We start from the raw sequence: 72,089 nt of genomic DNA on the forward strand, positions 1-72,089 counted from the left end.
GCCCTTGATCACCTTTACTTAAAAGGAAGTGTGAAGCCTCTTTAGGATCCAGAGGTTTCCTCCCTCCCAAGATAAGTACACCCAAGGGGCAATTTTTTTCCCTACAGGTAAGCTTTAAGGAAGTTCTGAAGAAAAAAGTGTGTCCAACACGATACTAAAAAATACAAACACACACACATTTATTGTGTGTCTGTAGAGATGTGTTGTGTGGATGTTTGTAGTATTACAATCATTATGCATTGCTTTACATAATGCTATAAAATGTCCACAACTAATGCTGATCATTTTATACTCTACAGAACTAGGTTTGTGTGCACTAAACAGTGTTGTACAGATATGGTCAGGGAAATGCTAATAACTTCAGATTGCTCTAAACTTCATGTGGACAGATTATATAAAATGTAAAGACAAGTTGAAACCATCAACAGTAAAAATGATCCTGGTAATAGTGTTTCTGGTAAAAGGCCCTCTTTTATGGTGACTAGTGGTATCTGTTTCTGTATTCTTATACCCTCAAAGTGCCTATGGGCACACTTGAAATGAGTTGAATGGCAAGGCACCAGGACAGCAGTTTGTAAAAAGTTTGCATCTTAATGTTCACGTACTTGCAAACAGAGCTCAACAAACTATGCTGCAGATTTCTGGATACCAAGTACGAAATCAGCTGATGGTCTAATAGTGGTGTATTCACCACCTCTTTTAGAAGTCCATACATGTACAGATATGACCGCATAGTCAACTGAAATAAGAAAATTCCACTTAATTGCTTTGAAAAATACTGATTCACAGCTCAAGTGGAGCTGTGAGTTGAATTTTCTTTATAGTGCAAAGTTGATTTTTTTTATAGTGACCATTTACTGCTTTCCTATCTGGCCATAAGTCAGCGTAAGGTTTATCTACCTCAGCAGCACAGGCTGCTTTCACTGATGGGCTCTGCTGAACCTTGGTGAGTCTTTGGTTTGGAGTCCCAGCCCTGCTCTCTACCACTACAGGCAAGTCTCCCCCTCAGATCAGCAGGACTGCAAAGCAACTGGTATTGTTTAAAAGGAAACATCCATATCCCTCTCAGTTAAGGTTCCCTTTTAAACAAAAAAAATGTTACAGCTGATACAAATCCTAAAATCGATCTGCACAGTTTCCACTTCCTGATTCAGGGAAGCAGACATATTGCTAACAGCCTATGTTTTAAATGAGCTTATCTACCATGGCAGTCATGTGACACGGGAGAGATCAAATTACAACTTGTGATTAGACACAAATGAGGGGAATTAAACTGGCTAAACTCTCTAAATGCATGCAGGGTGCAAGAGTTCATGTCCACTTTAAGCAGGGAAGCAGTTAGCCATCATTTGTGCTAGAAATATAAAGCGATGTTGTAAGGTCCACCGGTGACTGTCAGCGGTGGAATGCCGAGACCCGAGCTACAGCGCCGACTTCCGGGTCTCAGCAAGCCTCTGACGTCACTGGAGCGCAGGAGGCTGTGCAGCTCTCATTGGACAAGCGGAGGATGCATTCTCAGTACACGCTCTGCTGATGTAAACAGTAGCCAAGTGCTTGCATGTCAGATGATCAGCTGACACACTGAACTGTGATTGGTTTGTGTTCAATTCTGCTTGTGTTTGATTGGTTAGTTCTTGTATTTAAACCTGATGAGCATCCCCAGTCATCGCCCATGATAGCATTAGCTGTGACTTGTTGCTGGGTATGCGCTCACTATCTGATTGATTCCTGTTGCCGAGTATTGCCTTGTATCCTGACCACGTTTAACCTCTGATTGATTCCTGTTGCCGACTATTGCCTGGTATCCTGACTTTGCATATCTCTACTGGATTTCCTGTTGCCAACCTTGCTCTTGTACCTGGACTACACTTGCTATCTGCCTGGATTGACCTTGGACACGGACTTGCATGAACGCTGCCTGGACTGACCTCTGCTTGCCCTGACTACACAATCGGTGGAAAGTATTATCTGGACTGCCTTGCCTTTCTGAAACATCTGTTTCTGCAGTCATCTGATTCATTCGTCTGGATTGCCTCATCCTCCAGGCCTCAGGTGACTATATATGTATACTTGTGAATACTGTGCCCATTGCATTGCTAGAGTTATCCGATTCTGTTGGTACATTACTATCTGGCAGTTTGTATGCTGATTCTACCTGCAGGGTGTATTTGTAGTGTTGTGTTAGGTAGGAGTTTCTGCAGGTGTTACGGGCTGGGCTATGGGCATACAGCCTGACCTATAGTCCTTGACCAGACAAGCCTGACAGATATATGGTGGATTATAAGAAGGTAGGCAATGATTTTTTGATGCACTGTTATTTGTGGTTTTTGTTTTTTTTAATCTCTTTTTGATTCTACTAACTCACTATTTAAAGGAGTACTGTAAGGACGTCCTGTGCCTGCGCTGGGACAAAACGATCCCCGTCTCCCGCCGCGGCTCACTTCCGGTATTTGCGACTTTAATGTTGCAATCCACTGTGCCTGCGCGGCCTTGTCCACGTGTCCTCGCTTCCGCTGACGTCACCGGGGCTTCCTGCACATGAGCGTACTGCTCCTGTGCAGGAAGCTCCCAGTGATGTCAACGAGGATGCTCACGGACAAGGACGTGCAGGCGCAGTGGTTTGTCACATTAAAGTCGTAAATACTGAAAGCGAACCACGGTAGGGGACAAGGGGATTGTTTTGTCCCGGTGCGGGCACAGGATGTCTGTGGGGGGATGGTAGAAGATAATTTTTTTTTATTTTTTTTTACCCTTACACTAGTCCTTTAAGAATGTAATGCATTAAAATGTCATAGAGCTTTTTTGTCACTTACAGATCATCTTTAAAAATAGAAAATTAAAACCAGTTTTTATATATCCGTAACACGATTTTATGAACCAGAATTGAAATAATAGGCTTAAAGCAAACCTGAAGCAAAAATAAAGTTATGAGATAATGATTTGTTCGGTTAGTACAGCTAAGAAATAGAATAATGATAGCAAAGGAAAGAGTCTTATATTGTTTTGCAGTACAGGAAGAGTTAAAACTTAAGTTGTTATCTATGCAAAAGGGCTTCTCAGAGCTCTTCGACCCACTGGGTTGAATACAGTCCTATATTCTGAAGCACTTACACAGCCAAGAAACAGTGAGAAACAGCTTGAAGGAAAAGATCACCTCTCCTCGGGTAAGAACCAACAATAAGTCGGCCAGCCGGTGCTCAATGTCATGCAGGTCCACCACACCTGCAAGCAAACAGGCAAAACTCGAAAGGAAGACACGGCACTCAGGAGCTGTATGCAGCAACAAGCTGTATTGAAGCAGGCAGTACACTACATGTTTCGGGCGGAGCCCTTCATCAGGTGTAACGCCCCCCCATCAACACAGGCAATTTATACCCACCCCCAGGAAGTGACAATATTCAAAACAGAACGACATCACAACCAGGGAACTACACACCAGTGTCTACCCTGGACAGAACCTGAGAATAAACACTAGAATACAGTTATACAATACATCACTTATTCCTTATATATATTACAGAAAGAAATTTAACAGTGACTTATCAATATGATGAATTAAGTCCATTATTCCTCTGTGGAGTCCCCCCTAAAAAAGAAGGAGGGTAGAGTCAAAGAAAACAGGCCAAATTATTATTTTCATTCAAACCATTCGGAGAGATACAATCAAATCTCCAAATCCATTTTGCTTCCCTCTGTAAAAGCAACTTGTCTCTATTCCCACCTCTACTAAGAGGTGGAATAGCATCCATAATGAACCACCGCAGCTGTGTCACGGAATGACCCATCTGTAAGAAATGCCTTGCAACAGGCGTATCATACTGCGATTTACCAGCCGCCAAATTCGTGATCGCTTGTCGGTGCTGCTGTATCCTGCTTTTGGCCATACGTCTAGTCTTCCCGACGTAGACCAAACCGCAAGGACACTTCAGACCATATACGACAAATGGTGTGTAACAATAATAGCGATTGGTGATAAACATTTTTTTACCTGTACGCGGGTGCGAAATCGAATTGCCTCTGATAATTGAACTACAGCAGTTACACTCCAAACACGGAAACGTACCACGTCGATTTGGAGCCGCCACGTCGCGTTTGTTAGTAATGATATCGGAGTTACACACAAGATCACGAATTGACTTCCCTTTCTTATACGCAAATAATGGTGGTTGTGCAAATAATGCTCCATACTCACTATCAAGCTGTAGGATCGGCCAGTGCTTGCGTATGACACTCCTAATCTGCTCAGACTGGTGGCAATAAGTGGTTACAAACGGAATCCGGTCACTAGACTTTGCTGAAGATTTTCTACTAGCCTGTCTAATCAATCTTTCTCTATCCAAACATCTCACTTCAGAGCTGATTTTTTTCAAGGAATCACGATCATACCCCTTGACTCCCAGTTTATCAATCAGCTTTTCTGCTGACTTATCATAATCTCCTACGGACGAACAGATCCGTCTCGCCCTCAAAAATTGGCCTTTTGGGATCCCCTTCTTAATACAGCCGGCATGGAAACTGTCCGTCCTAAGGAGATTATTACGCTCTGTTGGTTTAGAAAACAACTTTGTCACCAGAGAACCATCCTCTATAGAAATAGAAACATCCAAATAATTCACTGAACTCTCAGAACACTCTGCAGTGAACTTAATTGTTGGATGTGTGGCATTGGCTGCTAAAACCATAGAATCGAACCTCTCCTGTGATCCTTGCCACAGAATTAAAATGTCATCGACAAACCGGACTTAATTCATCATATTGATAAGTCACTGTTAAATTTCTTTCTGTAATATATATAAGGAATAAGTGATGTATTGTATAACTGTATTCTAGTGTTTATTCTCAGGTTCTGTCCAGGGTAGACACTGGTGTGTAGTTCCCTGGTTGTGATGTCGTTCTGTTTTGAATATTGTCACTTCCTGGGGGTGGGTATAAATTGCCTGTGTTGATGGGGGGGCGTTACACCTGATGAAGGGCTCCGCCCGAAACATGTAGTGTACTGCCTGCTTCAATACAGCTTGTTGCTGCATACAGCTCCTGAGTGCCGTGTCTTCCTTTCGAGTTTTGCCTGTTTGCTTGCAGGTGTGGTGGACCTGCATGACATTGAGCACCGGCTGGCCGACTTATTGTTGGTTCTTACCCGAGGAGAGGTGATCTTTTCCTTTTTGCTGTATGACACACCATATCGCCTACCTCGGAAGATTGAAGCATGTCTGTCAACCTTCAGTCCCAGGAGTTACCTGTGGATTGTATGGCCATTACCTTTGCATACCGTGAAGATGAAATTGCACAGATATTGAGTCAAGTGACCTGTTTACCTCTGGAGGAGGACGCTGAAGCAAACACTGACGTCAAGAAAACAAGGCTTTTTGAATTACGCCAACGGGAATTGAGATATTCCCTGCATCAAGCTTTTTTGGTTGATTATGTGAAGGCACGTCGCATCCCTCGTGGCTATCGTATTGGGTTACGGTCGACCCTTCTAACTCATGACACTATATTTCAAGTACGCTTCTTTGAAATTTTGAATAAGGGCAGCCTTGATGTAATGGTTTTGACAATTGAACGTTTGCAGGTTCATTTGGTGGAAATTAAAGCTGATATTGTGACTATTCAAACTGAACTAGTGAGTGCCTTGCCACCTCTGGATTATACCAATTTGAATGCTACCTTTAATAAAAGCTTACACGATCTCCGCAGGGACCTTACCGTACAAAAACAGTCCAAAGTCCGCCGTGACGCTGAGGATTATCGATTGGGTCGAGTGTATACATGGCACCGAGAACGTCAAGCTGGACGCCGCAATCCGCCTCCGGCAGGAAATCCGCAACCGGAAGCCCCTGGTGTTCCACAGAAACCCAGTCCCCGGAAACCAGGTCCGCAGCATCCAGGTCCGCGCAAGCCGCGCAACCCTCGAAGGAAACCTCGACAGCCGAAACCTGCTGGCGGGGCTCGACCAGGCGAGGGTACAGGGGAGAGTTTGGCAGTTGCCTCAGAGGAGTCCGTGGGCGAAGGCGCAGGCACGCGCCCACCTCTGGATCCCAAACACCGGCAGGATTTTCAGCAGGCCGGCAGCGATCTAGACTCAGGAGGCAGAGGCGGGGGAGGCGCCGCAGGTGCCCAAGTGGCGCGGCGGAACCCCCGTGCACCAATCGAGAGGGACAATTACCCATCCCGGAGTCAGATGGGGAGGTAAGAGAAAGCATCATCAATATTTCCTCCTATTCTGTTTCTGCGGCTGAACTTAAACTGTTGGAGCATGGACTTGGCTTTGTGCCTGTTTATTCCGTTGACCAATTTGATTGGGAAGTTGAATTTTATAGATTCATGAGAACATTGAAACTTAAAATGTGGTTCAAGGATTCTCCACGTGAGGAGAGAGGCGTTCTGTTTAAAAAGAGCTCTTGGATGCCAGATTTTCAGAATGAATCATTGAAAATGTTTGAACACATAATATTACATGAAGTTGGTAGGCTTTGGTCACATGATTGTAGGTTTAGAAATCTGTCAACACAGGAACGGTTAGCTTTGAAGTCTTTAAAAGAAAATAATGACATCTTTGTTTCAAAAGCGGATAAAGGTGGGGCGGTAGTGATCCAGGATAAGGCCAGGTATGTAGCTGAGGCCTACCGTCAGCTCTCTATACCAGGCCATTATCAAAAGATTGAGTATGATCCTACATTTGAAATTAAAGCTAAGGTGGATTTGCTGATCAGACAAGGGGTTGAGGACAACTTGTTTGACGGCAAAATGGCCGATTTTTTAACCACTGAACACCCGCAAACGCCTATTTTATATTTATTGCCAAAGGTGCATAAGGATCTGTGCAATCCTCCGGGACGACCAATAGTGTCGGGTGTGGGCTCGGTCTTACACCCGATCGCTAAGTTTGTGGATACTTATCTGCAACCACTGGTTAGTGGGGTGGAATCATGCTTAAAGGACACTAATGATTTGCTGATGAGACTGTCCAATTTGGGTGCTGTCCCTGATGATTTATTGCTCTGTACATTAGACGTCCAAAATTTATTCACCTCTATTCCCCATCAAGAATGTATGTGGTGTATTGAGAGTAGGTTGTTGGAAACTGATATATCTAACCGTATGGTGTATTATTTGTTGGATTGTCTTGAATTGGTACTTGGCTGCAATTACTTTAGATTCGATAAAGACTTTTTCATTCAGCTGCAGGGTACCAGCATGGGTTCTCCGGTAGGTCCCTCATTAGCCAATCTTTTTGTGGCTGATCTTGAAAAGCAGCTGTTTGTGGACAACGTTGAGTATGCTCGAGATATTCTCGCATACTACCGGTTTGTCGATGACATTTTAATTCTGTGGCAAGGATCACAGGAGAGGTTCGATTCTATGGTTTTAGCAGCCAATGCCACACATCCAACAATTAAGTTCACTGCAGAGTGTTCTGAGAGTTCAGTGAATTATTTGGATGTTTCTATTTCTATAGAGGATGGTTCTCTGGTGACAAAGTTGTTTTCTAAACCAACAGAGCGTAATAATCTCCTTAGGACGGACAGTTTCCATGCCGGCTGTATTAAGAAGGGGATCCCAAAAGGCCAATTTTTGAGGGCGAGACGGATCTGTTCGTCCGTAGGAGATTATGATAAGTCAGCAGAAAAGCTGATTGATAAACTGGGAGTCAAGGGGTATGATCGTGATTCCTTGAAAAAAATCAGCTCTGAAGTGAGATGTTTGGATAGAGAAAGATTGATTAGACAGGCTAGTAGAAAATCTTCAGCAAAGTCTAGTGACCGGATTCCGTTTGTAACCACTTATTGCCACCAGTCTGAGCAGATTAGGAGTGTCATACGCAAGCACTGGCCGATCCTACAGCTTGATAGTGAGTATGGAGCATTATTTGCACAACCACCATTATTTGCGTATAAGAAAGGGAAGTCAATTCGTGATCTTGTGTGTAACTCCGATATCATTACTAACAAACGCGACGTGGCGGCTCCAAATCGACGTGGTACGTTTCCGTGTTTGGAGTGTAACTGCTGTAGTTCAATTATCAGAGGCAATTCGATTTCGCACCCGCGTACAGGTAAAAAAATGTTTATCACCAATCGCTATTATTGTTACACACCATTTGTCGTATATGGTCTGAAGTGTCCTTGCGGTTTGGTCTACGTCGGGAAGACTAGACGTATGGCCAAAAAGCAGGATACAGCAGCACCGACAAGCGATCACGAATTTGGCGGCTGGTAAATCGCAGTATGATACGCCTGTTGCAAGGCATTTCTTACAGATGGGTCATTCCGTGACACAGCTGCGGTGGTTCATTATGGATGCTATTCCACCTCTTAGTAGAGGTGGGAATAGAGACAAGTTGCTTTTACAGAGGGAAGCAAAATGGATTTGGAGATTTGATTGTATCTCTCCGAATGGTTTGAATGAAAATAATAATTTGGCCTGTTTTCTTTGACTCTACCCTCCTTCTTTTTTAGGGGGGACTCCACAGAGGAATAATGGACTTAATTCATCATATTGATAAGTCACTGTTAAATTTCTTTCTGTAATATATATAAGGAATAAGTGATGTATTGTATAACTGTATTCTAGTGTTTATTCTCAGGTTCTGTCCAGGGTAGACACTGGTGTGTAGTTCCCTGGTTGTGATGTCGTTCTGTTTTGAATATTGTCACTTCCTGGGGGTGGGTATAAATTGCCTGTGTTGATGGGGGGGCGTTACACCTGATGAAGGGCTCCGCCCGAAACATGTAGTGTACTGCCTGCTTCAATACAGCTTGTTGCTGCATACAGCTCCTGAGTGCCGTGTCTTCCTTTCGAGAAACAGCTTGATATAAGGTTTTAATGCAGTACAGTTCAAAGGGTCATTATTTCTGCTTTGTTTTATAGTTTAAAAGACAGTGTGGCTTTAAAACTGCAACTGTGACAGTATGATGCAATGTTATATATACAAAAAAAAGATATGTAACTGAATATAAAAGTATGAGACTAATTTCTTTGCTACTAATATTCTATTCATTATATGTACTACACATACAATCAGGACCAGATTTAGGACAAAGCCAACCTAGGTCATGGCCTAGGGCACCACAGCAGCAAGGGCACCAAAGCAGCAGACTAAACTGGTGCAGCATGCAGGGAGATAAGGCGAGCGCCTGACCGCGGTACTCTGCTGCTAGCAGCCTGTGCAGCAGCCATCTTGTTCTCTGTGCACATTTCCATTATGGCCGGCGGCTATGGACTTGTGTAACATTGGAGACGGAAAGGCAGAGAAAGCTTCTGCACTGGAGTCGAGCATAGAAATGACACTACTGGCTACCTATACTAGAGGGAAGGAGAGGGGTCATCTCGCTACCTACACCGAAGGGGGCGGCTAGTGACAGTGGCCTTGGGCGTTACAGAGTACAAATCCGGCCCTGCATACAATTCTTATCATAAGGTGTTTTGTTTTGTTTTCCGTTCAGGTTTCCTTTCAGGATTTCCACAAGAAATCATAGTCCAAACTCAGCAGTATTTGTGTGGTCAACCTACCAAAGGTTCATTGTAACCACCCACTTTAAAAATCCATTTCATTGACAGGTCTCATTGTCTGCTTATATATCTGAATGACTCTCACCACTTGGGGCACTGTTGTCAGCTACAAATCTCTACTATTTCATGCAATTTCTAAGAATTTCTGGTGCAAAACTGCAGAGAATTTCCAAATGATGCCTCCCAACAATGTAATTTTTGTTTTTTAGAATTACTCTGATTTTTGCATGTTTATTTATCTATGTATGCCTCACTTTCATATTCCACTGAGCTGTACAGAGTATATAACTTAGTGTCTCCAACTGTCCCTCAGAGAAGCTCCCACTCTAATCCCTATCATACTTAATGATACATCCTGAATCATGCTGAAAGCTACACAATATTTAGCCGTGTTGTGCTTCAGTGTTCAGATCCTGTGTGTTGAACAATACTTGAAGTAGGAATGAATGGATTTACCCTCAGGCAACTTGAAGCAAGAATTTTACCATCCCTGTGCTAATTAGTGTGCAGGGCATTTGAACACACAAGCACTTGTACTTGTTGTTATGCCAAACCTCCACTCTGACTATATTCTTCCATAAATGTCTCTTACTGGTAGATCTTTTCAGATATCTGCATTGTAATTCCAGGTGAGTACGGTTTCTGAGACTGCCAGTGTCACGCACCTAATATACTAAATCACATTAGTAATTAATAGTGGTATGCACATAATAAATCAACTATGTCCATGTTGACAGAGAAAAAGCAATTGCCGCACTTTACAATTTTTCCTGTATTTCATGTTTCCTTATGTATATTACGTGAAATGGGTAACATCACTTCACTCACTACTGCAGTGAATTCCCCCCCCCCCCCCCCCCCCATGGGAAAGAATTCCAGCAGCTGCTTCTAGATCTTACTTGCAGCATTAACAGCTTCTGCTCAGTCTCCCCTCTCCCCCTCCTCTTGCACAGCCTTTGTGTCAGCCTCACTAGGTCTGCTTTGCCCAGACAGAATGGCACGGCTGCTGCTAATTCTACTACACTATACTGAGGTAAAGGAAAATTTTTCTTTGTTTGCAATTTTCAGGGAGACGTGTGTTGCTGAGTAGAATTCAAGTCTTGTTAACTCTTCCCCTCTGCTTGTTTCAGGTGAATGCAGACAGACACACGTGTGGGTACACAGCAAGGTGTGATAATTGTGTGGAGTGACATTAGATGGAGAGATACAGTATAGAAGGGAGGAGAGAAGCTGTCTCGTTTACAACCCCACACAGGCGCAGAGAATAGTCTTGTAAACCCTGCAGGCGGGGCTCTTCACTACTTTCCTCCATGCACAGCAGTGACAGCAGCATTACAAACGAAGAGAAGCAGCTTTCAGAGGCAAAGGTCTGTCTCTTCCTGCAACCTGACAACCAAAAGAGCTTCACCTTCTCCTCTCCTAGCCATTGCCCAGACAAAGGAAAAAGCCAATGGAATTGTCGCCTCTTTTTCCGTGAATGGCTGCTCTTGACGTCTTTTAATGTCCAGCCTTTAATCTGATCCGATGACATCCCTGCAACCTGTTTACTGTGAGCCGGCGAGGGATTATTTTCATTTGTGATTATTAGGAGGGGAAAAAAGCCTTCTATGTCTCTCTCTTTATTTGCAATGAAGCAAAGAAAGAAAAGCTAAATGAGCAGCCAGGGTACAGCTAACTGTTCTTACAAAGACAGTGGCACAAAAAAGGGTGGAGTCCCCATATTTATGTGGCTGTACAGCATTAGCTAGCTGAACTTTTCCTCCTCCTAACACCTATGCTATACAGGACTAGTGCACTGAACCGCGGTCTCATTTCCATTATGATTTAGCACAGGCAGGTGTGCTACACCTGTAAAGAAAAGTGTAACTTAAAACCAGAAAGAGTGTATTTATTTACACCATATCTTTACCTGCTGCTTTTGTCTAGCACAGCAAGATCAAGTGACATGAGAGGAAGAGACAATTTCTTTCTTTTTTGACTGAATGTTTTTCTTGCACCATGCAGTTATCTTTTCACACCATATTTTTGTTCTTTGGAGCTACCTTGGTGAGCAACCAGAAACTGCAAGATAATCTAAGCCCTGTGCAAGGAGATGGGGCAAGATGGTGCCAGGATCTATCATCCTACTCTAGCAAAGTTTATGTGACAAGGACAGGCAATGGAACTGTTCATCAGAAGTCATTCCGTGGAGGTTTTCTGAGAAGTATTATTTGTAAATTTATACACGAGAGCTTAAATAAGCCTCAGGAACCCGCATGGACTGAACAGAAGGCGCACTGGCAAAATGACAGGCAAGATACAGACAGAACTCCAACAGCAAATGTGCAATCTGACACCTTACCATGGCAGCACAGAGAGGTGAGCGACACATCCATGGAAACCAGGTACACTGCTGATCCACCTAAGCAGCAGATGGAGGATGCAGGCAGGAGTAGCATGCATCTTAGGAATAGAAGAGAAACTTATGAGTGGCTATGGAAGAAAGGCAGCAATAAGTCTAATAAAACCGGTAATGAAAAAAAATTCTTAGCAGACCTGAATGAAACCCAACAAGGCTCAAATCCAGGAAAAGAGACAGAACCGCACGCCCTGTCTTTAAACGGATCGGTTCCCTTTGCCACAAATGATCTGAAATTCTTTTCTGACAACATGGAAGTTAATCAAGCTTTAGTTCCAAAAAACACAACAAATAATGAGAAACTGCACATAAAGAACCCATTTTATCCAATAACGGAAGATTCCTACGGTGCCTATGCGGTCATGTGTTTATCGGTTATCATTTTTGTCATTGGCATTATGGGCAACATGGCAGTAATGTGCATAGTTTGCCACAATTACTACATGAGAAGTATTTCCAATTCACTGTTGGCAAATTTGGCATTCTGGGACTTTTTGATCATCTTTTTCTGCCTTCCTTTGGTTATATTTCATGAACTCACAAAAAAATGGCTGCTGGAAGACTTCTCTTGCAAGATAATACCATACATTGAGGTAATTATGCCTTTTTATCATATATTTCACTAGCTTACATTAACTATAACGGTTGTAAGGCATCTGCCACTTATAATTACGTGGTTATTTTATAGTGTCTGTTTAACCCTAATTCACCTTGAGCTTTGTTGTTAAGTTTATTGTGATAGAAAGGTCAGACCACCCAAAGTATGGTCAACCGCTACCTTTTTGGAACTTGTGGGAAACGAGCTTCCTGCATTGTACCTTATGTCTCTACCAAACTTGTTTCCAGGTGTCACCACTTACTAATAAAACTTCAACAGAAAGAGGAGGGCCTTCTCGCCATGTCTAGTGTGCTGGTCAGGGAAATCGAGTGCCAGGATTTCACTTCCTTGCAGACTTAACACACCGTTGTTGGCTTAACTACAGAAACTAAAATATCACTTCTGAGTTGATCGACAGTGTAAATACTGGGTGTAGAAAATAGTTAACTTTTTACTAACTTTAACGGTTATATTTAATTTGCATGATCTTTGCTAAAGTTAGGAAACCTGTTTTTTTTTCTTGCTGCTGTGAACCAACAAGTATCAGCATGTTCTGCCATGAATAACATTATTGATTTGTCCTAATGGAATGGACCTACTAATCCCAGCATGTCGAGATTTGAGACCTGTACATATATATGCTAATTAAGTCATCCAAAAAGTAATAATTGAAGATAGTTTCCGGAACTTTTACTATGCTGGAGTGTCCTTCAAGAACTCATTGGCAATTGAACATGCTGGAAAATCACGCCCAATCCTTTTTTACCACTAGAGGTGCTCTCAAGCTCCTTTCTGCATATCCTCCCCTCTCTCCTCTTCATGGAACAGAACCTGTTGTTTGGCCAGGAACCGCATAGTATGTTTGTACAGCAATGGTTCCAAAACTGCCAGCCAAAACAATCTGGAAAGATTGTTTCAGGTGGCAAAGGTTTAAACTATGTACAGCTATTTACAGTTGCAGCAGAAGTCCTAGGGAAGCATGTGATCTGTTAAATCAGGTGATAGGTTTGTAAGGCTCTGATTTACTGGTTAGACTCATGTGAAGCTTTTGTTTTCTGTGTAGGGAAAAGCAGGAAGTGATTACAGGGCCTTACAAATCTATCACCTAATCAAACTGATCACATACCCGTATTAATCAAAATTGTGGCAGTGACAAGAATAAATGGCAGGACATGCACACCCCAGAATTTAGGATGATCACATACCTGTCCTTGAGTTCTGCCACGCATGAGAAATTCTATGTAGCCTGAGGCTGGCAGTAAATGCTGGGGCTCATAATTTAAAGAACGCCTGCAGTGAGAGGGATGTGGAGACTGCCATATTTATTTTCTTTTTAAACCATGCACATTGCCTGGCTGTCCTGCTGATCCTCTGCCTCTAATACGTTTAGCCATATACCCTGAACAAGCATGCAGATCAGATGTTTGGCTGGATTTGCTGCATGCTTTTTTCAGGTGTGTGTTTAAGACACTTCTGATGCCGAAAGATCAGCAGGACTCCAGGAAACTGATTGTTTAAAAGGAAATAAATATAGCCGCCTCCATATCCCTGTCGCTTCCTTTACTACAAATCCATATTGATAGAAAATGATTTTTTTTTTTTTTTTTCTTTTATACTCTTCTATAGTTTTATACAGCTATTTTAATTTTACTCTCATAGACTGTGTCTTGCACATCCCTTTACATGTTATGAATCAACTATGAATTTTATTTGCTATGTTACAGCAGTGTTAGCATTCCACATTTTGGGCAAGCGTTGGTGAAAAGATGCCAAAGTCTTGTCTAAGCTTTGAAATAAAATATGGACTGCTGAAGCTGTTTGCCTGCTCTCAGTTGCCATGCATATTTGTTCCTTATTTAAAAGTGACTGGCTTTACATCAGTGCCAGTTTTTTGCCATTCACCCAGCAGCTCTGCCAAGCTCACAGCTTACTGGCTACAGTCCACTGTCATTCACATTTGCTTGAGTGGAAAACAAAAACCAGTGTCATTGGGGGTCAACACTGCCAACAGAAGCTTGCATATTTTGTATTTACATTGTGACAGTATAGAATAAATGGCAGAATCCAACTTAATTGGAAATAATAGCTTTGAAGAAAGTGAGTTTTCACACTGTGCTGTATATCTGATGTATAACATGTAGCTGGAATGTACATTTTCCCCCCACATTCTTCAGGCTCAGACTTGCAATGTGTGTCTTCTGTCAGTGATTCCTTGTCTCACACCTTCAACACTGTTTGCTTTATAACATCTGTTACATATTTATAGTGTCAAAATCTATGCAAATTAAATGCTTTAAATGCAATGTTAAGTGATCTGCCTCATATGACAGACGTCGTCAGGGCCTTTGGTGGCTGTGCATATTGAGATTGCAGTAACTGATGGAGGCTTGACCAGTCGTCATAAGGCCTATCCCTATACACATGGTCAAATCATGCAGACACTTGTAGATTCAGAACATACACCAAACCTCTGGCTGATGGGCTGATTCTGAAGAAAAATAAAACTCCTAACACAATGACCCCAAACATCCATATTTGTTATTTCGCATATAGAAAAAAATGTATATTTTTCCCCTAATCATACAATAGACATTTGGATTTGCTCCTAACAATACTTAGTCATCCATGCTGATTTTTTTGTCGGTTATTTAGCTTGTCTGTATCCATTTTCTAAACCTAGATTTTAACTTTATAAACATGAGCAAAGTTACCGTCTCTGTGTCCCTCATCTCTCTAATGAGAGTAATGTGTCTTGATTGTACTGATCCATTTTCACCTGCAGCAATCCTGCAGGTGATATCTGGTACAACCTCCGTTCTACGGCATTAGCTTAACAGCTCTGAGAGCTATTACATTGGTATCTATTTCATTGAAAACAAGTTGGGACAAAATAACCCCAAGGCACTGAAACATTTAACAGATTAAGCAGAACAAATAACAATTATACTTAAATGGAGTTTATCTCACGTGACGCAAGATCACAGTGTTGTAGAGCAGACCAAGACAGTGTAGAGTTGCTTTTATTTGTAAAACTCCTGCTTGGCAGTGCAGATTACTTGCTATTCCCATTTTTAGTTTAAACAGCACTGAAAGGGTTAGAAGAGTCATTTTGGTTTTATCACTGCCTGTATCCCCGTTGGGAATCCTCTCCTCACCTTTAGTGATGTCACTCATGATGGTAATTCTCCTGTGAGAGAGGTTACAAACTCTGCCAGGCTTTTTTGCAGCCTCTCTCTCCACTGGGGAGATACTTTTTCATCTTGTGTGTCCCTCAAGGTAGGAAGTGAAGGAGATTTATCCAGTGGAGACACAACAACTATAAAAGATGGCCTAGATTGTAACGATTCACCACTCTGTTTAGATGAGAAAAAAATTAAAAAAACATTGTCCGGGTCTCCGCTCCATATTGTTTGTGAATATCCTGAGGAGTTATCTCAAAAGAAACAAGGACATGAGCAGCAATAAACTATCTAGTGTGGTTTTAGATGGGAGAGAAAACAGAGAGATAACAAATGGGTGCTCACAAATAATGGGCACCTGAGCGGTAACCAGGAACAAGGTAAATGAGAATCAGAGCGTACGAGAGGAATCGGCGCGGGAGACTTGGGCGCAGGATACAGCCAGTATATACAGCACAAGTCCCGGCCGTGTAAAATACTATTCCCCCCAGGCCGCCATGGATGGTGGGGAATGAAATAATTCAGCTTCCAGCAATTTCTGGAAGCCGAATTATTGTGTTTTAAAAATAAGGTCAGCTCCGTCTTCTGACAGCGCTGAAGTTACTCCCTGTGCTCCCAAGTCTCTTGTGAGGGCAATGTAAGTCTATGGGGACTTGCACACTATGGCGATGTGGTGTGGTGCAACGGAAGTAGTCAAATCAACACAAGGGCGCAGGAAACTGCAGTGTATGGCCACAGCTATGCAAGTCTATGGTGATACAATAAGTGAACACTTAATCGTAGTTGTGGCGTGCAGGTGAAGAGCAACGAAACTTCAGTGTCGTACTTCCTGTTCAGCAGGGAGCACTTCACTGAGCAGGGGGCGGACCTACTATATTACCCAGTCAGCTCACTATGTCACAGGGTAATATGCAAAGGGAAATTGTGCAGTGCGATCATCCTGCTCTGGGCTGTCCTGCCCAGGGCTGTGGAGTCAGTACAAAAACCATCTGACTCAGACTCCTCAGTTTGTGAAACCTCAGACTCCAGGTACCCACAAATTGTTCTGACTCCACAGCCCTGCTCCTGCCGCAGGAGGATCGCACGGCACTGTGTGTAACGGATTGTAAGCGGGGAACTAAACTCTAACATGGGCAACCAAAAAGGTTTAATACTATATTGCATACAATGAAAGTGCATTTCACTGGTCATTTCCTGCTTCATCATGTCAACAAGAGAGCCTTAAAAGCCCAGTAGTGAAGCCAAGCACCTCCAAATAACTGTAGTGTGGGCATGTTTATTAACCCAAGGAAGTAGGAAAGAGCCTATGAAACACAAGTTGTCCTTTGTCAGAGATAAAATGTGTGATATTTCCTCATTACCACAATTACAATGAGCAGATGAAAGGTCCAGAGTTCATTTCAAGTGTGCTATTTGTATTTGCTTTTCATTTCAAATCCATTATGGTTGTGTAGAGAGCCAAAAATGTTAGAATTGTGGCCATGTCCCAATATTTATGGACCTGACAGTATTTCTGTGATAATGTAGGCATCTGAAATGCTCTCCTTTCTGCTGGAATGCTCTGAATTCTAGTGCCAGTTACATGGCCTTCCTATAGCTTTTCATGTCACTATTAACGGCTTTTTCACATTACATTTGTTGCATTGCAGCATCATTCTGCATGCAAACTCACTGCCCAAACAATTCTATAGGGCTTTTCACACTTCTGGGTTGTAACTGATCACATTATTCTAAATCGCTGCATGTAGCCTTTGAATTGAAGTCTATGTCCAGTCTCCATAGCAGTTCACACTCATGATAACGCGTGTAACACGCACAGTGTGAATCCATCCTAAAAATATTTCACCTAACTACATGTTAAAGTTATAACTCTTCCTAGTGCATTTACAGTATGTTTAAGTGCTGGTGTGATGTATATGTAATTGGCACGTCCATTTGATACACTTGTCTAAGATATAATCCAAACACATTAAGGAAAGGAAAGTTAAACAAATACCTGTCTACTTAAAGCAATAATGCTTTAAGAATATATAACTGCAAGTTAATGCCCATAATGATTACTGCCAATATACAACACTCTATAAAAACCCATAACACTAACGCACACAGGGCTGGTTGACATTACAAAACTTTTTGTAAGCATTTGTGGTTTTAAAAGCTCTTGCTAATGTAATGCTATGTGTGTGTTCTCAATTGTGTGATGTAATCTTGTAAAAAAAAAAAATCCCCATAGCATTGCATTAGCAAGAGCTTTTCAAATCACTAGCGCTTAAAAAGCTCTTGCAGTGTGAACCAGCCCACACAAACCTATATACAGTATATACACACACACACACACACACACACACACACACACACCTGTCTCATGGGAAGTCTGCCTAAAATGCCTAATGCTAACTGGTGGTGGAAATATTGGAAACTGTAAAAATTGTCTGATTGGAAGTTCTCCACCTTGACTCAACACCTATCATATGGTATATCGCTGTGTAAAGAATCATGAAGCCTGTCCTCCTCATTTAAACAGACTGTGTGCTATTCCTATATATAGATTTCCTGCCTGTCCTCCATGTAAGTGTAGTTTCAATACATATCTACAGATACCTGGTATTTTGATATGTACACAGGGTCCAGGTCATTCAATATGAAAGCCCCACCATTAAGGTGAACCTGGCTTTAATGGGTGAGCCACATAGGAGTTCCTCTCTGCTGTACATCACCCGGGGATTTACCCATAGAAATTTAATGGATGAGCTCTCCTCTGGTACCTGAATATAATGCAGTTGGCGAGAGTATCAACCCTCCAAGAAGCAGCTCATACACCATCCCACTAGTGATGAGGTGGTTGTTTGGTTGAACATGGGGTACTCATTAGTTTGGTCATTGGCTCTTTGCTATCATACACTGTAGCTGAACTGATATAATGGTAGGAATGCCAGTCAGATCGGTTGTGATTTCGGGTATACGCTAGCTGAGCTCACGGTGGGGTCGGAGGGTTAGTGTGAGGGTGTAGGAAAGGTTTTGGCTACAATATAGCTGAGAGGAAAGCTAGTGTAGAGGGGGTTAGTGTTAGCCATGGACAGAGAGGCGGTTAATGTTAGGTGTGAGGAGAAGAGAACATGTAGATATTACTGATATTTTCAATACCGGCCATATCTTGCACCAGAATTCAGCTGCAATCTTTCTAAATGCACAGTGTGTTTTGGCTTCACTCGATATTACTATGAAAATATCATGGATTTACTTAACGTACACTTTTTCACAAAAAAATTGGACTTTCTTGAAAATGTTTTTTCTTGCCCATATATTTACACTACTATGCTCATTTGCATAAATTGTGGCAAAATGAAAAGGGCCACATTCACTCATCATTAACCACTAGGCTTTTAGGACTCCCTATGAGACGTGCGTGCGTGCGTGTGTATTTTAGGGAGCTTTTTACTGGGTGAAATAAATTTGTAGATTGTTGTGTCTATGGAAATGGCTATTTTTGTTTTGTTTTGTTTGTGGCCACATATATATTGTTTGTACTAAAATTGTAGATTGTGGTAACATCGTCCCTCTTTATCTTTGGGTGTTGTTTATGATGTAGTTTACTGTGTCCAAATGTTTCATTCTCTCCACTTTACTAAGCATTATGAAAAAGGGAAAAAAGAAAAAAAAAACTGTAAGCATTATGAAAAATATTTGGAGTTTTTGCATAATATTAGGAGCACATTGAAGACTTTTGTAGGTTTTCATTGTGAGAATGAAGCATATTAAAGGAACTTCAGAGGAAAAGCCATTCTCATAGGCTTAGGAATGCATAACTTAACACACTATACATTTATGCTTGGGCAGGATTGCTGTATAAAAATTAGTTTAACGAACCCCATACATAATGCAGAGTGAAGCACTTGTGGTCATGATGTGCATGTATTAATGAATTGTCATAATGAATGGCTAGAACAAAGGCTCTCTGTTAACAGTTCTACATCAAGGAACAATGCACATTAGTTAGGTTTATGGGAAAATACACAATCCCAACCATTTATAGTTTACAAGTAACTAGTACAGCATTGTAAAGTATTTGTTTTCCTGTTTTGCATATTTATTTTCTTTCAAAATTAATCCAGCAGTCACCTATAAACAGATACATGGTAGTTGACATACTACAGCACAATAACCATTGATGTGCAGATCATCATCAAGTTCAGCTTGCACTAGAACTAAATGTAATTTAATGACGGAATATCGAGATAGTTTGCCAAGTTTACCTTACCATTGCTGAAAACTATGCAGAAATGCAAATTCCAATAAGTGTGACGTAATCATGTAGTGGATTGTTGCATACAGAGCTGGTGGTAAGAACGCATACTGTATTCCCAAGTTCAGCTGGACATATTCACACAGATGTCCAGCCAAGCCATATCTAAACTGACTTTCCAACTGTTATAACAGTGATCACCTACTTGTACTACCTACTGGTACATACCAACCTTAAAGAAAACCTGTACTGAAAATAAAAGTCAAAATAAGCATACACAAGTCATACTTACCTTCCATGTAGTCTACTCCTCAGTGTCTTTCTCCTGTCCCGCGTCCTATTTGTTCACTATGATCAAGGGAATTTTCCGTCCTCCATTTTGAAAATAGCCATTACCCCATAACAGCTTTCTGGTCAGCACACAGTTAAACTGTAACATCGCCCACTTGAGCCATAGGGAAACATGGACATTACCTGGTACATCCGTTTTCCTCTCAGCTATAACTGACAGCAACTGATATTTTACTGACAGCAACTGATATATTTCAGATCTGACAAAATATTGTCAGAACTGGATGGGATTATTGTCAGAAGAAAATGGTGAGCTTCTGAGAGGAACTGATGGCAAGGTAACTCTGTAATGTTCACTTGAAGTTACCTCATGTGTTTATTTTCAATATTTTTACTCAGTACAGGTTCTCTTTAAAGCGAACCTGAACTGAAAATAAACATATAGGTAATTGCATATTCAGTGTTAAAGGACAACTGAAGAGAAAGGGATATGGAGGCTCCCATAATAATTTCTCTTTAAGCAATACCAGTGACCTGGCTATCCTGCTGACCCTCTGCCTCTAATACTTTAAGTCATAGGCCCTGAACAAGCATGCAGCATATCTGGTGTTTCTGACATTATTGTCAGATCTGAAAAGATTAGTTGCATGCTTGTTACTGGTAGTGTTAAGACACTACTGCAGGTAAATAGATCAGCAGGCCTGCCAGTCAACTGGCATTGTTCAACAGGAAATAAATATGGCATCCTCCATATTCTTCTCACTTCAGTTGCCCTTTAAAGTGAACCTGGGGAGGTTTAGAAAAAATACAATTAGATTTACCTAGGTAAATGGAAGCAGCAGTGGTCTTGAGGAGCACATGGGAAGCCTCTAGAGAAGCCAGAGGCTTTCCTCTTCTTAGGTAAGTATTTCACTTTATTTTATTTTTTAAACCGCCTCAGGTTTGCTATAATGGTTAAATACTGTAGATTTTTTTCCTAGAGTCTCATGTTTATCATGTTTGTCATTTTTAATTTAAATAGTGTGACATAAATGTGGTTCATTCTGCTCCCCCCAAAGAGAAGTTTTAGGCACTATACTTTTAGCATCAGTGTTTATTCAGTCAGATAGAAGTGCTTTAGTTTCTGCTTACTTTTCAGGAGTGCAGCCACTACATTTGACTACCTCGTTTGCATAAAAAGGACTAGTTTATTTACCCTTGCAATGTAAAAAAAAATAAACACAGACAGGTTCTTATTAAGATTGGTACTATATGTATCCAAGTTTATCTCTCCATGTGAAAAGTCTGTTCAGGTACACTTCAAGGTCTTGTCTATGTTTTTCACGTGGTCACCTTTGTTTTCATGTATACTATTTCCTAATATTCGAGCAATAGTCCAAATAAGTGTGTATCTGTTATGACACAATAGAGGATCTTTCAGTAGTTGCTCTAGTGATGAAATATTGTACTTGTTTATGTTCATCAGGCTGCAAGTAGGTATTGCTAAGTACCTTTACAGCATCTAGAAATGTAGTTATTTTGATTATCTTCATATTTTATTGGCTTACTATGGATAGGGCTTAATTTATTAAGCAAAAGGTTTGCAATCTGTGATCCTTGGCGTAGGGCGACCGTGACCAGTAAGTTGGATGCGATCCCATCTTGCTCACAAGTTGGCAACTGTGATGTGCAGAAACTGTGGACTTCCAGGGCTGTCTGTGCACCACATAGGCTGTCAAATAAATGTACTTCACAGACACACATGCACAGTGGGAAACAGTGGGACATGCAAATAAAATGAATGCAGGTCTCTCTCCAGCCTTTCTTTAAAGAAAGACTTATAGCAACATGGAAGAGTTCTAGTGACCAGAGGTTGCAAGTACAGTAATCAAGATAGTAAGGCGGTTTTGCCATTTCTTTTTGCAAGGTACTTCTTTCCCCTTTTCCTAAATATTAAAACCCTCATGGGACAGTTTGTGAGGGAAAATTATATCCTTGCATGTGTTCACATGGAGAAAAAGTAGTATTTTCAATTATCTGGTCATTGCTGTATATATAGCACAAATGGCCTGATTCATTAAGCTACGCTGCTATAGCAGCGCAAGCTTAATGACACCAACACGAGCTAAAAAGAGGGTCACGCTATGCGCGGTAGTGCTGTGTAGCGTGCACTCCTAAATTAGCTAATTATTAGCCGCGGTTGTGATACTTCGAATCTTGTGGTGCATTGAAGCAGCAGCCACAAAATAGTTACGTGTGAACATAATTTAGGAGCACACCTATGTAGCTCACATTGGTGTAATTAAGCTTGTGCTGCAATAGCAGTGCAGCTTAATGAATCAGGCCCATAATGAGTACTGTATGTTGCATGACATATATGAAATCAGCTTCAAATCATCTTCCTGAGGAGGATTCTCACTAGTCCTACAGCAAAACCATATTTGAAATTTACCACCATGACTTCTCATTAACCAAATGATCTCATCTGACCAATGAGAATACTTAGCAGGAAGGAATCAGATTTTTTTCAGATTAATAGAGCAACAGGGAGCCCTGGTGGAAGATTCAAAAATAATTATGCTGCTTTTTCCTTAAAGAGGAACTGTCGTGAAAATCTTAAAGTTTAAAACACATACAAATAAGAAGTACATTTCTTCCAGAGTAAAATGAGCCATAAATTACCTTTCTCCTATGATGCTGTCACTTACAGTAGGTAGTAGAAATCGTACATTACTGACAGATTTTGGGCTGGTCCATCTCTCTATAGGGAATTCTCAGCATGGCCTTTATTCTTTATAAAGACACTCCCTGAAAAATCTTTGTACAAAGATGCTGGCCAGCCCCCCTGCTCGCTGCACACTATTTTGGCAGTTGAAAGGAGTAACTGCCATTCACTAAGTGTTTTTAAAAATAAAGAATACCCTGACAGCCCCCCTATGAGAAGATGGACTAGTCCAAAATCTGTCGGTAATGTCAGATTTCTACTACCTACTGTAAGTGACAGCAACATAGCAGAAAAGGAATGTATGTATGAATGGATGTAGGAATGTATGAATGTAAATTTTAAGATTTTCACGACAGTTCTTCTTTAAGTACAGTATTGTGTTGTCCTAGGTAGTGTCAAAAGCCAAGTACCCACAGGAAGTTTAGATTATGGAACTCTGCCAAAGAATGATCATTCCTCGGTCGATCTTCCAACATCGAACGGTTGCATGAACAGTCCTTCAAACCAAGCGATTTTCTACTAAAGTCCATTGACTTTAGCGGAATATTGAACAATGGAAAGGGTCTTCTATCAATGTTGTTAGATGACCCTTGAGGATAACAGTCGGAACCACTTGTTAGAAGAGGAATACAGCAGGGGACATAAAGTGCCTTTACTTTAACCTATTTATTGGAATGAATAAGGCGTACTTACCGTATGTACCCTTATACGCCTTACCTTTGTGGAAGAGGGGGGGGGGGGAAGATATCTGAGAGTCCTTTGAAATAGGAGGCTTCTATGTCTCATCATAGTCACCCTAGAGCCAAGTGTAAATGCTGCAGGCAGCTGCAGATCCATCACCTCTAATTTATAAATGTCTCCGCTATACTGACTAATATGATGTAACACAACCATGGTCAGAATGGCAAACACTAACCACATAATCGCAGACAATTGTTAATCAACCCAGGTCTCGGTTTTCTGAATCACTTGTGTTATCTTCATATTTTTCAGCCACAACACTATCAGCTTACATTCAAGGTAGGAATCATTCCTGGTGTCTAAGGCCCGGTTCACATTAGCGGTGGCCGTCCGGAATCGCCGTGCCGGAGCCGGACCGCTTGCAGAACGGACGGAACGGACGCACGGCAATAGCAATGAAAGCCTATGCGTCCGTTCACATGCGTCCGTTCTGCCGGACCGGATCCGGACCGGATCCGGACTCCGGCGTCCGTTCCAACATGCGCTATTTTTTGGTCCGGCTCCTCCGGCAGCCGTATCCGGGGCGGAGCCGGACTGCACCATCCGGCCAATACAAAGTAATGAGAACCGGAGAGCGCACAACACACTGGCTACAAAAACCGGACGTTCTACCCCACTTCCTATGCATTTTGGATGGGGACCACATGGAGTTCACAGAGTGGGGCAGCAGCGATTTCATGCTGGAGCTCTAGGCAGCAACATGTCTGATATAAGTCTGCTAACGAGGAGGCGAACAACAGAGAATTCCCAGGTATACGAAAAATGCCTGGATCCATGGTCCCAACTGCAGTCTCTGTATCCACGGATGGTCTCCACACGTCCACCTGTCTCCAACAATGACCCCAGACCCTTCTGCTGACCTCCCAGACCCCAGGTATTTACAGGTTGTTATCTCCTTAAGAAACCGGATCCGGACCGCAACCGTGTTCACACCGCACGGAAACCGGATGCAAACGGACCGGATCCGGACCGGATCCGGATAGGAACCGTACGGATCAGGTCCGGTCCGGATACGGTGCGGTCCGGACATCCGGTGCGGTTTTGACAAAACCGCAAGTGTGAACAGGGCCTTAACAGCATCCACATTTCCAACTTGCTCTTTTCCAAGTTCTGCCTCCTGGCTTACACCTGTAAGCAACATAGCTACCATACATGCACCCTTCCAGTGTAGCACACTCCACACTCATTTCACCCTCCTTTCTCTCCTTACCTTTCTTAGCCTGTCACAAACTTCTTTCTCTCTTGAAAACTCAACCCCCCCCCCTGCAATTCTAAACATTCCCTGGCAACATTTAAATCCCACCCTCATCTGCAAATACAGTACTTTCCCTTCTCCTCCTACTTGCAGCTGGTGCTATATCGCCTAACCTTGGGCAATAGCCTCTCCACAGACAAGTCTCCTCTGCTCATTTGCCTCGCACCCCACAGCTCTCCTCACACAACTAACCTTATTCACATATCTCGCACCCCCAGTCGTCCCCCTCACATAGCAGGTGCCTTATGGAATGCACACTCTGTATATAACACACTGGAACTTATCCATGACCTTATACACATCCTCCATTGGCAAGGTTATCTTCTCCATGGGTTTTAACTATCATCTGTATGCAGATGACACCCAGATCTACCTCCACACCCCTGAGATATCCACCACTACCATGGACAAGGTTTCCTCCTGCCTATCAGCCATCTCCTCCTGGATGTCCGCTAGGTTCCTGAAACTAAATCTAGACAAAACGGAATTTATGATCTTCCCACCCCGGCCATCCACGAACCTCCCAGATGTGCATGTCACTGTTAACCACACTACCATTCGCCCTACCTCTCAAGCCTGCTGTCTGGGTGTCACCCTGGACTCCGCACTCTCCTTCACTTCCCACATCCAAAACCTCACAAAGTCCTGCAACTTCCACCTTCGTAACATCTGTAAGATTCGCCCTTTCCTGACTTCTGCCACCACCAAACTCCTCATCCATGCCCTCATAATTTCCTGCTTGACTACTGCAATGCCCTGCTGTCTGGTCTCCCAATGACCCGAACAGCCCCACTGCAGTCCATCATGAATACGGCAGCCAGAATTATCCACTGCTCCCATCGCTCCACCACGGCAGATCCCCTCCTAGAATCCCTCCACTGGCTTCCTATCCAGTCCAGAATCAGATTCAAGATACTGTGTCTGACCTACAAATCTGTCCACAAAACCTGTCCAACCTACATTTCCGATCTTACTCAGAGGTACACACCTAGCCGCTCACTCCGCTCTTCCAATGAACTTTGCCTAACCGCCCTCCGCATCACCCAGTCCCATGCACGCCTTCAGGACTTCTCAAGAGCTGCTCCAACACTATGGAACTCCCTACCTCCACCCATTAGGGCAGCCCCCTCCTTCAACATCTTCAAGAAAGCCCTCAAAACTCACCTTTTCACTTTGGCCTACTACCCCTTACAAGTGCTCTAAACCTACAGCTAAACTCTGGTCCCCTACCGTTCGTGTCCATATCTCTCCCTCTAGATTGTAAGCCTTGGGCAGGGTCCTCCTCCTTTTGTGTCCTACCTGATCATGCACCTCCATTACTGTGAACCCATGCTATGCATCTGAGCGAACCTAACTTGCCTAATCTCCATGCTCCATCCAGTGACTGACTAAGCATTACCTGGTACTCATACTGGGCTGTGTGATCTGGTTTTCTTGTATTCCTGTATTGTCATATTGCTGTATGTTACCCCTAAATATTGTCTGTAACCTAAATTAATGTTCAGCGCTGCGTAATATGTTGGTGCTTTAGAAATACAATAAATAAATAAATAAATGACCTTTTTATCTCACATGTCCTCACTTTTTTTGGAATAACTGAAACATGGTTTCTTCCCTCTGCCACTGTCTCACCTGCTGAATTGTCATATGGCAGCCTACAGTTTACCTACATACACAGACCTGGTAATAAACATGGTGGGGGTATAGGCATCATTCTTTCCCAGAACTGTTCCTCCACCCCCACTTCCTTTTGCCCTCATCAGAGTCTATTCTCCCTTTTACTTTCGAATTGCCATAATCTAGTGCTCCCCCAGGTCCATGATGCTCCCCCAGGTCCATGATGCTGTTTCCTATCCAACCTCATAAACAACTTCCCACCAACTGTTTGATTATAACGTACTTGTCACGGACGGTTGCGGGGCCGCAGGCGCGTCCTGGAACCGCCCGTGAAGAAAAAGCGATCGCACTCGATTCCCTGCATCGATTGCGCTTCAAATCAATACAATCTGGGTTGAGTGTGTAGGGGCAGCTGAAGTCCTTTTCTTAGCAGAGAGAGAGCACCATCCTAAAGGCTGGATGGCTCTTTTGATATGCTAATGAGCCTGGGCCCAGAGAGTCCCTGGCTTCAAGCTGTGCTGATGGCCCATCCATCAGGTATAAGGTGACAAGCACCATGGCAGAAGCAATCTAGTTGGGGGGAAGCCAGACCCACTGGCTCCCTCCCAGCAGGGGAGGTGACACCTAGCTGGCTGCTCCAAACTTCAAAGAGCCTTTGCCTGGGAATAACCTGAGTCTCATAGCATATCCATAACTTCCCAGATCTGTCATATTTCTGGGGTTCCTGAGATGGCAGCTTCGCCAAACGTGGGGGAAGTGTAGCATGAGCCCCGGTGCTGGTTCTGAGGAAGTTTCAGAACATTCTGAGGTAAGGACTGCCAGTTAGGCCCCGTTCACACTTGCGGTTGTCTGCCAAACGGACCGGATGACCTGACCGGATCCGGATCAGATCCGTACGGTTCTGATCCAGATCCGATCCGGATCCGGTCAGGTTGCATCAGGTGTTCATCAGGATGCGATCCGGATCCGTTTGGCAAAAGTTACGTAAAAAACAAAAAAAATGTTGGGGTCTGGGAGGTCAGCAGAAGGGGGACCTGTGGAATCAGGCCCTCCGCTGTTTAGCACTCACCTCCACCTCCAACATGCTGCCAACATCTCCACCTCGTGCTGCTCCACTCCAAAATGCTTGCCCATGTGTCCCCGATCCAATATCGCCGCAACAATCCTCATAGGAAGTGGGGTAGAAAATCCGGATTTTTAGCCAGTGTGTTGTGCGCTATCCGGTTCTCATTGATTTGTATTGGCCGGATGGTGCAGTCCGGCTCCGCCCCGGATACGGCTGCCGGAGGAGCCGGACCAAAAAATAGCGCATGTTGGAACGGACGCCGGAGTCCGGATCCGGCTCCGGTCCGGACGAAACGGACGCATGTGAACGGTGGCATAGACTTACATTGCTATGCCGTGCGTCCGTTTCGTCCGTTCCGCATGCGGTGCGGCTCCGGCACGGCGATTCCGGATAGCCACCGCTAATGTGAACCGGGCCTTAGGCAGTTTGAAAATGCCCTGATGATACCACAGGGGTCCCACCCCTCATGTCTGGTATCAGGGCGCTGGGTAAATCGAGACAGACCTAAAAATGGTTCTGTGAGATAGAGCCCATATATGGGTAGATATGATTTCTAGCCCCCAGGACAAGGGGAGGGCTCATCTTCTAAGGGGGTGTATGGCTCCCCGCCCTCTCCCTCCTACTGAAGCAGGGGCATAAGAATGGCAGAGGACCCAAACTCAGTGTCCTCCACCCTGAAAACACCTTGAACTCATCAGGTGCCAGCTTGAGGATATGCTGGCATCCACCTGGTCTGAACTCTGATTGAAACCCAGAACTCTGTTTTTCCCACAAAAAGGACATCTTTCCAGGAACTAAGTATTTTTCTCCCTTCTTTTATTTTTTATACTGGCTATTACTGTCTTAATAATTGTGATTTTAATAATTGTCTGTATATATTAATTATTTATATTGCGTGAATAAACGACTTTCTCCAAGTCATTCACTGTCCGCTACCCTGCTTATCAGCACACGCAGAACTGATCCCGGGTCTCTGAAGATACGCTACTGTTTGTTTGTTGTTGGCTAGACAGAATATCGTGTGTTAAACCGTTTTATTCGCAGGATTAGTCAGTCAGTTAGTGGGCTCCACGGTCCCATGATAACCGCGGTGGTGGCAGTTTACTCTGAACCAGTGGGTGAAGTTGTAATCACCCGTGTCTCACAGGCTCCCTTCTGAGTTGTCTGCGGCTAATTCTTAACGATTCCTGCGCATTGACTGCGACCAGAGTTCGCACGATCTGTGCGCTGGCACCGTTTAGAAGGCTAAGTGCGGTCAGCCACTAGGGCTCCTGTGACAGTACTCAAAGTCAATAACCTTCTTTCCAGTTCCTGCACATTTCCATGGCAGACTTCTATACACTAGTTTAGAAACATTCACAAACTCAACCATTAAACACTATCATCCTCTCTGCATCCTCTGCTTACTCTACCCTCCTTTACTGACCCTGAGCAGTTTCTCATTATCACTTAACTTCAGCCTTTGACCATGTGGCTCCCTCCTCCATGGTCTAAACACTGCTCCCAGAAAGCTGAATGGAGCTGGAAAAAAGAATGATTTGCCTGAGCACTTACAGAGTTACAAATAGGCTCTGCACATTTAGACCGGCCCTCTTAGCAGCCAAACACTCACACTTTTCCTCCCTAATCTCCTCTCAGTCCCACAACACTAAACTACTCTTTGCTACCTTCAACTCTCTCCCTCAGCCCCCACCTCTCACTCCCTGCATTTCAGACAAAGGACTTTTTCTCCTTTAGCGAAAAAATCAACATCAGAAAAAGCTTCACCTGGCAGCCTCCTCTCTCCATACCAACCCCAAACCTTATATCCTCCCTAACCATCTTTTCACCACTATCTGAACTCACTGTCACCTCTCTAAATCTCGTCCCACTACATTCCCTCTGGACCCCATTCCTCCTCACTTTGTTACTCACCTATCCTCTACTATTACACCTACTTTAACCTCCCTCTTCAGCCCTTCTCTCACCAAAGGCATCTTTCCATCCACACTCAAACAAGCCCTCATAAAGCCTATACTCATAAAACCTTCTCTTGACCCTTTCTTACCTGCCCAACTGCTGCCTTTTCTCTCTCCTCCCTTTCTCTTTCAAACTACTTGTGTGCCACGTCTACCCTGACTTAGTCGGTGACCTCACCACTCTATTTAATGACCTCCAATCTGGATTCTGCCCCAGCCACTCAACCGAATCTGCCCTACACAAAGTAACCAACAACCTGGTGACTGTTAAATCTAAAGGGCTCTACTCTATTCTCATTCTTCTAGATCTCTCTTCTGCTTTTGACACAGTGGACCACACTCTCCTTTAAATCCTGACATCCATAGGCGTTCAGGGTCCTGCTCTCTCCTGGCTTTCCTCTTATCTCACAGATAGGACCTCCAGAGTTGCTCACTCTGGCACAACCTCCTCTCCACAACCCCTCACTGTTGGTGTTCCCCAGGGCATTGATCAGACTTCTCTTTTTCTTTATCAACGCTTATGGTCTTGGTCAGCTTATCAGTTCCTTTGGCTTCCAAAATCACCTATGTGCTGACTATACCCAAATTTACCTTTCAACTCCTGACTTGGATACTCTGATACTCTAACAAACGATTCTCCTCTTACACAAAGGATACAATTTAAAACCCAGACTCTCACCTACAAAGCTCTTTACAACCTAGCTCCTTCTTATCTAAATAAACTTATTTCCAGATACCACCATACACGCAATCTCCACTCTACTAACAATATTCTCTTGTCTTCCTCTCTGCAAAGAAGTGAGCCGGCACCATCCGAGATAATCTTATGCTCTTTTATTTCATCAAAGTATCACAGCATAAATATGCAACGTTTCGAGGCATACGCCTCTTTGTCAAGCCGTGCTGTGAGTGATACAAGTTATAAATCGCAAAAACACAGCTTTATATACAAAACATGGATCACAGAGCCCAATCATATAACATTTTACTACTGACCAATCACCTGCACAGATATAAGTGCGGACCTGATTGGGAACTTATACCTTAGTCTGTGATTGCACAGTTCAAAAGTAGGCGCCTCCTCCCCGCACACACCTCTCTCTCAGTGCTCACCGCCGTCATGGCAACGCCGTGGACTCTGACACTACAGCCGCCCAGCCCACAGGCCGCATCAAGGCGGACCTGATGGGGAACCGGCCGCACCGTGCGATAAGCGGCAGAGCGCATGCTCAGCCGCCTCGCATCAGTCAGATATCCAGTGACGTCTGCGGACAGTAACACCCCCCGCAAGACATCACGGAGATGGAAAGGCGGTGCCCGTGGCAGCGACCAATGAGAGAGCTTAATCATATAAACACAATCACATGGCAAAATTATAAACAATATTTGTTGATCGTGGCTAAGTGTGTACATAGAATACAATCTCGTGCCTATAACATATCTCATTTAGCAGAGATGGATTGTAAGAGTATAGCGGTTATAAGCCGTGTTAATATAATTCGCTCAGATATATGGCAACACGATAGATGCAGTAGCAACGTAGACGTTGCTACTCATTGGTCGCTGCTTCCCCATCAGGTCCGCCTTGAGGCGGCTTGTGGGCACGACACATAAATTAGGCAAAATTGGCATATCAGCTGTTTAGTTGGTACATGACGTTTGAACGACTTGTTGTTTGCACATTAAGTCGTTCAAATGACCGGTTTGAACGACAGTCCGGCGAAAGATCAGATGTGTGTACGCAACTTAACAGACAGTAGAACAATAGAAACTCCACCAGACTCCAGCAAGCTAAAATCAACACAAGACAATCTAGAGATCACAGCAAGCTCTCTATGCAAGAAAAAACATACATTTTGCAAGCCAATATCCTACATGGATATGCCTCCCCAGACCATCACTGATCCACCACCAAACCAGTCATGCTGAATGTTATTACGAGGAGTATAACTGACTTCTCCAGACCCTTTCTCATCTCTCAGGCCCAGTGCACACCAAAACCGCTAGCAGATCCACAAAACACTAGCGGTTTTGGGTGCGGATTGCAGATATTTGGCACAGTGCACATCGAGCGGTTTTGGATGTGATCCGCCGGCCGCATCCGCCTGAAAATCTACTTGGCTATTGTATTTCAATGGACTGGTGCACACCGGCGGTTTGAGGTTTTTTGCAAAGCGCAAACGTGCAGCAGGAGGCACATTTGCGGTTTGCAAAAAACCTCAAACCCGCCGGTGTGCACCAGCCCATTGAAATACAATAGCCAAGCGGATCCGCTCGGTGTGCACTGGGCCTCACACTTCCTCAGGATAAACATGCTTTTATCAATGAAAAGCACAATGTGCCAGTGGCGAAACTGTTAATTCCACTATTCTGTAGCAAATGCCAGTCAAATCCCATAGTGCTGGGCACTGATCACTGGGCCAACTAGAGGATGTCGGACCCCTAGGCCTCCCTCATGAAGTCTTTTACTGATTATTTGGTCAGAGGCAATTCAATCCAGTGGCCATTTTGTTGGACTCAGACAATGCTCATCCAGTTCCTCCTTGCCCAAATACCAGTCCTATTGATTGATGGTCTATGGACCTTCTACAACCCTGTTCAGCTCTCCTAATGTAACTGTCTGTCTCTTGGAATCTTCTCCATGCCCTTTAGACTGTACTCAGCGACACAGCAAACCTTTTGGCAATGGCACATACTGATCTGCCATCCCGGAGGAGTTGGACTACCAGGTATAACCTCCCACTACTAGTAGTGACCCGGACAATAACCAATTGCAAAAAAAATAAAAAGATGAGGAAGAAACCCTCTCAGGGGCCTCCACTTGTTAAACAATTCCTGTTTTTGTGGTTGACTTTGTTGCCCCTCTAAGGCACATGTTTTTAATGTAACCCAATGTTTATGCACATAATGGCATTACATCATTATTAAGTATCCTTCCAAAAAAACAACTGAAATAAAAATGAAGAAAAACGTTTTAATGTGCATACTGTAGTTCACAAATGGGAACCAGATTCTTGCCAAGTGACATCAGTAAGTGAAAAAAGCAACTGGAAACACTAGTACAGTGATGGCTAACCTTGGCACTCCAGCTGTGACAAAACTACAAATCCCATCATGCCTCTGCCTCCCCGAGTTATGCTTAGAGCTGTCAGAGTATTGCAATGCCTCATGGGACTTGTAGTTCCACCACAGCTGGAGTGCCAAGGTTAGCCATCACTGCACTAGTATGACTATTGCAGCTACATGAAATAAGCAAGTATTTGCTTAAACTTCTGATGTATTAACTTAATCACCTGATGAGCATCCACTGTTTGCATGCAGTAGGATCTTCATTATATCTGAATAAGATTTGCTCATAAGTCAAAAGAGTGATTGGCACAAACGCTTATCCTTCTATGTGCATGAAATAGAAAATGGTGAGGTGGTTGGTGACCTGTGCAGCTTAAAAAACAACTGTGTAAACTATTCCCATTTTTTTCTTGAAGTACCTCTGCCACTTCCTCCAATAATACTGCTGTGATGCTTGGAAATGCAGACTGATAATCTTTTTACTTTTGCGAGTAAAGGTTTCCATACATTTAGATCAGCGCTGGGCAAACTACGGCCCACGGGACCCTTTCCCCTCTCACTCCCTGCAGAGTCACGGGCAGTAAGGGGGACCATGAAACTCACCCGATCGCCAAATTTAGCATGGGGTCTCTATGGCAACAGGGCATCACATGGCACAACGTCTGGACATGCCAGCGTATTACAGGAATGCAGCCCTCGGTCTGCCCGACACTGCTGATTTAGATGAATGATTTGATGTGGCAAAATGATTGATTTCTCTTTGATCGGAGTCAAAACCACACCTTCTGCACACAGCACATCAATAGATCTCATCAGAAAATTTGTTGAAAATAGATCAAACCTATGTCCCACATCAGGGTTATAGAGTAGCATTTTTAGCAGAGGTAGTGCCAATATTTGCAGTGTGCTGAAGTTTTCTGGAATGGTCCCATTTCTATGTACATTAAAGAGGAACTTCAGCCTAAACAAACATACTGCCATTAAGTTACATTAGTTATGTTAATTAAAATAGATAGGTAATATAATCTCTTACCCACCCTGTTTTAAAAGAACAGGCAAATGTTTGTGATTTCATGAGGGCAGCCATCTTTTTGGTTGAAAGGAGGTGACGGAGCATGAGACACAGTTCCAACTGTCCTGTGTCCTGATCACCAATCCCAGTTGCTAGGCAACGAGAACATCAACGTTAGAAGTCCCATCATGCTTTGCACAGCATCAGGGGAAAAATTTGATGGCCAGAGCTTAGCTTCTGTGCAGCTAAAAATGAGGCTTTAGTAAGAAAAACAAAGTTCTGATGCCGTGAAACTGTTAAACACCACGCCTTTTCAGTGCTGCTGAGTAGATTTCTAGTCTGGAGGTTCACTTTAAAGACAGTTACCTGTAGATATTTAACATAATGTAGATCACTAAAAAGAGAACCGCAGTACAATTTGGCAAAATATTTATTTCGTTCATGGTACTGTGCATATTTTGTGGGATATGCAGTATAAAGTGTGATATAGTTCTCTGATAAATATAATCTGAAAATATAGAGCTCTCTGATAAATATAATCTGCGTTTTGCATTCATTTTCTGCTCATGAGCTGTGCATACGCATGCTTTCTAGCAGTAGGTAGCACCTTCTGATTAGCGGCAAGTGTGTCATTTTTCAGAAGTATGAAACCAAAGTAGTAAAAGGCAATGTAGGTTCACCATGGTTATGAAGGATAGTTAGAGGTTGTTCCAAGAATCATTCTAGCTATTAAAGGACAACTGTAGCGAGAGGGATATGGAGGCTACCATATTTGTTTCCTTTTAAACAATACCAGTTGCCTGGCAGCGCTGCTGATCTTATTGGCTGCAGTAGTGTTTGAATCACACTAGAAAAAGCATGCTGCTAATCTTGTCAGATCTGACAATAATGTCAGAAACACCTGATCTGCTGCATGCTTCTTCAGAGTCTTTTGCTAAAAGTACTAGAGGCTGATGATCAGCAGGACATCCAGGTAACCGGTATTGCCTAAAAGGAAATAAATATGTCAGCCTCCCGCTTGTTACAGTTGTCCTTTAAGTGAGACCAGTAGTGCTGTATCAAGCATTCCATGCTAAACTTGTAGTGCACAGAGAAGTAGCCTTCAGGGAGTAAATCATGCCTTGCAGAGTGGTTCTGCTTGTTTTGTTTTTGTTTTTTTATTACTACTTTATTACATCTAAATGTGCCTTAGGCCTTACTCACATCTAGCTAGTGCACATGGCCATGCGATCCGAACCCAACGCGTACGATCGTACACCATCTGCGCCAGTGCCCGCTACGCTGCTGATCCCATCCATTGACAGTGATGCGATCAGCTCTGCGCTTCTGGGCAAAATGAAGGCAGCAGTACGCAAGCGCTTCCTAGCGTATCGTACTGCTGCGCAGCGCAGTAGATGTGAACGGTAGAAGGGCTGTCTATGCCCTTCTGCAGTTCCTGCGTTTCAGCACATCATACGCACTTCCAAATGCGCACGGAAGCGCGTATGATGTGAACAAAGCCTTAAAGTAGAGAAATATTTTCACAAATGGCATTGTTACGGTATATCGCCGCATTAAACGTACCGTAGGGGATTCTTGCTGAACAATTTTCAAGCACACTTTTAATGATATATTTATAGCAGCCACGCATAACTGAATACTGTGAGACAAGAGTGTTGTCTGTGTCTCACACATTTGTAACAGAATAATTCGCAGTGCATTTATTAACGTGGATATTTACTATGCTGATCACCAATTATTTTGTTAGAGAAGATGCAAAGTATGCAGACACTGTCTGCTTGAGGCAGGTAATGATCAGATATTGATCTGCTTGTGTGAAAGAATCACTGGCAGGTATACATACTGTTTTTTTATATCAGATTTCCCTTGGTGTCATTGCTTTGTGTCTACATATCAGTTTTGCATAAAAAACAGACTGGCTGTCCAGATTCTAGGACAAAGTGATAGTGAAGAATCATAAATCTAGCAGCGCATCTGTGCTTACTGACCTGAGCTGCATGTTGTGGTACATAATGTTATTTGCTCCAATGGAAGAAAAGTACTTGATATAAATATAAACTTATGCTGTTGACACATATGTTAATTCATTATGTATTTAAAAAAAGTGGATTTTATAATTATTTTCTATTTAAATTAAACCATCATTTTAACAAACCCAGATTTTGATTTTAGAAATGTATGGCATTTAAAGGCCGGTTTTGTACCTTTTACTGCATAAAGCCTGCTGTCAACAGCCGCCCTCAACTAACATGCTCACTGAACACCCAACCTACCTACCTACAGTGGCATGCGAAAGTTTGGGCAAACTTGTTAATCATCATGATTTTCCTGTATAAATCATTGGTTGTTTTGATAAAATATTTTCAGTTAAGTATATCATACAGGAGACACACACAGTGATATTTGAGAAGTGAAATAAAGATTATTGGATTTACAGAAAGTGTGCAATAATTGTTTAAACAAAATTAGGCAGGTGCATAAATTTGGGCACCACAAAAAAGAAATGAAATCAATATTTAGTAGATCCTCCTTTTGCAGAAATTACAGCCTCTAAATGCTTCCTCTAGGTTCCAATGAGAGTTTAGTACATTCAGGTTTGATGGCTTCTGAGCATGGACAGCTCCCTTTAACTCAAACCACTGATTTTCAATTATATTCAGGTCTGGGGACTGAGATGGCCATTCCAGAACGTTGTCCCTCTGCATGAATGCCTTAGTGGATTTTGAGCAGTGTTTAGGGTTGTTGTCTTGTTGAAAGATCCAGCCTCGGTGCAGCCATAGCTTTGTCACTGATTCCTGGACATTGGTCTCCAGGATCTGCTGATACTGAGTGGAATCCATGCGTCACTCAGCTTTGACAAGATTCCCAGGCCCTGCACTGGCCACACAGCCCAACGGCATGATGGAACCACCACCATATTTTACTGTAGGTAACAGGTGCTTTTCTTGGCATGCTGAGTTCTTTTTCTTCCATGCATAACTCCCCTTGTTATGCCCAAATACCTCAATTTTAGTTTCATCAGTCCACAGCACCTTATTCCAAAATGAAGCTGGCTTGTCGAAATGTGCTTTAGCATACCTCTGTTTGTGCTGTGGGCGAAAAACAGGCTTCCTCTGCGTCATTCTTGCATACAGCATCGTCTTGTGTAAAGTGCGCCGAATGGTTGAACGATGCACAGTGACTCCATATGCAGCAAGATTATGTTGTAGGTCTTTAGTGCTGGTCTGTGGGTTGTCTCTGACGGTTCTCACCATTTGGCGCTTCTGTCTATCTGAAATCTTGGAGACCGCTTTCTGTATCCTTCCGCTGAACCATGATGGTGAATAATTGTTGTCTTCAGGTAATTTGAGAGTTGTTTTGAGACACCCATGTTGCTACTCTTCAAAGAAAATTAAAAGAGGAGGGAAACTTACAATTGACCCTCTTAAATACTCTTGCTCATAATTTGATTCACTGAGCTTACCAAGCCATTTTGAGTTCCAACAATTAGTGCCTAATTTTGTTTAAACCATTATTACACACTTTCTGTGAATCCAATAAACTTCATTTCACTTCTCAAATATCACTGTGTGTGTCTCCAACATGATATATTTAACTGACATTTTTTATCATAACAAGCAACGATTTGTACAGGAAAATCATGATGATTAACAAGGTTGCCCAAACTTTCGCATCCCACTGTATGTCTCTGTCTCTCTCTCTCTCTCTCTCTACTATTAAAAAAAAGTCTTCTTTAGGGAAGGGGTTATATTGTGAGCCCCTCTAAGGGACAGTTGGCGTAAACCTGAGATGGGGACAAAGAAAACATTTATACATACCCCAGCCCCCTCTGGCCTGCTCGTTCCCTTGTTGTCCTCCGTTAGCGCCTGGATCCTCCCCAAATTGGCCCAGAAAGTCCTTTAGTCCAGGGCATACTGTGCATGCGTGGCCTGGCCTCGCCCCTGTTGACGCCTGCACAGTACTTCTGCAAAGAACGCTCCCGGCCAGACTGCGCCTGCACTGACTGGACAACTTACCGGGGGCCAGTTGCAGATGAATCAGGTGGTGACAAGGGAGCGATCATTCCAGAGGGGCTGGAGGAAGCCCAAGGTAGATATAAATCTTTCCTTTGGCCCCATCTCAGGTACACTTTAAAGGATCTCTGTCGGGAAAATCTTAAAATTTTAAATAAATGTAAACATATACAAATAAGAAGTAGGTTTCTTTCAGAGTAAAAAGAGTCATAAATTACCTTTCTCCTATGTTGCTGACACTAACAGTAAGTTGTAGAAATCTGACATTACCGACAGATTTTGGAGTAGCCAATCTTCTCATGGGGAGTTCTCAGGGTTTTCTTTATTTTTAAAAGCGCTTAGTGAATGGCAGTTGCCCCTTCCAACTGCCAAAAAAGTGTGCAGCAAGCAGGGAGGCTGGCCAGCATCTTTGTATAAATATTTTTCAGGGAATGTCTTTATAAAGAATAATGGCCATGCTGAGAATCACTCATGAAAAAATGGACAAACCCAAAACCTGTTGGTAATGTCAGATTTCTACTACCTACTGTAAGTGACAGCAACATAGGAGAAAAGTAATTTATGGCTCATTTTTCTTGGGAAGAAATGTACTTCTTATTTGTATGTGTCTTAAATTTTAAGATTTTTGCGACAGTTCCTCTTGAACCAGTTCACCCCCAAGTGTTTTTACCCTAACGGACCAGAGCAATTTTCACCTGTCAGTGCTCCTTCCTTTTATCCCCTAATAACTTTATTACTGCTTATCACAAGAAAATGATCTATACCTTGTTTTTTTCGCCACCAATCAGGCATTCTGTGGGTAGTACATTTTGCTAAGATTTTTTTATTCTAAATGCGTTTTAATGGGAAAAATAATGGAAAAAATGTATTATTTCTCAGTTTTCAGCCATTATAGTTTTAAAATTAAACGCTCTCCTGTGGATAAAACCGACACATTTTATTTGCTCAGTTGTCCCGATTATTAAACCGTTGAAATTATGTCCCTATCACAATGTATGGCGACAATATATTATTTTGAAACATAGGTGTTATTTTTCTGTGTTTTTTTGTTTGTTTTTTTTCTTTTGTCCGGTCCATAATTACAAGCCCCTATGTAGTAAAGTAAAAGTAATTTTCCCTCATAAAATATAGATTAAAAAAGCTGAGTCCCTAAGGCAACTATTTATGTATTTTTTTAAGCTGATTCTTTTTATGGGGGGGTGCTTTGGATGTGTAATTTATTAATTGTGTTAATATTGTGTATAAGTGTATGTGTATGTATGCGCCTGTATGTGTGATATACTTTTTGGCCGCTAGTGAACACTCTCCTGTATAGGAAGTGTTCACTTTTTTTTTACACTTTGCTAAACTGTGATGGCTTCCTGTTTTCTGAATGGACGCGGCTGCTGTTCGCGGTCGCGTCCATTCATTTCAGGCATTGTGATTGGGTAGAGGACCGCTCGGTCCTTTTCCCCAATCACTTAGAACGGAATCCCAACGGAAACTGCGGCGGGAGCGGCGCGCACATGTGCGGAGTGGCCATGGGAACGCGCAGCGTATTAAAACGTCATGTTGCCGTTAACAGGCTCTAACATGACGTTTTAATACGATACATTGTCATTAAATGGTTAAGTGACAAGACAATATATGCTGTGTAAGGTGTCAGCAGTATATAAATACTAAATAATAATAATAATCTAGAAGGAACATACTAGGTTTCGTTTTTCTTTTTTCTTTTTTTTACTTTTTTTTTTTTATGGATTGTCAGAGAGAGTCACTGACAGCTCATGCCAAAAATACATGGTGCTTACCTGTCAGAGTCAAACTACCAGGCAGAGCCGGGACAAGGTCCTCCGGCACCCTAGGCTGAGACACCAAAGTGCACCCCCCCATCCCTCCCACCTCAGCTGTCATGCAATGACTGCTATTAGACTAAGAGGCGCCCCAGGGCTCCCAACCCCCCCAACACCTTAATCTCTAGTTATCTGGCTTGCAGTCACTGCCATGTATCCCCTTTTCTTATTTCTCTCTGCTTCAAACACAATAGGGGAATCATAGCTGAGTGAGTTGTGTGCCTCCTACACTGCGTCCTGAGGCTGGAGCCTCTCTCGCCTCTGCCTCGGCCCGGCCCTGCTACTAGGGAAGAAAGTATATGGAGACATACACAAAGTGCAGTGTATATGCATTGAGCCGCTAAGGGGCAAACTCATAATTTCTAATGAGTGTATTCTAATTGGTAATGTCCAGTGGCAGATCTTTGAATTTAATTTTAATGAGAACCCGAGGTAGGTTCTAAGAATCCTATTAGCACATAGAGGCTGGGTCTGCATATAATGCCCATCCTCTGTTGCTATACTATCTCCCCCCAGACCCCCCTGCGCTCTGCTGTCCCCCATAAATCAAACGCTGTGCTAGCAAAATCGCAAGCAGGCTACTTACATCTGCACTGTCACTCTCGCCACTCCCCCACCTCCTCTATTTTGCTGCTCCCCGCCTGCGTCCCTTCCCTTCCCACTAATTGGAGGGAAGGGACACAGGTGGGGAGCGGAGATATAGAGGAGGCGGGGGAGCAACAAGAGTGACAGTGCAAAGGGAAACAGCCTGCTAGCGACACGCTGCGTGTCGCTAGCTTGGAGTTTGATTTATGGGGCACAGCAGAGCGCTGGGGGGAAATAGTATAGCAACAGAGGCTGGGCATTATATGCAGACCCAGCCTCTATGTGCTAATAGGATTCTTAGAACCCACCTCTGGTTGTCTATAAGCCTCCATTTTCACAGATACAGGTTACATAGCTTCATAATCCCTTTCAGCAGATATCACGTCTGTTGAGAAGTACATGTGAAAGAACGAGACTCTTCCACTTCAGATTCTATTAGATTGCTTTATATTCACATAAAATGATGGGTACCAAATCATTTTGTTTAAAATCCAAATAAAATTACTGTTATCCTTCAAATAACAACAGCAGCATCAAACCCTACTGGCACAAGCCTTTTTTAACCACTTCCCTGCCCGGGTACAGTATATCTACGCTCCTTTGAACTTCAGTTCCCCGCCCGTAGCGTAGATATACGCACCCCCGGTGCTGCCCGCGCTCCCGCTCACACGTGTGCGTGCTCGTGCACGCCACCGCCCGCTTGCCTGGAGATCAATAAACGGGAAAAACCGTTCCCGTTTGTTGATCTCAGCCCCCCAGCAATGATCGGCTGCTTCTATGAGAAGCAGCGTGATCATTGTGAAAAAAAAAGTTTCACAGCCTCCCTGAACTTCCTGTAAGCGTATTTCCGACGCTTACAGGACGCATTCACAAAAAGTTACTGTGGCCATCTTGTGGCCAAAAAGTAAAACTACACCCCAAAACATTTTTCATATACAAATACATTATTTTACAATATAAATATAAACTCATTAACTCCCACACTCCCCAATTGTTACCAATTTTTTTTTTGTAATAAAAAAAAATAAATACAAATTACAATAAAAAAAAACATAAATAGTTACTGGGGACTGGGGAAGAGTCTGTGTGCTTGGATAGGGAACTGGCTAATGGACAGAAAACAAAGAGTTGTGGTCAATGGATCATACTCAAAATGGGAGACTGTTAGCAGTGGGGTCCCACAGGGGTCTGTACTGGGTCCAGTGCTCTTCAATTTATTTATTAATGACCTAGTGGATACAGTAGTGAGCAATGTTGCTATTTTTGCAGATGATACAAAATTGTGCAGAATCATCAACTCTAAGGAAGATAGTGTTATATTGCAACAGGATCTGGATAGGATGGCTATATGGGCACATACATGGCAGATGAAATTCAATGTTGACAAATGTAAAGTCATGCATTTTGGTCGTACCAATGGTCTAACACCATACAAAATAAATGGGATACAGTTGGGGACATCAAACTTGGAGAAGGACTTAGGAGTACTCATCGACAACAAGTTAAATAATCGTACTCAATGCCAAGCCGCTGCAGCTAAAGCTAACAAAATTTTGGGATGCATTAAAAGGGAAATAAAAACTCGAGATGCTAGCATAATATTGCCCCTGTTTAACTCTCTAGTAAGGCCACATCTGGAATATGGAATTCAGTTCTGGGCACCACATTACAAAAAAGATATTGCAGTTTTAGAGCAGGTGCAGAGACGAGCAACAAAATTGATACGTGGGATGGAAGGTCTCACTTACCAAGAAAGGTTAGATAAACTGGGTTTATTTAGTCTAGAGAAAAGACGCCTTAGAGGAGATCTAATTAACATGTATAAATACATCAGAGGGCAATATAATAGCTTGGCGGATGAGCTTTTTGTCCCTAGGCCTTCTCAAAGGACTAGAGGACATGATCTGCGCATGGAGGAAAAACGTTTTAGCCATTTATTTAGGAAAGGGTTCTTTACAGTAAGAGTGATTAAGATGTGGAATGCATTGCCACAGGAAGTCGTTATGGCAAACTCTATACCTGCATTTAAAGGGGGCTTAGATGCTTTCCTTGCGTTGAATGACATCCATGGCTACAATTACTAGGTAATGCCAATGATGTTGATCCAGGGATTTTATCTGATTGCCATCTGGAGTCGGGAAGGAATTTTTACCTTGTAAGGGTTTTTTCGCCTTCCTCTGGATCAACAGGGATATGTGAGGGAGCAGGCTGGAGTTGTACTTTGTACTGGTTGAACTCGATGGACGTATGTCTTTTTTCAACCAAAGTAACTATGTAACTATGTAACTATGTAAGTTACCTTAGGCACTGAAATCTTTAAATATTTATATCAAGAGGGTATAACACTGTTACTTTATAAATTATGGGCTTATAATTAGGGATGGACGCAAAACTGAAAAAAATACACCTTTATTTGCAAATAAAATATTGGCGCCAAACATTGTGATAGGGACATAATTTAAACGGTGTAATAACCAGGACAAATGGGCAAATAAGTTACATGGATTTTAATTACAGTAGCATGCATTATTTAAAAACTATAATGGCCGAAAACTGAAAAATAATGATTTTTTTTCCAAATGATTTCCTATTTTCCCATTAAAACACATTTAGAATAAAATAATTCTTGGCATAATGTCCCACCTAAAGAAAGCCTAATTGGTGGCGAAAAAACAAGATATAGTTCATTTCATTGTGATAATTAATGATAAAGTTATAGGCAAATGAATGTAAGGAGCGCTGAAAGATGAAAATTGTTCGGATGCTGAAGGGGTAAAACCCCTCAGTTGTGAAGTAGTTAACATACAACACTTAGCAATGCGAAGTAATGTTTTACAACTGTCTAGTCCATTGGAATGTGAAGTTTACACACCTGTAAATTTCGTCCGTCAGGATCAAGCTCAATCTTGCATAAAACACTGCAGGGACAACTTTTCTTTTCAGACGTCAATCTGACGTGTTCATTATTATTTTTCTCTGATTATAGAGGTGGAATATTCACATCACATCCCCTTTCTTAAAACTCTTGATAGCTGAAAAACTCCTTAGAGGAAATTGAAAATGTTGTAATGTATTAATTAGTATAAACTGTTTCATGATACTTTCCCATTAACCACTTTACCCCCGCGTGTACGTATTTCTCCGCCCCTTTTTCCATCCTTTAACAACCAGGGACGGAGAAATACGTACTTTCCGCGTTCCCGACGCTGTCCGCGCTCCCGCTCGTAAACACGCCGCCCGCCGCTAGTAAACACGCCGCCGCCGGCTCGCCCAGAGATCAATGAACGGGAAAATCCATTCCCGTTCGTTGATCTAAGCCCCGCAATGATCCGCTGCTCTCCTATGGGCAGCGCGATCATTGTAAGAAAAAACTCACGTGTCCAGCCTCCTTATACTTCCTCCAAGCTTCCGGAAGGAAGCTTGGAGGTCGCATTAAAACAAAAAGTTACTGTGGCCATCTTGTGGCCAAATAGTAAACTACACCCTACACATTTTTCACATACAAATAAATGACTTTTACACATAAAATTAACTCATTACCTCCCACACTCCCCATTTTTTTTTTTTTTTGTAATTAAAAAAAAATTAAAAAATTTACAATTAAAAAAAATACATAAATAGTTACCTTAGGGACTGAACTTTTTAAATATTTATGTCAAGAGGGTATAACACTGTTACTTTATAAACTATGGGCTTGTAATTAGGGATGGACGCAAAAATGAAAAAAATGCACCTTTATTTCCAAATAAAATATTGGCGCCAAACATTGTGATAGGGACATAATTTAAATGGTTTTATAACCGGGACAAAAGGGCAAATACATTTCATGGGTTTTAATTACAGTAGCATGCATTATTTAAAAACTATAATGGCCGAAAACTGAAAAATAATTATTTTTTTCCCCACATTTTTCCTATTTTCCCATTAAAACACATTTAGAAAAAAAAATTCTTGGCATAATGTCCCACCTAAAGAAAGCCTAATTGGTGGCGGAAAAAACAAGATATAGTTCATTTCATTGCGATAAGTAATGATAAAGTTATAGACGAATGAATGGAAGGAGCGCTGAAAGGTTAAAATAGCTCTGGTGCTCAGGGGGTAAAACCCCTCAGTGGTGAAGTGGTTAAGGATGCATACAGAGCTGGGGACATTAATTGGCACCTTGTACATAAAACTGACTGCAACTAAAAGAAAACAAAACATGACATGTTGTGTTTTGTAGACATCTAAGGTGAAATGTGTAAGCTGCATTAGAAGAGTATTCTATCAGAATGTATTTGAATTCCTGTTAAGTATAACACCAAGCTAATCTTTTTTTTTTTTTATGGGTTTTTCAGCCCACTTGCTGCATTTTCAGCAACCATATTAATAAAATAATTTTGAAAATACTTTTAATCAGTGTAACCCTACACTAAGAGTATTTGAAAGTTTGAATTTATGACTGCATTCTAAAAAAAACAATGGCAGCTTTACTCCAGCTCCCCAAATTCAAAGCTGACATTTTAGCTCATGTCTACTGGAGAAGACAAACAAGGGGTACACTTATTGCAACAACTCAAAAGTCATGAAAATAAAACACAAACTTACATTGTGAGTCCATGCATACTGCACCCTTTTGCTTTAAAACGCATCAATACACTATTGCACAATAACCAGTGAAGTGCTATAAAAGTCACCAGACTGTAGTTCAGAGAATACTCGTTCTCCTTCCTGACCAGATTTCAGTCTACCGCCGTCAATAGAGAATTTTATCTTTGACACCTCCAGAACTGCTGGAATGCAATGATGTGTCAGCTTGTTAATTGTACAGAGCCACACTAATCGAACATATATACAGACTGTTTTGGACAGGTTGATACTCATCAGTCCATGGCATGGATTAATGTGGCTCTATGAAGTAGGACTTGAAACACCCAGAGTTGCCCACCAAGCTCATGGAACTAGAACTCCTAAGATTAGCCTGGATTTGTACAATGAACAAGCTGACACATCATTGCATTCCAGTAGTTCTGGAGGTGTGTTTGGCTTTCAGGGACAACAAAGGGACAGTTTTGCATGTTTCGCAGTGATGTGGGGGGGGGGGGGGGGCTCCTATGCTCACTTCAACCTGAATAATCCCGAATATCTTCGGTTTTAAGAAGGCAAATTTCTATTTTAAATACTACATTTCTATAGAGCCTTTCTCCCATAGGACTCAAAGTGCTTAGGCTTTCTCAGATTCAGTAGTAGGATGAAGTATTAACTCGAAAAAAATTATATTTCCGCAAATGGCAAACTGAACAGGTGGGTTTTCAGTCTGGATAGATGTCTAGAGATGGAGCTGTCCTGATCTGCTAAGAAAAGGAGTTCCATAATGTAGGAGCGGCATGACAGAAGGCTGTGGAACCAAAAGTTCTCAGGTGGACTTGCTATAACATATAAGTGAGCTTGTCTCGAGGTGTGTTTTGAAGGTGCTTTTGGAAATGTCCAGGCTTGGAGCATGATGGAAGGCTGTGGGAGAGATTTCCAAAGCACAAGTGATGCTCATGAGAATCCTGGATGTGAGCTGGAAAGGATATGAGTAAGCTGGAGGGCAAGAAGGATCTCAAAGGAGGAGCAAAGATTTTGGGAGGGATGGTATATGGAGATTAATGAAGAAATATATGAAGCAATAGCTTGCGTACATGCAATAGAGGCATGTAGAAGAAACGGGCACCAGGTAATACCGATAGTAGAAAGTCTGTATAATTACAGATAGTCTACCATGCCCATAGTAGAATATCAGTAAGTATACTAATATTCTACTATCCCCAATCGTACAATATCGATAATTATACAGATATTCTACTATCATCATCTATGCCTAAAACTAACCTCCCCCCACCTACCCCTAACACTAAGCCTGGTAATTAACCTTCTCACGGCAAGACTGATGATCAAAAAGCCTGGAGTTCAGCTACAGTCTAGCCAAACTGTGCAATACTGTCCCCAGCACACAACTGCCGCCATCCCTGCAAAGTTCTGCTTCACTGTATCAGAACTCCACTGCTGCTATTTTGCTCAATTTGCTCAGACTCAGAGTTTCGCTACATAGTACAGGTAGTCCTCGGTTAACTAACAATATAGAGACAGTAGATTCGTTCTTAACCTGAATCTGTTCTTAAGTCGGAACATTGTGCCATCTCTGTCCCCTGTATCTCCAGTGTCCCCCTCTGCGTCACCTCTGCCCTCTGTACCTGCTTATACAAGTTTAAAAGCCATTTTTTCTTTGATTTTTTTTAAATCGATTTTCTCAAAAACTACAAGTCCAATTTGAAAAAAAAAATGTTTTGGCTTATTCCCATGGAAACAGAGAATCCATGCCGTTCGTATTGGTGGGTCGTTCGTAAGTCAGGGACTATCTGTAGTGGAACTCCAACCCCACCCTTACCATGGGTATCAATGGCAGAGCCCAAAATTCCCTGACTGTGATCACGGCCAAATTTTCCACTACTACTTATGTATGTTTTGTATGATAGTAGCTTTGCATAATAGTGTAAGGAGTTTGAACAGGATCCTTTGGGTTATTACCAGCCCATGGAGGGACTGGCAGAGTGGGGCAGCATCAGAGCCTGTCATGACGGCCAGGCTCTATCTAAATGATGGAGAATGGGGGAGGATCGCAGGGTTACAAACTTACCTGTCCAGATGTATTCCTTCCAGGCAGGTGATTGCTCCGCCTACCTTGGAGACGGACCTTGGCGATTTTGTTGTGAACTGCCTGCCGAGGCTATAGTGACTCCCACCTACATGGCCACGGCTCTTCGGCAGTCACGGCCTGATAAGTGGCTGCCGAGCAAGGGTTGGGCTGCGGCCACGCGGGCTGAGGTTTCCAAAGAGCTTTATCAACATGGCCGCTGCTGAGGAGGAGTGCGGAGCGTCACCTGTGTCCCGAAGACGTCAGTATTGTATTTAACCTTGCAACCTCCCCCCCCCCCCCCCCCCTGTCCTCATTAAGACAAAGCTTGTTATTGACAGGCTCTGTCAATGTAACCTTATGGACTCTAACTTTTCGCAAGGGAGTCAGTATTTGCATTTTTTACAGCCAATGTTTTTAGCACTCCAGTTGGTAACTTCCAAGAAGCCGATGTACTATATGAGTCTGTAACTCTTAATGTTGTCACAAGTATATTTTACACTGTTAATTTGTTACTGGAGAATAGTAAAAGCAATTATTACATTATCATTAGTGGTGACTAACAAAAACAACAAGGAGTTGTTACTAAAAGCAGCCAGATTGCTTCTCACAGTTTAGTTCTGTCCACACATTAAACATTAACAGCTGATATTACAAGTATTTTTTGTGTTTGTTTCAGCTAACAGTCTGACTGCCTGGCAGCTGGTGCTGGTTATATGTGTTTGGCTTGGCTGAACGGTACCTACTGTAGTATGGAGCATAGAGGGGATGGGTATGAGAAGCAAATGATTGCCCACTGCAAGTGGAAGCAAAGCAAGTGGCTTCCTTATTGCTATGCAACTATTGTTAGGTGCAGATGACGCAGGATGCCTCCACAGCGATTAGACTGTCAGAGTGATGACAGACAATTGATTCATTGAAATTCTAATACCTGTCTAGGGGACTTTAGAAGATGACACCTGACAGATAACCATGGGCATCTGTTTCAGTTATCTTGTGGTTTCTTCTTGTGCGTGTCTGTTGTTCATTAATGTTTTCATCCATATTGGTGTTGTGGAATGGTTTTGGTCATAAAACAATTTTCACCTACTTTTTCATTTGCAGAGTGCTAAAAAAAAGTAATTTTAAACACAAAATGAAAAATTATCTCCTAGAAGAAAAAGTTAATCAAATATATAATATGGAAGACTTATTGCAAAAATGATGAAGCAAATTGTATTTAAATCAGATTGATGTCAAAAGTGCTTCATACATTAAATGCATGTACAGATATAAAGGGTGGTAATAAGGACTTGCCTGTTTGTTTGTTTTTTTGTTGCCTACTATTTATGTTTTCAATCTCTGGGGACCACAGGAGAATTTGTGCCCTGCATTATCTTTCCTGAGTGTATGTGGGAATGTTGGTTCCCCTGAAATGTTTATCATGTTTCCAACTTTTATTTCACAGTGCTGGTTTGCAAATATAACAAGAAAAATGACTGGTTGCCATAGGCAATAAGCACAAATATTCTCCACAGACCACATAAGGCCCTTTGCTGCAATTTTATTTACATCACAAGAAGCTGTTCTAGGTTTATGGAAGGTGTACATTTAAAACGGGTGTTGAAAGAATTTGGGTGCTGGATATAGCCACAATATGAAAATCAGTAACTTACCAATATTCTACTATGAGTCACTGCATAACTACCATAGTAGAATATCTGTACTCTTTACCGATATTTTACTACGGCATAACCTAACCTTACTCTCCCATGAGCCCACCCTCTTGATGCCTAACACAACTGACCCCCCTGCCATTGCCCACCCTAACCAATCCCCCCCACCTCGCCGATGCCTATCCCCCACTGATGCCTAACCGAGCCAGTCACCGATGCATAACCCTAACTGACTCCCTCCTACAATCCCTAACCATAACCGACCCACCCAACACAATATTCTCCAATACAATCATGGCCGTTTCTGCTCAATAGGCTAATTAACAGGTGCCAACAGCCTAACCTTTTTGAGTGCTATCGGCACCTAAATTACCCCCAGGCGCTACAATAGCAGCAATTAACATTGGGGTCTATGCAGCGCCAATTTTAAGATAGCGCCGCCAGCACCCAAATTAACTGTTTTGAATGGAAGTCTGGAGTCCTCTATTTTTCTGTTACCAATATTACATGACTAGAGATGGTGATAATTGGCCAATGAGAGCCGCTTAGTGAGTCAGGAAGACGGAGTTGCAAGTATTTAAAACAATAATAGTATGACATTTGTAGAATTATTCTATATTTCCGGTTAATAGATTTATATTTATCAGTTTGTTTTTCAAAGAATGCCTATATCATTTTAAATTCTGTAAAATTCTGTCTACTTTAGTTGTGTGATCTTATCAAGCTGACATTAGTTGTTTTCCTTTCTTTTAGGTAGCCTCCCTTGGCGTTACCACGTTCACACTGTGTGCTCTCTGCATTGACCGATTCCGTGCTGCCACTAACGTACAAATGTATTATGAAATGATTGAGAACTGCACATCAACAACAGCCAAGCTAGCTGTCATATGGGTAGGTGCTCTCCTCTTAGCCTTGCCCGAAGTTGTACTACGCCAGCTAACCAGGGATGAGTCTGCACTAAGTTCAAACACTCTCCGTGAGCGCTGTGTTGTCAAAATTTCCACTGATCTTCCCGATACCATTTATGTTTTGGCTCTTACGTATGATGGTGCAAGACTGTGGTGGTACTTTGGATGTTATTTCTGTTTGCCTACTCTCTTCACCATAACCTGCTCTCTTGTAACAGCAAGAAAGATCCGGAGAGCTGAGAAAGCTTGTACAAGGGGAAATAAACGGCAGATTCAGCTTGAAAGTCAGATGAACTGTACCGTAGTTGCTTTAACAATCTTGTATGGTTTTTGCATAATCCCTGAAAATATATGTAACATCGTAACGGCTTATATGTCCACTGGAGTCTCCAGGCAGACTTTGGATCTTCTTCATCTGATCAGTCAATTCCTTTTGTTCTTCAAATCATGTGTTACCCCGGTCCTTCTGTTTTGCCTTTGTAAACCTTTCAGTAGAGCTTTCATGGAATGCTGTTGTTGCTGTTGTGATGAATGCATTCAGAAGTCCTCAACAGCAACAAGCGATGATAATGACAATGAATATACTACTGAGCTGGAACTTTCCCCTTTCAGCACTATCCGTCGTGAAATGTCCACATTTGCTTCTGTTGGAACACATTGTTGAACATGAAGATAAGTATGAACTGTAACTGTTAATATACCATGACATTTTAAATGAGTTTTTTTAGTTCAAAATTTTTTAAAGATGCATTTGACTTGTGCAAGGTCAACTTTTGGTATCTCTATTTATTATGTTTTAGGTCTCCTAACAGGGTACATTTCCGAGAAACTATTAACTTGTCCTGCACTTTAAAGCGCAAGTTCACCTTTACAACCTGTTTCTGTTTCTCTTTCACCAGTAACTTATTTGTTATGTGTTCTTCGGTGTCACATTTATACTTATTATCCATTATTCACCCCATCTTCTATAGCATATATTAGTGCTACACATGTTATTTTTTTTTAACTGGTTACTAAAACTGATCTTTTCATTTTGAATTTCAACCAGCTGTAAGTTCTTAAAATTGCCAGGAAGTTAAAATTTTACATTTTGTAAGCATAGCAGCAGCATACTTTTTGGCGTTTAGTGTACGTGCTGCCTATGGCTTCTTATATGTCTGTGAGTAATTACTGTAGCAGCTCATTTCTTGCACACTTAGGCTGTGTTCCCATTTGAACGGAAAACTGACATTTTGTCTGTATTACCGAATGGCAAAACTGACAGTGAACTGATCCTAATTTATAAATAGGATCTGTTCACACTTGTCAGTCCATTGGATTTATTGGGTAAGCGGACATAACCTCAGTGCTGTCTGTAATTTTCCTCGACAGGCGTATGCATTTTACTTATAGCCTATGGATGAAACTCATCTGCCCTGGGCTTCAGCCAGACCACAACAGACCATTGGAGCAGACACTACACTGTTCACTCCCACTGGCCGTTTGTGGTCCAGCTACAAGTGGGAACCTAGCCTTAAGCGTCATACACACGGTAGATGGTCCTTGGCCAAAAGTGGCCACTTGTGCTTGGAATCTAGCATATGGTTGACAAGTTATCCACCTGATGGCTCAACTCAGCTGAGTGTTGGCCAAGGGCATTGTTCTTTCACCCATCTTTGCCGCTCTGATGTGCACTGCACCATTGGCTCTCCTCCCCACTGCCTAGCAACAGAATGTGACATGTCTGTACCGCATCCTCAAACTGTCACCCCAATCTTTCCTTGGCAACAGTCCTTTGCATATGTGCAAGGCTATAGACTACTATAATAATTGCAGCATGCTATTCTTATTTACCATTTTCAGTTAGGAACCCTTTGAACTGGCTGTGTTTGTATATGCACATAACACACAGAGAAGTTGAGATCATTTTATTTATAATTTTTCGATCGGTATAGATAAAACATTTAGAAAATTCTCAAGAAAAATAGAATCTCACCTTTTTTGTTTACATTAGAACAGTAATTTGTTGCTAGAATCAAACAAACCATATTGTAACTGACAGCTAAGCACAGTCTAGTCTACTGCAGGTCATCTAAACCTCTTGAAAGAGGCACTGCATGTTATATTAAGCTCACCCTCATGCTGACTGAATCATAGCTAGTCTAAGTGGTACATTAGCGTAAGACATTTAAAAAGAATGTGGCCCGTAATTAAACTGTGTTTTTTCCTGCTTGTGGGAAAGAATGACGGTTCCTACACTTTTCCATATGTGTGAAACAGTATTGCAACTTTTTGTTCCAGCCGTGACACACAGGAGAAGTGGAACCCCACATTTTATATGTGTTTGTTAGTCAAGCGCCTGTACAGCAGTGCATTGCCTGTGACATAAAAAAATGCTGTAGAACTCTCCATTCATGTGTCTGTGCTTACAACTATCTAGGTCAGATCATTTGGCTCTGTTAAATATGTGGGACAGAAAAACGAATATACACTGTGATTAAAGCATAGGTCTGAACGAAGTACAGTATTTCAATGCATTTGATACTTATTTTTATTTTCAACCTGTAAAGATGAACTTACACTTTAATTAGGTAGTCATTAGCTTTTTGATAATCACACAAACTGGTACATTTTTAAAATATTCTATAAAGCTAGGTGAAGTTATTATACTCCAAGGTGGTTTGCACTGCAAATAAATATTGTAATGTTTTGTTTAACATTTAAAAAAAAATTAGCTGTTGAAATAAATTTTATTTTTTTTCTATGAATCATTTTTGTCCTGTACTTATTTTAAAAAAATGTACAAAATACTGCTTAGCCTGTCAAGTTATAAATGTGTGTATTTCCCCATGTTAAACCATACCTTTGTCCCATGCCATAGTTGTATTCATGCAGCAGTTAGGACACTGCTATGGTACTGGGCTGTGGCGGTGTATCACATGTAATATTGCAGAGTGATGAGTTGGTTAGAACTGTTGGCATTATAGCCAGCACCAAGGACAGGAGGAGAAAAAAAGTAATACAATATTTTTGTTTTACTGTGAAAAAATCTCTGTAAGACCTGGGGCACACTAGGAGTTTTGAGAATCACTGGCGCTTGTAAAAAAAAAAAAAAGCTTTGCTAATGCAAGGCTATGGCTCCACTAAGAGCGATTTGCGATTTTAGAAATCGCAGGACATGCAGCATTTTGGGAGCGTTTTTACTCCTATACATAGTATATGAGTTAGCCTGAACACACCTGCAACCAAAGGCCAACATTCAAGATTTTTTCCAGCTGCCTTGTCCATGTGTGTACAGGTTAGTGATCAGGCATGCTGGGTATTTATGCCTGTTTGCTATATGGAGTATTTGGAGATCAGCCCACCAAAAGTGTCAACAAAGATTGTTTCAGACAACTATTAGTGCAAGTATGTAGAGACCTTAACAGTAAATTGATCTCTTCCTTACCACTATAAGGGCCCCTCTATTGTGCTGCTTGCTTTCAACCCAATTTAAGTCCAGGACTGGCTGTGTCGTGCACCATGGCGCATGCACTGTCCAGGCCATGTGCCTCCTTGATTGCATTACTGTGGCTAGGAGCACTTGGAGATGTGGAAGAAGCCCCAAACATGTAAAAGTCTTTTCCCTGTCTTAGATACACTTTAAGGGCAAATGATTCAGCCAACCTGGCCTATGTTCATTAACTACTTAAGGACTGTGCTAATTGAAATCTACACCATTGTGATGGCTATCTGGCTGCTAGGGCATAGATTTTAATACAGCGACGCCGCACGTTAGTCGCTCCTGGCGATCTTGCCGCTGTCTCCCAGACGCAGCTCACTTGCTCTGCCGTCTCTATAATGGCAGAGCCCTGTGAGCAGGCCAGGAGTTTATGTCATTGGCTCCTGGCCCTGTCTATCAACATAAGCAGCTCCCATTGGCTTACATTCAAAGACAGGGACAGGCCAATGAAAGCGGCTCCTGACCGGCTCACATGAACTCTGCCATCATAGAGACGGCAGAGTGGGTGGCCCAGTTTCCTTACGTGCGGCAGTGACAGCGATTGCAGTGGGTATGTGCGGCGATTCGTAGGTAGTCGTCGTTATGCCGCAGTTTTTTTATCTGGTCCGTAAGGGAGCAGAGACCGCGGTTTAAGTGGTTAAAAACTGTACGCTAAGTGGCAAGAGTGTCCAATCCGAAAAATGTCATACCAGACATTTGGAAAGGGTTCCTGAAAGGTTAGGGAATTATAGGTCTGTATAACTGCAGTCATGTTGTTAAACTGCAGCTATATAAAAAAAACTGTCCTGAATTGTTAAGAAACATAATTCTCATCACTAGTGCATGTGATTTCCACAGCTTTCACTGTCCAGCATTTTTGTCCAGCATTTTTCAGTGTCTTTTGCCCATATGCAATTACATTTTTCTCCTGAGTTTTCTCCTAGGTGATATTTTCACAACTTGTCAATATAATTCTGTTTAAACCAACAGCAAGCAAATATTATTTTGACAGTATCTTTTCACTTATTTTTTCTTATTTTTTCAATTGCAGAGTGCTGAAAAATTATTTTAAAAAGATGAAAAATGATCTCCTAGGAGAAAACTCAGGAGAAAAAGTTAATTGCTTATGGGCCTCTGTGTGAACAGAATATTAAACTGTGAGCCAAGTTCAATGGTCAAGTTGCATCCTCCATGAAAACGTTGTCCTCTCCTGCAGGGCAAAACGATACCTATAAAAGGCAATGTGTATGTTATGGCAACACAGAAGTTTGTGCTAAATATTGGAAGCAATGTGCAAACATAAGGCTGCAATAAGGATGTTAGTAAACTGGGAGAAATTCTATGCACAAGCCTAGTTTTGTGACTATTTTTCAGGTTGCATTATGCTAAAACTCCCCACGGGATGCTATATAACCTAAGTCTGCCCCTTAATATTAATGATAAAATGTTTCCAACCTTAATTATCTTGCCCAGTATCCACTGTACCTAAATAACAGGCTGCTCAATCCTCTCGAATTAGAATAATCCCCTGATACTGTTCTGGATTGTACTCACTTGCAGAACATAGTCTGTAGATTGTATTTAAGGATTTGCATGTGCTCTATTAGTAGCTGCTTTCAGCAATTCACATCACTATCATTTCATTAATGAAAAGCCTTCAAATAAATGTGAGCTTACTGCTATGCTTTGGGTCAGGATTATAGGTCTTTTTATTCTGAATTGTAAATGGTTTTTGTTATAAAGTGTCTTATCTGTTTTTGTGTATGAAAATATACTGAGTATTGCTTCAAATATTGATAGAAATTCAATGGATTACTTGTATTACCATTCAGACACTAAAAAAAAAGAGGCTATTCATGTTCTGACCCAAAACCGAAAGGCTAAGTTCACACTATAACGTGGGTATAACACAATGCACACTCTGCGTGTTAAAACATGCCCTTTACTTTTCACAGCATAAATAATCGTTCTTTAACTGCATGGGGACAACAGTTGGTAAATCCCAGGATGCAGTTGTGGCCTCTTATCTCTGATGCAGCGTAGGATTCACGCCACATTGATTTCTGCAGTCCCTAGTCAATTGAACATGTGTGCAGGAGACGAGAGGTCTGTTTTCCCTACTGCGGCCATTGATTAGGTGAGATATGCTGTCACTTCTCCAACATACACACACGGGGATGGGGGGGGGAGCTCCAGAGCAGACTACACGAGAGTGAGAGATATACAGGGGCAGACAGAGGTGGCCACACTGGGGGGCACACTGGGGACACACTGGGGACACAGGAGGACACAATAATTGAGGGAGTGGGAATATAGCTGACAATATGGGAGTGACATGGGGTTTCTGGGATGTGATACAGAGGGTTTGAGATGGGTGGGAGTCAGGACAGCTAAAGTGGTGCTGAGTGGTTAGGGCTCCACGGCCAAACAACCGGCTCACGGGGTCCCATCTCACCAAAGTTAAAGAGACTGTGGGATAGGGGAGTTTTTAGTGTGTGGGTTGCATAGTAAAGCTAGTTACTGGGAAGGAGGGGGGGGGGGGTGTATAGTAAAAAAAAAAAATCTGGAAGAGTGTACTACAATAACTGCTTGTCCGCAGTGTTAGCAGGAGTACTGCTGATTGTTTGGAAGCTGGCATGTGCCTTTATTAATATTATTTTGTATAATTTACATAGCGTTAATATCTTTTGCAGCACTGTACATAGTACAAAACAAATACTGGGGAACATATATAAATGAGAATTCAAGACACTGTACAGTCATGACATTCAATAGTGCAAGTACAAATACATACATAGCTAGTGTGTAGTTTGAAAGCTCTCTAAAATAGGTACATATTCATATTGTAAATTACAGCAATATGAGAAGGTCCCTTCCCCTGCGAGCTTACAATCTTAGATGGTAATGGGGTGGAAACAATAGGGAAGGAAACACAGGGGATGTGGCAGTGACCTTGTAATGTTACCTTATAACAAATTGTAGGCTTGTTTGAATAGGTGTATTTTCAGAGAACGTTTGAAGGTTTCCAAGCTTGGAGCATGATGGACAGGCTGTGTGAGAGAATTCCAAAGCAAAAGGAGAGCCCGTGAGAAGTCCTGGATGTGAGAGGAGACCAAGCTAGAGGACAAAAGGATCTCCTATGAGGAAAGGAGTTTCCGGGCGGGTAGGTATCTGGAGATTAAAGAGGAAATGTATGGAGGTGACATCTTGTGTAGAGCTTTGTATGCTAGCATGAGAAGTTTAAACTGGATCCTTTGGTTAATTGGTAACCAATGGAGAGATTGGCAGAGAGGGGCTGCCTCAGAGGATCAGGAAGAGAGATGGGCAGCAGAGTTTAGTAGGGACTGGAGAGATGCCAGTCTGCCTTTTTGTACACCACAGAGTAGGGTATTACAGTAGTCAAGACTGGATATGATTAGGGCATATACAAGCATTTTAGTTGCCTCTTGTGAGAGGAAGGGATGGATTCTGGAGATGTTTTTGAGTTGGAAGTAGCAAGAGCTAGTTAATGCATTACTATGTGGTGTAAATGAGAGCTCAGAGTCCAGATTTACCCCCAGACAGTGAGCTATAAGAGTTGAGGTTATTGGGGTGTTTTCTACATTGATTGTGACTGTGGGAGGTGGAATAGAGAGCGAGGGTGGAAATATCACAATCTCCGCTTTGCTCATGTTGAGTTTAAGGAATCGGGATTACATGAATGTAGATACAGAGGGTAGATAGTCAGGGACTTTAATGTGGAGAGGTCGGGCTTAAAAATAGATTTGGGTGTCATCAGCATAGAGTTGATATTGAAAACCGAAAGAGCTTAATATTTGTCCCAGGCAGTAAGTGTAAATGGAGAAGAGGAAGGGATCCAAAAATGGAGCCTTCCATAGACAGTAGGTGTGGAGATTAGTTGGTATTGGAGTGGGAGACAGTGAAGGAACGTCCAGACAGGTAAGAGTGGATCCATAATTGTGCTAGGCACATTCCTTTAACCTTATGTGGCACAAGCCATATGTTTGCAGAGATGAACAGAATATAATGATCCCTTCTGATCAGGGCAGTTTCTAGGCTAAATTTCACCCAGTTCGAGAGTCAAAAAAAAAAACGCCCCCCCCCCCCCCCCCCCCCCTCCTCAAAATCAAAGCTGCTAAGTGAAATCATGTCAAAAGGCTTCTTGAAACCAACTCACAATTTTTATTTTTTTTACTACCCCTCTTCCATGGGCTTGCTCCTGGCTGGCTTTGGCTGCCTGCGAGTCTGCTAGTCCCTGGACTGACTCAGGCTGAGAGGCTCTGCGAGTGCGACTCAGTCACACACTGCGTATTTATGGCTGCATGCGGCCACCCTACTCTTGCTCGCTGTCGTCGGCTCCTTCCCAAGCCAAGCCCAAGCGTGAGGTGGGCTGCCTGTATCTTTCCCGTTGCGCCGCGCAGCCTGCCAGTGTTGCCAACCTTTCACGTTATTTTTTTACTGTCAATTACCTAAAAAATTACTGACAAAAGATTTTTGCTGACAAAATTTCTCCACTAAATGCACATAAGAGACAGCGTTTCACCAGTAAATGCACATAAGAGACCGCTTTTCACCAGTGAATGCACATAAGAGACAGCTTTTCACCAGTAAGTGCACATAACAAGAGACCGCTTTTCACCAGTAAAAGCACTTAACAAGAGACCGCTTTTCACCAGTAAATGCACTTAACAAGAGACCGCTTTTCACCAGTAAATGCACTTAACAAGAGACCGCTTTTCACCAGTAAGTGCACTTAACAAGAGACCGCTTTTCACCAGTAAATGCACATAATGACAAACAGCCAGTGTCCCCAGTATATGTAGCCAGGGATATATGTGCCCAGTATGTGGCGCCAGGGGGTATATGTGCCCAGTATATGGAGCAGTATATGGAGCCAGGGGGTATATGTATATGTATATATGTATATGTATACTAGATATATGTGCCCAGTATATGGCGCCAGGGGGTATATGTGCCCAGTATATGGAGCCGGGGGTATATGTGCCCAGTATATGGAGCCAGGGGGTATATGTGCCCAGTATATGGAGCCAGGGGGTATATGTGCCCAGTATATGGAGTCAGGGGGTATATGTGCCCAGTATATGGAGCCAGGGGGTATATGTGCCCAGTATATGGAGCCAGGGGGTATATGTGCCCAGTATATGGAGCCAGGGGGTATATGTGCCCAGTATATGGAGCCAGGGGGTATATGTGCCCAGTATATGGAGCCAAGGGGTATATGTGCCCAGTATATGGAGCCAGGGGGTATATGTGCCCAGTATATGGAGCCAGGGGGTATATGTGCCCAGTATATGGAGCCAGGGGGTATATGTGCCCAGTATATGGAGCCAGGGGGTATATGTGCCCAGTATATGGAGCCAGGGGGTATATGTGCCCAGACAGTATATGGAGCCAGGGGGTATATGTGCCCAGTATATGGAGCCAGGGGGTATATGTGCCCAGCATATGGAGCCAGGGGGTATATTTGCCAGTATATGGAGCCAGGGGGTATATGTGCCCAGTATATGGAGCCAGGGGGTATATGTGCCCAGTATATGGAGCCAGGGGGTATATGTGCCCAGTATATGGAGCCAAGGGGTATATGTGCCCAGTATATGGAGCCAGGGGGTATATATGCCCAGTACATGGAGCCAGGGGGTATATGTGCCCAGTATATGGAGCCAGGGGGTATATGTGCCCAGTATATGGAGCCAGGGGGTATATGTGCCCAGTATATGGAGCCAGGGGGTATATGTGCCCAGACAGTATATGGAGCCAGGGGGTATATGTACCCAGTATATGGAGCCAGGGGGTATATGTGCCCAGTATATGGAGCCAGGGGTATAGGGACCCGAGTGAGTGAGTGAAAGGGGACCCCCCCTCTAGCCGCCAACGCCGCCACCTCCTCACCTTGCAGCAGCGTCAGACCTCGATCAGTGGGCGACCCGACCAGTAAGAGGGCGCCGGACGCACACGCTCTATATGTGGAAGTGATGTCACTTCCGCATATCAGTGCGGCGTGCTAGGTCCTAGCGCTCGCACTACTGGTCGCCGCCTGATCGAGGTCTGACGCGGCGGCGCCGGCGGCTAGAGGGAGGGAGAGAGCGGCGGCCACAGGGGGAGAGCGCCCAGAAGGATCTAGGAAGCCGGTGATCGCGCTGGTGCACAGCTCCTCCTGCCTCTCGCTGCACTGTGTCCGTGCGTCACCGGTTCCTAGCAGTGACGTGACGTCACGACATCCTTCTGCCTGGCGCCCCCCAATCAGGCACTCTCACCGGCGCCCCGTTCAGCAGAACCGGCTGAACGGGGCAAGAAACGGCCCTGCTTCTGATCAACCTTCCTCTTGGACCTTGCTGAAGGACATTAATTCAGAAACACATTTTCTGCATTCTGAGGCATTGGGGTATGGGTTGTTTGGACTTCAATGTTAAAGATGCGGATGACAAATGTAATCCCTTTGCCTCCATGATCAATGCTTAATGTAGGGGCAGTACAACAAAATGTGTAAACATCAGTTTTTCGTTATATTCTAGATGACCACCCATGTAGGAATGTTAAGTTCAGTTAAGTTTCAGCTAGAGCTGTTATGCCTGTTCAGATAATTACAGGTTGAAAGAAAGCATGAGGAATCATGAAGAATGTTGAAAGCACATTATTAATGGATGGCAGACTTTTTCAGAGAGAATGTGGTGTGAGAAAAACGTGTACATGTTTTTACAATCCTCCACATTACATGGGCGAGTCTAGTCTACTTCTGTGCTTTTCTCTGTGGCATGGTTCCATCACAGATTATAGCAAATATTCCATCATTACACAACATATATCTCAACTCCTGGCACCAATATTTACTTTCAACTGTAACTGCCATCTAGATGAGATTACTGTAGTTTGTGAAATACAATATAATAGTGATGGGATCACTTGTCAGCAGTACTGATATGAAATAGAAAATACTGGTGTTTCTAACCGTTGTTAAAGCCTACTTCCAGAACAGTCTACATTTCTAATGTACTGTATTATAATGCCTTTGAAACATCCCCCAATGAGCATTATTCACAAAGCTTTTTCACCTGTTTTCAATTATTTTTACCTTATCTTTGTTACATTTTTAAGCCTGGAAAGAGCAAAAATATAATATAATTGAGGAGGAACTGTAACCGAAGATTGAACTTCATACCAATCAATAGCTGATACCCCATTTCCAATGAGAAATCTTTTTATTTTCTCAAACAGATCATCGGGGGGTCTGTATGGCTTATATTGTGGTGAAACCCCTCCCACAGTGTGATGTCAGCACCAGGGTGCTCTCATCACATTGTGGGAGCCTTGTTGCAAAGTGGGAAATAACAGCTGTTTCTAACTGCCAAAAATGCATCTCCTTCCACTGACATCACCTGCCAGCAGTAAAGATGTTGCCATGTGATAATTGTCAGAATGTAAATCAGGGAGAGGAAAGATTTTACAATGGGCAAACACTGACTAAATCATTTATAAATAATTATTGTAAAAATTAAGCAGTCTTTTTCACTACGATATCTTCAATGGAGTTCCTCTTTAAGGTAAGAAAGGTAATATTCAAATGAAGTTCATCAGGAACTACTTACTTTGAATGAGCCTAACCATTGCAATGATTCAGCAGCCTAGAATACACAAAGTGGTATTGTTGGTGGTTTTGTATGCATCTGTTGTTTTTTATGCTGAGAAACTGAGGAGCTGTCCAGGGAAAAAATTATTCATGCCTTCCATTTCAAGTAAGTATGGTCTCAGACCAGACACAGCCCTGCAGTCTCAGAGCAAGCATTCTAATAGGGATGTGCTGCACTGATAATGCCCACATATACCATGATTTGGTGACTTGGAGGCAGTGGAAGTACATGTCTTCACCATTTTCATAACATATTTATTGTATGTAAATGAGAATTGATATAAAGGATATTATCGTTATCGTTAACCTGCTGTCCTTGGGTTCAGTGTAAGTGCAGGCATCAAATGGAACAGTCTGATCTTCAATGTGACCAGGCTGAAATCCAGATTTTCATCATTATTAAAACAATATGTAAAGGATCTGTGCCCTGTACTCCTCCTCCGATTCCTGTATGAAAGTATTCCATTGGAAGGAGACAGAAGCACGCCCCCTCTGGCCTTACTTATCCCCATGTTTATCTTTTGTTGATTTGAGTACATTTATTTAACTAAGTCATAAAAAGGGCAACAGTGAATAGAGGAGGGTGGCCAGGGGATTATTGGGTACTAAAGAGGATTCGAGAACCACCCAAATAGACACATTGTAGATCTCTTCTGAAGCGAACATGTCCAATGCAGCGCAGGAGATTTGGGCACAGCAGGCGCCACCATAGACCATAATAGGAATTATGGCTATATCGGCGCACAGTGAGTAACTTCAGCACCGTCAGAAGACGGAGCTGAAGTTACTTTTAAAACACTGTAATTTGGCCGCCAGAAATAACTGGCACCCAAATGACATTATTCCCTACCATTCACGTCGACCAGGAGGGGGAATAGTAATTAATGCCACCGGGACTTGTGCAGGAGCAGGGTAAGCCATATATCGGCTGTATCCTGCGCCCAAGTCTCCCGGCACCTCGGAAGGCACTTAATGACATTTTGGGCCACAAAAAAGGTATTGTGAGCGGTGATATTTTTTCAAATATTTTCAAGGCACGTTTTGTAAAAATGGAAAGGAGCAAGTTCAGGTGAGAAATAATGGGAAAGTTTTCATACACTAACATCTCATTCCTATTCAAGACAAAAATAATACTACTGTACTATTATTGCTATTATTTTTGTAATAGAAGTAAACAACAAAAAAAATGAAATGGTGGCTCCGTTGTATAAAAAACAAAAAGTGCCCTACATACAGGCATGTGCAGAGTGTGACCAGATCCATTTTCATTCTGGATGGGACACTGCATTTGCACATTGCACACAGTTGCCTTGTGGAGGAATATGCTAATTTTAAAGGTCGCCTAACAGTAAAAAACTCCATATGGGAAATACTCATTGTGTATGTTTCATTGAACGTATTGGTGAGGCCTGTGTTTGGCATACATACTGGAAGCTTAAAGAGAACCTGTACTGAGTAAAAATATTTAAAATAAACACATGAGGTAACTTCAAATGAACATTACATAGTTACCTTGCCATCAGTTCCTCTCAGAAGCGCACCATTTTCTTCTGACAATAATCCCTTCCAGTTCTGACAACATTTTGTCAGATCTGAAATATATCAGTTGCTGTCAGTAAAATATCAGTTGCTGTCAGTTATAGCTGAGAGGAAAACTGATGTACCAGGTAATGTCCATGTTTCCCTATAGCTCAAGTGGGCGATGTTACAGTTTAACTGTGTTCTGACAATAAAGCTGTTATGTGTAATGGCCATTTTCAAAATGGAGGACGGAAAATTCCCTTGATCACAGTGAACAAACAGGACACGGGACAGGATAAAGACACTGAGGAGTAGACTACATGGAAGGTAAGTATGACTTGTGTATGCTTATTTTGACTTTTAATTTTCAGTTCAGGTTTTCTTTAAGTATGTGGTACATATGGTAAATGTAAATGACACAGATGGCACTAAGGACACAGCAAAGTTGATTTGATGTGTAGGGAACACTGTTGTAGAGCAGTATTTCTTAACATCAACATCACTACAGCATATATGCCTTTATGAACAATTACGGTAAGTGTGCTGTGTACAGCCTTTTGTGGAGAACATCATCTTGAGTACCCCTTTAAACATATATATTTGTTAGCAGTACCAAATATTTCTGTATACATGCATTTCGAACATTTCATTACCCTTTAAAGTAAATAAAATTATTTATTCAGACTCATAAAGGATTAATCATATGTCTAGATCTCTAAACGTACTTAAATAAATTAACAATGACAATTCAAGTACTCCATAAGACCAACTCAAGTACCCCCAGGGGTCAACCTACCACATGTTGAGAACCTAGGTTGCTAGGTTGTAGAATATCCATGGTACCCACAGATAAACTTTTGATAAGGGATATCAATTTTAGACAAAGTGTGTGGGGGGGTACTGGGCAATTGTTTAAGTAATCAAATATGCATTTGCAATATTGAATAATGTGATCCAGTAGGAGATCCTATAAATCCCAAGGTTTTAGTAGGTATAAGTGTAAATTGTTTACTTACAAGCATATTTCTAAAGGCTTTTTACTTGTATCTTGGTTATTGAAAGGCTATCTAATTTCTTAACTGATTTTCCTTTTAAATGCAAAATATTTTCCTTGTATTGTATATACAGAAGTAAATTCCCCTTTTGTCATGGCAGGACCTGGATCTGGATCGGCTGTAATCCATTCTGTCAAAAGATATGTGTGCTAGTCCTGACAGGTGCACATTTTTCATTGTTTTAATCTTTTTTAGGCTACGTTTTACAGTAGTGCTTTGCAGTGTGACGTAATGGCTGCATTGTAACGCAGAATGTCGCACTGCAGTACAACACCTATGCGACATTCACAATGCAGCCAGTGCGGTTTAATGGTGTGCACTATCCAAACGCACTGCATGTAGTGCGTCACTGCAAAACGCACGGATAATGTGGGGTTTAACCTTTCCAGTCTGTACCATTCCTGCTTTTACAGGGATATGAACACCCAGGAACAAAAAGGTGGATGGAAAACGCTCACTCCGTTTCAGGACAGTGCCAGGATCAGGACAGCCAGTCCGAAAGCAAATGTCAAACAAGGAAAGATCCGCAGTGTCCACAGAAAATTAATTATTTTATTATGGACGTATCCAAAGTCGTCATATCATACAACTGACATGTTTCAAAGAGCGTTTTCGCTTCTTTTTAACCACTTGCCGACCGCACGCTTATACCGTGCGTCGGCAAAGTGGCAGCTGCAGGACCAGCGACGCAGTACTGCGTCGCCAGCTGCAGGCTGATTAATCAGGAAGCAGCCGCTCGCGCGAGCGGCTGCTTCCTGTCAAATCACGGCGGGGGGCTCCGTGAATAGCCTGCGGGCCGCCGATGGCGGCTCGCAGGCTAAATGTAAACACAAGCGGAAATAATCCGCTTTGTTTACATTGTACGGCGCTGCTGCGCAGCAGCGCCGTAAGGCAGATCGGCGATCCCCGGCCAATCAGCGGCCGGGGATCGCCGCCATGTGACAGGGGACGTCCTGTCACTGGCTGCACAGGACGGATAGCGTCCTGTGCAGCCCGGATCTCCAGGGAAGGGAGGTAGGAGAGGGAGGGGGAGAATGTCGCCGCGGAGGGGGGCTTTGAGGTGCCCCCCCCCGCAACATGCCTGCACGCAGACGCGATCAGACCCCCCCTGCACATCATCCCCATAGGGGGGAAAAAAGGGGGGCGATCTGATCGCTCTGCGTGCACCCTGATCTGTGCTGGGGGCTGCAGAGCCCACCCAGCACAGATCACATAATACAGCGCTGGTCCTTAAGGGGGGGTAAAGGGTGGGTCCTCAAGTGGTTAAAGTGTTGCCGATTTTAAAAAAATCGCCTTAAAAGCACTTCTGCAATATTGCTCTATTTAAGTGTTCTCACATAAGCAATGAGCTTTCTATCCAATCACAGACACGGCTCCTGCACCATTTTCTGAGTTTGCGATTCAATAGAAAGGATAGGAAAATAGCTAAGCGTTTGAAAAGCGATTTTTCAAGCGCTCTTAATAAATAAATACATTTTATTTATTAATTAACTGACGTCATGGAACTGAAAAAAAAATGCTTTTCTAAGCGCAAATTGCTCTGAAAGCGCTTAGAAAAGTGCTTTCAAAACGCTCAATAAATTTCTCAGCGCTTGCGATTTATAATGTGAACAAAGTCTTACCGTGCATGCCATTCTATGGGGCTGAATCTACCAGCTCAGAAATCAGAGGAGGATGAAACATAACACAGAAGAAATTCACATCTCTCCATTTTCACTGGCAAAAGAGGTCTTAGTTGCTGTTTAAAAGATTGCACACTTTCATCCTGATTATCCTTTTGGATACACTCGCACCATCTGTTCTTATTAATAAAGTTGTCCTTCTGCTACTATAAAGCTTTCCATTAACCTGTGCTTCCGGATTTGATATTTCCTGTCCTGAATAATGACTGCACATTTTACAACAGAAGATTACACGAATAAAGCACATTCTGACAGCGAGTTAAATATGCCTTGTTTCATCTCTGTGCTATGCCAGAAAAGTGAGTAAAGCTAGCTGTATGCTACTGGCTTTAAATGACTGGTCCAGCCAATCCAATCATTTGTGGCGGGATCAGGCTACAAGCCTTTGTCTGTACACATCTCACCTGGTTTATGTCACCATCGCTACACTGCAGAATGGCTACTTAATGAAAATGATTAGGAGGGGAAGAGTACGTATCCATGATTGTTTTCTGCTGCTATGAGATGCTTACTGCCTATAGCTGCTCCTCACTCCCCTACCATCTTCATAGGAATGGATGTCATCTTTTATGCTAAGGCATGTGGTGGCTTAATTAAACTTTGCTTCACTTGATGCCATCTCTGCCATATTCTACATACCTACACTTATTGTTTTACTAATGCACAGCATCACCTCACCTTACTGGCCAGGGCTGTACAATGTGCTTTCTCTGTATCATGAGGCTGCCATTTACTTCTGTAAATTCTGAACATAACAATATCCTCTAGCTTAGGCCCGGTTCACATTAGCGGTTGTTTGCCAAACGGACCGGATGACCTGACCGGATCCGGACCGGATCCGGATCGGAACCGTACGGTTCTGATCCGGATCCGATCCGGATCCGGTCAGGTTGCATCAGGTGGTAATCAGGATGCGATCCGGATCCGTTTGGCAAAGTTAACGTAAAAAAAAAAAAAATGTTGGGGTCTGGGAGGTCAGCAGACGGGGGACCTGTGGAATCAGGCCCTCTGCTGTTTAGCACTCACCTCCACCTCCGACATGCTGCCAACATCCTGCCAACACCTCCAGCTCGTGCTGCTCCACTCCAAAATGCTTGCCCATGTGTCCCCAGCCAATATCGCCGCAAAAATCCGCATAGGAAGTGGGGTAGAACATCCGGATTTCTCAGCCAGTGTGTTGTGCGGCCTCCGGTTCCCATTTGTTTGTATTGGCCGGATGGTGCAGTCCGGCTCCGCCCCGGATACGGCTGCCGGAGGGGCTGGATGAAAAAATAGCGCATGTTGGAACGGAGGCCGGAGTCCGGATCCGGCCCGGATCCGGTCCGGCTCCGGTTCTGCAGAACGGACCCATGTGAACGGACGCATAGGCTTTAATTGCTATGCCGTGCGTCCGTTCCGTCCGTTCTGCAGGCGGTGCGGCTCCGGCACGGCGATTCCGGAGGGCCACCGCAAGTGTGAACCGGGCCTTAATGTGTGCAACAAAAGTTTTGTATGTGTCTTTATAAGGGGAACTAACTCACAATTTTATATGTTCCTAAATTAGGTACACTTTAACCACTTCACCACTGAGGGGTTTTACCCCCTGACCACCAGAGCAATTTTCACCTTTCAGCGCTCCTTCCATTCATTCGTCTATAACTTTATCATTACTTATTGCAATGAAATGAACTATATCTTGTTTTTTTCGCCACCATTTAGGCTTTCTTTAGGTGGGACATTATGCCAAGAATTATTTTATTCTAAATGTGTTTAAATAGGAAAATATGTGGGAAAAAATTTATTATTTTTCAGTCTTCGGCCTTTATAGTTTTTAAATAATGCATGCTACTGTAATTAAAACCCATTAAATGTATTTGCCTATTTGTCCCGGTTATAAAACCGTTTCATTTATGTCCCTATCACAATGTTTGGCGCCAATATTTTGATTGGAAATAAAGGTGCATTTTTTTCAGATTTGCGTCCATCCCTAATTACAAGCCCATAGTTTATAAAGTAACAGTGTTATACCCTCTTGACATAAATATTTAAAAATGTCAGTCCCTAAGGTAACTATTTATGTATTTTCTTTAATTGTAAATTTTTTAATTTTTTTTTAATTACAAAAAATAAATAAATTGGGGAGTGTGGGAGGTAAGGAGTTCATTTTTTGTGTAACACTAATTTATTTCTATGTAAAAAATGCTTTAGGGTGTAATTTACTATTTGGCCACAAGATGGCTAATTTTTTGTTTAATACAACCTGCAAGCGTCCTTCCGGACCCTTGCAGGAAGTACTAGGAGGCTGAGAGTTGTTTTTTTTTTTTCACAATGATCGCGCTGCTCAGCGGAGCAGCAGCGGATCATTGCGGGGCTTAGATCAACGAACGGGAATGGATTTTCCCGTTCATTGATCTCCGGGCGAGCGGCGGGCGGCGTGTTTACCGGTGGGAGTGCGCTCTAGAGCGAGCGGGAGCGCGGGCAGTGGTGGTAGCGCGGTAAGTACGGATTTCTCCGTCCCTGGGGGTTACAGGATGGAATAAGGGAAGGAGAAATTCGTACGGGCGGGGGTAAAGTGGTTAAAGCAAATACGAAGTACAATTTCCCCCACTTAAGCCCACATCTACCATGCTGTATGTTGTAACTGTTAAATGTGCACATCGTCCTCTCAGCTCATGGTCCAGATCTGCATCATCTGCTGTCTCTATTTAATGGGGCTAACATCTTTTTTTTTCTTGATGTAGGAGGTGGCAGGGTGTCACATTCTTCTACACCAGTGGTCCTCAAACTAAGGCCCATGGGCCGAATGTGGCCCCCTGAGGCTTTTTTACCGACCCCCATTACACAAAATGTATTACTTATAGATGCGGTCGACTACATATTTAAATATTTGTTGTCCGCATATAGAATAGCAGTGCTGGCACCACCCATCCACATGGAAGCCAGAAAGCAGTAATTCGCTGGTTTTCAATTAAATTCCACATCACGTGACACTGCTGTCCAATTGGACTGACTGCCGATTATCACCGGGGTATGCTTCACTGTTGAGTCCACAAAAACGTCCACATAATTTTATGTATACTCCCACCCCCCAGCAGTCTGAAGTATGTTGACCCGGCCCTGGACCCAAAACGTTTGGGGACCCCTGTTCTACACCCTTACCTGTACTGCTTCTGGTATGATGCAAGATGGGTGGAGGTGGCCCAATTGTGATACAATATGTAGTGAGTGGAGGTAAGTAATAGGAACAGTCCTACCTGATAAAAGGTGAAGATTAAGAGGTTAAGATTTTTATTGTTCGACACCAATAAAAAAGTCAACGCGTTTCATGGGACATGCCCACTTCCTCGGGTCAATGTCTGAGCTATGTATCATCATTTAAGAGCGGAGGTACATAACTCAGACACTGAACTTTCAGGCATGTGGAGATGGCTCTTCTCCACATGCCAGAAATTGTGATTGCCTGTAGCAACCCACGTTTGTGAGTAGTTGTTATTTCTTTACATTTACCAGAAATCATACACTATTGGTGCTCTCGGTGTCTCCGTTTCTTACCGGTACCTGGGTTTCTAAACCTGAAATTAATCTACCAGGCCTCCCAGAAATACTTACTGTATGAGTACTGCTATATTGTACATCAAATGATTTGATATTCTGATAAATAAAACTTTTTGTTTCTCTTCAGTGAGTTAAATTCCCCAAGTTAATTGCTGTATTGAGGTTAGAACTGTTTTACCTGTATAGGTGGCATCATTGAGCGAAGAGAGCTGACAGCTACTGCAGATAATAAAAGGTTATACGTGCTTTTCAAAAACTACGTTATACGTGCTTACACAAAACTCTACACTGTGAAGTCAGGCAATGCAGTCAACTTCATAGAGACTTGACAATGAAAGAGAGGCATTTCTTCGGAATGGAGCTGCACCTGTACAAGCAAAAATCATGCATGAAATTATGGTTACGAGAGGAGTCTAGACATAGCTTTATTTGTAACAAAACTCCTAAGTTCAATAACATTTTTAGACAGGAAGCAGCTGCTGCTACTGCTGCATAAGTGAATCCCAGTAGGTTGGGTTTATCCAGGAAATGGAACTTTGATTGGCAAGAACGAGAAACCCTAAAATAAGAAGATATTTCTAATTAGACATAACATAAGGAGTATGGCAACTTAAATGGCTTTCAGAGATTTAAATAGTGGAATTGTTCAATCAAATTTTCCTTAATGCATTCTCATATCTCTAAAATCTCTAGTAGAGTCTAGATAGTGAGACATTTTATGTGTTTATTCCTAGAAAAGTTATTATGCTAATGATACCTATGTCCTCATAAATGAATCTTATGCTCTCTTTCAGCACTCAACCCTGTAAACTCTAGACTAGACTGGTTATAAATCAATACAGGTGTCCCAGCTGAGGACACAGGGCTGCTGCACTGCAAAGTTATCAATAAGCCTGTCTAGCACACTTGTAAATATATTGTAACCAGGGCCTCTACCCGAACGATTTGCTCTCATGCATTGTTATACTGTATATAGATTGCTGGTACTGTGGCATTGATGGCGTTAATTGTTTTTGCTTATGATCATCAGGCATTTGTAGTTTTTCATATTATTATTAATTCCTTCCAATCTTTGTTCTCTTCTTGCAGCACAAACAAGTATGGATCTCTAAACAGATATATACTGATGCGCAAATGTGGGATAATGAAGGATCTCTTGAATCCATTGATTTTTTTTTCTGCAATAGATTAATTGGTTCAGCACTCATCAGCAAAACAAATAGGCTTTTACCTCCTTATTTCTCCTCCCCCCCCCCCTCACTTCAGTTTGGATGCCTTAAAGGACGCCTGAAGTGAAAGGGATGTGGAGGCTGCCATATTTATTTCCTTTGAAACAACAATACCAGTTGAGTAGCTGTCCTGCTGATCTCTCAGTAATAGTGTCTGAATCGCACACCTGAAACAAGCATGTGGCTAATCCAGTCAGACTCCAGTCAGAAAAATCTGATCTGCAGGCTAAATGTTTTAGAGGAATGTGCACTGATTAAAGGGAAATAAATACGACCGTCTGCCTCCATATCCCCCTCACTTCAGGTATCCTTTAAAGCTACGTCACTAGTTGTATTATTCTCTTGCCTTCTATGTATAACACAAATGCACTGCTCATTCTGCTGATGTCACCGATTTGCAATCCTGTTTTTAGCTACCTTTCCAATCTGCAGCCAGCTATGATTTTATGCTTCTTTGCAACATGAGAACCCTGCAAAAGAAAGATTCATAAAAGCCAATTTACAAAGTCTTGTAAATGTAGCTTATTAAATGTCACTATTTCTCTCCAGACTTCCAGCTATATAAAGACTTCCTTTGTGAACAAAATGCTTTAGGAGATCATAAGGCAGCATCCCGCTGATGACTTCCACCAGCCCCAACCTTTGGCAACTCATAGCCCTGCTGACATCCGCCTATGGGAATGCCAGCCACCCATCTATGTATATAGATCCTGTTCCACTGCTTCCTCCATAAATTGATTATTTTCAGATCTCACCTGTCCACTGCAATGTCCAAAGCCAATCAACCTCAAGAAAATAATACAGTTATATAGTGAAATATTCTTTCATTCAGCTTAAAAACAAGCCGATCACACTTACCAATTTAAAAAGTAATTGTGTGTTTTTTCTTTATGAAGCAGGCATTTCTGGAGCACACAGGGTGCCTGTCACGTCTTGGCAAGCCATAGACAATGATATAAGATTGCAGGACCTGAGTTTTGGCCCACTATAGAGGTGCTCCGCTATCATGCAGCTGATATGAAATTTGACGTGGGCCAGCAGCATGGGTTGCTGGGGACTTAAGTCTTGGCACATTATAGCGGTACTCATTTAAACATTGTACACTGAGCTATATCATATATTGGGGCCAGTGGCGTAGCTAAGGAGCTGTGGGCCCCGATGCAAGTTTTACAATGGGGCCCCCCAAGCACTTTATACATAGCAATTGATACGGTGCACCAAAACCTGCCAATGGCAACTACAGAGTCAGAGGTGCAAGAAGGGGATGGGGAGCAGCTTGTTACTGATTACCACTATTCAAAGTATCTATAGAAGTGATTATTATGAGCACAGGACCAATAGAGAGCTAATACTGTAATTGAGGGAGGGCCCTTCGGGGCCCCTCTGGCCCAAGGGCCCCGATGCGGTCGCTACCGCTGCACCCCCTATTGCTACGCCCCTGAATGGGGCAGCGCTTCAATCATTTTTAAGTTTGGCGTCATTCATTCATTGCATTCCAGCGGATCTGGAGGTGTATTTAGCTTCTAAGGACAACAATGGTTAATTTGCATATAATCAGCAATGGGGCACTGGGAGGCATCTTGGAACTCACTCCAACCTGAATTATCACAATTTTTTTCTGTTTTAAGAAAGCAATCTTTTGTTTTCCATAACATTTTAGTAAGGGCTTTTTGGACCATTAAAGCCCCTTACACACTCCAATGAGTTCTGGTTCACCATGAGCTTGCTGGTTAGTCTTTACCTCTGGGTGTTTCAAGTCCTAATCCATAGAGCCAAATTAATCCATGCCATGCACTGATGAGGATCAACCAATCCCAAACAGTCTGTATGCATGTTGGATTATTATGGCGATCTGGAGGTGTGTTTAGCTTCTAAGGACAACAATAGTTAATTTGCATATATTCAGCAGTAATGCACCGGGAGACATCTCTGAGCTCACTCAAACCTAAATTATTGCAAATTCTTTCTGTTTTAAGAAAGCAAACTTTTGTTTTCCGCTTCATTCAAGCTCACCTCACTTACATCATATTAACTGCAATGGTGTTAGTGATAGAAGAGGAGGGGGGATAGTAATATTAAAGAGGAGCAACAAGCAAATAGGCAGCACTCCTAGCCTGCAAATGAAATGAAACCAACAGAGGTGTGCAGCGCCCCCCCCCCCCCCCACCCCTTCCCCCGGGACTTATACACACCTTGAATGCAATCAGATGCAAACTATACACTAATACCTAATCTAAATAAATTGAATGCAAACTAATAGACATGAATGCAACTAGCCACAAGTAGACTTAAAATTTTGTACAACAGGAGAAAATGGCAGCACTTTCAAATATAGGTTGTACTCAAATTGACTAGCTGCATAGATGTGCAGAGCCCAAACATGGGCAGATTACACAACTTTTCACAAGAGGCGCCACAAAATGGTAGCTCTTTCGTCCTTCAAATATCACACTGCAGCTACTGCAAAGGCAATATGTACCAGTCACGCAGTAGCGCTCATGCGATCCACATCAGGATGCTACCATATATTTCTTCCACCTCTAGAGATCCCACATAGGCTCTTTAAATACCTAGGAGTGCAACTCCGTGCACAAAAAAACATAAAGGGATTCTCTCAATGGAAAGTTCTGAAGACACTTTAAGTAAAAGTTTTCAGGAATGCAGCAAATAA

General features: G+C 42.5%; 1 protein-coding gene across 1 annotated transcript; it reads left to right on the top strand.

Annotated features, from left to right (window-relative positions):
- Positions 1-10,464: 10,464 nt before the first annotated feature.
- GPR37 (G protein-coupled receptor 37) lies at positions 10,465-52,039 on the top strand. The gene is made up of 3 exons (XM_068276372.1): positions 10,465-10,546; positions 10,644-12,504; positions 49,138-52,039. Exons 2-3 carry the CDS (start codon positions 11,512-11,514, stop codon positions 49,954-49,956), a joined length of 1,812 nt encoding a protein of 603 aa, XP_068132473.1. The 5' UTR covers positions 10,465-10,546; positions 10,644-11,511; the 3' UTR covers positions 49,957-52,039.
- The last annotated feature ends 20,050 nt before the right edge of the window (positions 52,040-72,089 follow it).

This window comes from Hyperolius riggenbachi, chromosome 3 (assembly GCF_040937935.1).
Source record: "Hyperolius riggenbachi isolate aHypRig1 chromosome 3, aHypRig1.pri, whole genome shotgun sequence".
Lineage (NCBI taxonomy): Eukaryota > Metazoa > Chordata > Amphibia > Anura > Hyperoliidae > Hyperolius > Hyperolius riggenbachi.

What these genes read in the sequence shown, in the direction of transcription:
- GPR37 (XM_068276372.1), top strand. Translation starts at nt 11,512, where the DNA reads ATGCAGTTATCTTTTCACACCATATTTTTGTTCTTTGGAGCTACCTTG. An exon ending in AGATAATACCATACATTGAG is followed by an intron (nt 12,505 to 49,137) that starts GTAATTATGCCT and finishes CCTTTCTTTTAG; the next exon opens with GTAGCCTCCCTTGGCGTTAC.